The 72,089-nt window shown below is 41.4% G+C and overlaps 2 protein-coding genes and 2 non-coding genes across 6 annotated transcripts; 2 read left to right on the top strand and 2 right to left on the bottom strand.

Moving 5' to 3' along the window:
* Positions 1-3,482: 3,482 nt before the first annotated feature.
* Positions 3,483-54,606, bottom strand: LOC104846015 (guanylate-binding protein 4-like). Of its 3 annotated transcripts, none has more exons than XR_010321440.1 (3): positions 9,370-12,744; positions 8,502-8,713; positions 3,483-7,406 (listed from the first exon to the last, which is right to left on the bottom strand). XR_010321440.1 is itself a non-coding variant. In XM_064282210.1 (3 exons), exons 2-3 carry the CDS (start codon positions 9,541-9,543, stop codon positions 8,636-8,638), a joined length of 252 nt encoding a protein of 83 aa, XP_064138280.1. In that variant the 5' UTR covers positions 9,544-9,650; positions 50,933-54,606; the 3' UTR covers positions 3,483-8,635. The 3 variants fall into 3 exon arrangements, 2 of the variants coding, with proteins under 2 accessions (XP_064138280.1, XP_064138281.1); XM_064282210.1 differs by adding an exon at positions 50,933-54,606 and having other exon boundaries at positions 3,483-8,713; positions 9,370-9,650; XM_064282211.1 differs by adding an exon at positions 13,359-14,483 and having other exon boundaries at positions 3,483-8,713; positions 9,370-9,650.
* Positions 28,664-28,735, top strand: TRNAQ-CUG (transfer RNA glutamine (anticodon CUG)). The gene has a single exon. It is a non-coding gene; the product is annotated as a tRNA-Gln (tRNA).
* On the bottom strand, positions 33,162-33,323 carry LOC135230918 (U1 spliceosomal RNA). Its single transcript, XR_010321643.1, has one exon. It is a non-coding gene; the product is annotated as a U1 spliceosomal RNA (small nuclear RNA).
* Positions 36,381-49,450, top strand: LOC100657994 (putative neuroblastoma breakpoint family member 5). Its single transcript, XM_064282209.1, has 3 exons — positions 36,381-37,349; positions 39,559-39,643; positions 41,621-49,450. Exons 1-3 carry the CDS (start codon positions 37,172-37,174, stop codon positions 41,640-41,642), a joined length of 285 nt encoding a protein of 94 aa, XP_064138279.1. The 5' UTR covers positions 36,381-37,171; the 3' UTR covers positions 41,643-49,450.
* Positions 54,607-72,089: the final 17,483 nt, after the last annotated feature.

Below are 72,089 nucleotides of genomic sequence, written 5' to 3' on the forward strand. Positions count from 1 at the left end.
CATCTGTTAGTTTGGTGTACTCTGGGGGCTTGCATGTTTCTGTGAAGCTGGAAGCTAAGCCACCAGTATTCAAACACCAACAGGGTCACTCATGGTGGACAGGTTTCAGCTGAGTTTCCAGACTAAGACAGAACAGGAAGAAGGACCTGGTGGTCTACCCCTGAAAAATATTAGCCAATTGAAACCTTATGAAGAGCAGCAGGACGTTATCTGATATAGCGCCAGAAGACGAGCCCTTAGGTTGGAAGCCACTCAAAAGACGACTGGGGAAGAGCTGCCTCCTTCAAAGTAGAGTCCGCCTTAATGAGGCCGAGGGAGCACAGCTTTCGGAACCTTCTTTTGCTGATGTGGCATGACTCAAAATGAGAAGAAACAGCTACGAATATCCATTAATAATTGGAACACGGAATGTATGGAAGTATGAATCTAGAAAAATTGGAAGAAGTCAAAAATGAAATGGAACAAATAAAAATAGGTATCCTAGGCATTAGCGAGCTGAAATGGGCTGCTATTGGCCATTTTGAGTCTGACAATCATACAGTCTACTATGCCAGGAAAGACAACTTGAAGAGGAATGGCATTGCTTTCATCATCAAAAAAGGACATTTCAAGAACTATTCTGAAGTACAATGCTGTCAGTGATAGGATGATATCCATACGCCTACAAGGAAGACCAGTTAATAAGATTATTATTCAAATTTATGCACCAACCAATAAGGCCAAAGGTGAAGAAATTGAAGATTTTTACAAACTTCTGCAGTCTGAAATTGATCAAACACGCAATCAGGATGCATTGGTAATTGCTAGTGATTGGAATGCGAAAGTTGGAAAACAAAGAAGGAGTGGTAGTTGGAAAATTTGGCTTTGGTGATAGAAACAATGCCAGAGGTCGCATGACAGAATTTTGCAAGACCAACAACTTCAATGAAAATACCTTTTTCACCAACATAAATGGTGACTATGCACACGGACCTCACCAAATGGAATCAAATTGAGTGCATCTGTGGAAAGAGAAGATGGAAAAGCTCAATATCATCAGTCAGAACAAGGCCAGGGGCTGGCTGTGGAACAGACCGTCAATTGCTCATAAGCAAGACCAAATTGAAGCCGAAGAAAATTAGAACAAGTCCATGACAGTCAAAGTATGACCTTGAGTATATCCCACCTGAATTTAGAAACCACCTCAAGAATAGATTTGGCACACTGAATACTAATGACTGAAGGCCAGACAAGTTATGGAATAAGATAAAGAATATCATACATGAAGAAAGCAAGAGGTCACTGAAAAGACAGGAAAAAAAGAAAAGACCAAAATGGATGTCAGAAGAGACGGAAACTTCCTCTTAAACAACAGGTAGCTAAAGTGAATGGAAGAAATAATGAAGTAAAAAGCTGAACAGAAGATCTCAAAGTGTGGCTCATGAAGACAAAATGACGTATTATGGTGAAATCTGCAAAGAGCTGGAGTTAGAAAACCAAAAGGGAAGAACACACTCAGCACTTCTCAAGCTGAAAGCTCTGAAGAAAAAATTCAAGCCTCAATTTGCAATATTAAAGAATTCTACAGGGAAAATATTAAATGATGCAGGAAGCATCAAAAGAAGATGGAAGGAATACACAGAATCAGTCATTTCAGGAGGTAGCATGTGATCAAGAATCGATGGTACTACAGGAAGAAGTCCAAGCTGCACTGAAGACATTGGTGAAAAACAAAGCTCCAGGAATATATAGAATACCACTTGAGATGTTTCAACAAACTGATGCAGTGCTGGAAGTGCTCGTTCGTCTATGCCAAGAAGAGATCCATATTTGTGCCTTTCCAAAGAAAGGTGTTTCAACCGCATGCTGAAATTATCAAACGATATCATTAATATCACACACAAGGACAATTTTGCTGAAGATCATTCAAAAGTGGTTGCGGCAGTACCTCGATAGGAAACTGCCAGAAATTCAAGCCGGATTCAGAAGAGGAACGTGGAACACGAGAATCACTGCTGATGTCAGATGAATCCTGGCTGAAGGCAGAGAATACCAGAAAGATGTTTACCTGCGTTTTCTTGAGTTTGCAAAGGCATTAGACTGTGTGGATCATAAACAATTGTGTATAACATTGTGAAGAATGGGAATTCCAGAACACCTAATTTTGCTCATAAGGAACCTCTACATAGATCAAGAGGCAGTCATTCCAACAGAACAATGGAATGCTGCGTGGTTTAACATCAGGAAATGTGTGCATCAGGGCTGTATCCTTCCGCCATGTTTATTCAATCTGTATGCTGAGCAAATAATTCAAGAAGCTGGACTATATGAAGAAGAATGGGGTATCAGAATTGGAGGAAGTCTCATTAACAACCTGCAATAGGCAGATGACACAACCTTGCTTGCTGAAAACAAAGAGAACTTGAAGCACTTACTGATGAAGGTCAAAGACTACAGCCTTCAGTATGGATTACACCTCAACATAAAGAAAACAAAAATCCTCACAATTGGACTGATAAGAAACATCATGACAAGCAGAGAAATATTGAAGGTGTCAAGGATTTCATTTTACTTGCATCCACAATCAACACCCATGGAAGCAGCAGTCAAGAAATCAAAAGATGCATTGCTTTGGGCAAATTGGCTGCAACAGATCTCTTTAAAATGTTGAAGAGCAAAGATGTCATTTTGAGGACTAAGGTGTGCCTGACCCAAACCATGGTGTTTTCAATTGCCTTATATGCATGTGAAAGCTGGACAATGAATAAGGAAGACTGAAGAAGAATTGTCGCCTTTGAGTTGTGGTGTTGGAGAAGAATATTGAATATACCATGGGTTGCCAAAAGAACAAGCAAATCTCTCTTGAAAGAAGTACAGCCAAAATGCTCCTTAGAAGCAAGGATGATGAGACTTTGTCTCACATACTTTGGACTTGTTATCAGGAGGGACCAGTCCCTGGAGAAGGACATCATGCTTGGTAAAGTGGAGGGTCAGTGAAAAAGAAGAATATCCTCAACAAAACGGATCAACACAGTGGCTGCAACAATGGGCTTCAGTGTAACAACCATCATGAGGATGGTGCAAGACGGGGCAGTATTTTGTTCTAAGTAGAGTCACTATAAGTCAGAACTGACTCAATGGCACCTAACAACAACAACAGCCTCTCAACCTTTTGATAAACCACCCTTGATTTCATTAATTTTTGACTCCCCGTCCCTTTTACCCAACCAGTGCGCTCTTCTATTCCCCACTTTCAGAATTCCCCACTGGCCAGGCCTCCTTGGCTGCCACTCCAAATGTGCTGCTGCTTACTATAATTGTATCTACTTGGCATCTGATAATTAAGTGTCACCATCTGGCCTCCATTGTGCCAGGGTCTATCATCCCCAACACTACCAGTGTGTCTGGCTCTGCAATGGCACATTTTCCGTGTGCCCTGGACTACAGAGGAGGGGCCACCACTGAACTTTTTAAGGATACTGGTATTTCTTTCACCAGTGCAGGTTATTGTTTGGTATTCCTGCTTCTAACACCTTAAAACTATAATTCAGAAATAGAAAGTTGAGGCCACTCTAGCTGAGATTTCGAAGGATCACAGGAAACATTAAGGCTTAGTTTTGAAGTGAATAAAGGAATTTAAAAACCAACACCAAAATGAAACAAGACTGGATGCAAATTTTGTGGTTTCCAGCACTCTGATCGTATTCCTAGAGCTCCTCATGGAGCTGACTGATGCCGTTTCTGGGAACACTGAGCAGCAGAATCATTTAATGGTTAATTGCCATGCCTTGTATTATCATTATTAATATTAAACATTACATTTCTTTTCTTATTTGTTTCTGAATGATAATACAAGCTCATTTTACAAAGTTCAAAAGATAGAAAGATATAACAGAAAGTAAATATCCTTCCAACCGCTGCGCCTACCTAGTTCCCCCTACCAGGAATCAATGTTACCAGTTTCCATGAATCTGTCCAGAGATATTCTATGTGTCTGTATGCATGGTTGCATATCCTTATTGTATTTTTACAGTGATCACACTGAGCACTTTCTTGTACCTCATTTTTTCATCATAAAATTATCTTCAAGATTGTTCTATATTAGTACAAATTGAGGACCACTATTTATTTAGTGGTTACATAGTACTTCATTATATGTTTGTACTAAAATTTATATTACCAAATCCCGGGTAAATAGGTTATTAAATATTTTCCAATCTTTTAGTGTTAAAAGCAATGCCTCGATGGACATCTTGGGTTTGCGTGTATGATTTTGTACATGTGTATTTACTAAAAGCGAACACGCTAAACCAAAGTATATAAACATTAAAACTATGTTTTAGTTTTGTTTTCTAATAATTAAAAGTTGAGTATCTTTTAATTATTTTCTATGAACCACCTACTCATATATATTGAGTAACTCTTTCTGGTATAAATCTTAAATAAAATAGTTCTTTTTCTGCAATAATAGATGAAAATATCTTTCCAGAGTGTTGTTTTCTTTGACTTTGTCATTTTGACAAAGAGGATTTACTGTATTTTCATGCAGTTTTATACGCATTTCATGTCTTCTGGGTTTATGTCATACATAGATAGAAATTTCATGTTCCAAGATTTTTTTTTTTATCTGGTATTTGCCAATTTTATGGTTTTAATCTTCATGTTTGAGTCTATGGACATTCTAGAATTTACTTCGCTACAAGATACATGATGTTTTTTCTAGATGACTACCTTATTGTCTGAGATAATTTATCAAACAGTTCGTCTTTTCCACTGATCGGAAATAAAACCTTTAAGATAAACAGTTCCTGCAGGCATTTGGTTCTCTGTCTAGACTTTAAAGATGCTCTATTGATTGGTCTGCATTGTGAAGTCCCAGTGCTGCACTGCCGATTATCACAGCTCTGCAATAGGTTTTCATACGGAGCAGATACGGTCTTTCCTCGCTCTTCTTCTGCATTATCCTGGAAATTTTTAGAAACACAGTAAGCACTTCAACTTAGACTTTCATGAAGGTAGCATGTCTAACTTCATAAAAATATCTCTTTGATATTTTACCTCACAGCACATTAAATTTACAGATGAATTAGAGAAAATTGACTTGAATATGCATACTTTATATAATTCCTTTTGTGACTTACAGTAGCATTCTTGATAAACTTATATAAAGTATTTTTTTACTACTATACCAAATTTGATCTTGTTCTCTATTCCATCTTTTGAATTGGTGATAGCGAACTTTTTTTCTGAAGAACCAGGCAATAAAGATTTTAGGGCTTTTTGGACCATACAGTGTTTTAATTACCCAAGCAACCATAAACAAATGAGCATGGCAGTGTTCTTATATAACTTTTTTATAATATCAGATAACAGGCCTGATTTGGCCCACAGGCCAGAATTGGCAAACACCAAAGCTAAAGTGCTGTTTGTCTCATCTTTAAATTAACTAATAAAATCAATACTTATTCTATCTAATGTGGCACAATGTCCTCTAGTAGATACTTTTTATGTTTAAGACTTTGCTGGATAGAAATGAAAAACTAATACACCAAATATAGGTCAGAGGATGTATCCACATTCCATAATTCAGACCCTACAAAGGTCCTGGCCAGCTTAACCTTCAGCTTATGCTCCACAGCTAATTCTCTTTAAACAGTGGGTTGAAACTTTTCACAACATTACCAAAAAATTTACCAGGTGCACACAGGATGAACTGATTTCTTTGGCAAATGTGTCAAGGGCCTGTGAAATAAAGGGATTATCATTTTTAGTAGTATCAACAATACTTTTCAAATAATTTATCTCTGCCACCATCTCTTCAGATTTCTCTTAAATCCTTCATTAAGCAGATCCTCTTGGTTCTAACACAAAAGATGGGAAGGGAGTAAAATTTTTTAAATCTGAAATTTTTAAAAGAATTACATTTTTGCATTTAAGGACTTTGTGAAGCTGTCTATGTTTTACTCCTAGTAGTGTTCTCTCTTACTACATCATGAGAGGAGAATATTGGCAACAAGGAATATGTTCTGCCTTGGATCTGGACATTGAGAGAAAGCACTGTTCACAAAATTGCTAACATTCACCCACACCATTTGAGTTTTGCTAGGGCACTAAACTAGGCATGAGAACAAATACTGTAGTAAGTTCCAACCAAAAAAATGCCAGTTGGGAGGAAGTCATTGGTCTGATTGTAGTAATTCTAAGTCTGACTTCGGATGGCATGGTCATCTGTATCTTAAGAATAATAGGAAACTAGTTAATCTAGAAAACCCTATAAATACTCCCGGACGGAAAAAGAGAGAGCTCCCCTGTGCTATGTTGTGACCTGGGCAGGCTATCCTCACCAGAGGTTAGACGCTAACAGTTGCCTATATTTCTAATTTTCTATATATTCTAATTAGGACTTATCTGATAGTTTTAGGTCAGCGTGGCTCTAACTCAGGGTCTTTGAGTTCCTGAAAACTGGCAGTGACCTTGGTAAAGGAAACCAGTTGCTACTTATTTTACATACACCTAGTTGAAACATATGGCCTTGTAAGATCAGTTTAGAATCATCCAAAACAGCAGTTCAAACCTACTTATATTCTCCAAAGACTTGGATGGGCCAAAGTTATTCTGGATTCTTCAGAGGTTCAGTGTGCCGCAGAACTCAAAGGCCTCTTGAAAAACTGGAAGGATTCACAGCTTTTAGTGGGTCATGCAGTAGGTGACCATGAAGCTTCCTTTCATTATGTTGCTCTAACCTTCCTGGGGTACCAGGGCAATGACCTTCAGGCACTACCAAGGTCCCAGCTTATGCTCCATTGTCCTTTGTATCTCTCTAATATAGTTCTCTCTTCCCTTCTCCAGTTTCTCTTTCATTTGCCACTTGTTTTCCTCTAAACTCCTCTCTTGAGCCTCCTCCTGCTGCTGCTGCTGCTGCTCCATCTGTTTCTGTCTTAGAAGTTCCTGTTCTATTTCAGCTGCCTCCTTCTTGGTTTGCTCCACTGCCCATGAAGATTTTAGAAAGGGAAGAAAATAGTAGTTCAGGCCTGAGCTCTACCTGCCTGAAATCAGAGACCAAACAAAATTTGAAAGAGAGGTGAGAAATCCTGAATTCATCCAATATCAATTTGGACATCAAGAACAGGTTTGAAAATATGATCAGAAAGACCCTGCCTGTCCGGGTGGACTTACAGCCACAATCTCCTTATTTTCAGATTCAGCAGAGTGCGTGTTCCACAGAAGGAAAGGAAGCTCATTGTCTGAGGAAGATCTTCCTCTCAGATTCCTCAGAGGGCATTGCAGGAACCTCCCCACCCACTGTGGGCTAAGCCCTGCCACTGTACCTGCTATGGCCTTCTCTGCATTTGTGAGGGCTTTGACTGCAGAATAAAATTTTCTATTTGCCTCTGAGACTGCAGGAAGTTCTGGAGGACCTCATTTGCCTGAGGAACCAAGAAAGACCAAAGAAATTTCCACTGAGGAGATTAGTGCTGCATAAGCAAGTCGGCCCATGTCATTTTTGCTTCCTGCTGAAAGCCTCCAGCATACCCCTACAAAGTCCAAGCTTCTTCGTGTAAGCAGAGACCCTCCTAACCCCTTTCCTCTCTTCCTTCAATCCCCCCTCCAGTGCTGCTCCCCACCACCGCCTTAGGTTCTAGCCAGTCAGAACCATGCACAGTTGTACAAACACACACCCTCAGGTGCTTTTACATATTTATACACCTACCTATTTTTTTTTTTTTTTTACCTAGGGCTTCTCCCTTCATGTAACATCTCAACTTTGATAACATGTACAAATACTTCAAAATTTACGTTACCTTCCTTTTCCGGAAGGTTTCCTAGACCATCTTCTCAATCAATGGGAAACACTTCCTGTAATCTGTGCTGCTGCTCTCCCCTGACACTTGCTGGCTGTGTAACTCTAGGCAAGGTATTTAGCCTGCCTGTGCCTCCCCAGCTCCCATCTGTAAAACGTGGAGAGTATGAGTAGATGCTTCTTAACCTTATTGGGAAGATTAAATTAAAACCTCCAGGCAAAGTGCTTATCATTGCCTGTCACATGAGAAAAAAAAGTCTTCAATGTATTTATTTTAGTTGTATTTTTACCCTCATATTTCGTACCATGACTGGTGCAGTTCAGGACCACAGGTTCATAGCTGAGAGCTCTGTATGCAATGTATGCAATTGTCTATTTATTTGACTCTTTCTCACTTTCGATCCACCCTCAGTGCAAAGACTCTGATTTTACTTGTAAATCCTCAGCCCTTGGCACAATGTCTGTCTCCTGGTTCGATGAAGGGAATGAATAATTTCTGTTCTGTCTCTCCTGGATTTCTGATTTCCGTATTCTTTCTTTGGAAATGAACATTTCTATTGCCAAACATTTATATACAAGAGTAAATAAATAATGGACTTTGAAAGTTAAAGGTTTTATGATATCACCATGCTTCTTCCTTACAGATGGTGTTGCATTATCAGGTTTCAGGGACCCCTTGATTCTGTTCTGTAGGCTTCCTTGTGCTCCCGTTGCTCCTCACCTTTACTCCTTTCCCAGGCACTTGAGAATAGTCTTGTTCAGTCTTTTTCTTTGCTTCTATGTAGAACTTGTGCCCTCCAGGGACAAAGAAAATTCCAGCTGAAATACTTTCCACCAGGGCCTTCGAAAGCTGCTTCAGCCTATCCCAACAGTATCTACAGATTCCTCTTCATTCTGCAGCAAGAAATCCTCCTTTTTATTCTCTATGATTTCCTGCAAGAGAAATGTAGAGGAAACTCATCAGAAGAAAGGAACTGGGGAGATAAAATTTTAAAGAAACCAGAATTGTTGATTGTTGACATAAGTAAAAATCAACTCAATGGCACCTAACAACAACAACAAGGGCATGCAATGAATCAGGAATCAGGGGACTTAATCTACTCCCAACTCTGAAAATTTTCCTAACCTGCCTGGGCCTCAGTTTCCTTGTCCATGAAATGATGGGGTGGCAATAAATAACCTCTATGATTCTTTGCACCTATAGCAGTCAGTGACTCTATCTTCAATGATACAAGAGCACTAAAGTTTAAGGATAGCCTGAAATGAGGCTCTGATAAGAGAAATGTTGGTCCTAAGGAATGAGAGAGTGTGTTCAGAAAAGCAACAAGTTCAGGAATGACTTTTGGCTGCTTTGTGCAGGCTTTGAATCCATAGAATTATTCACATAAGGTGATATCTATATTGATCTTGTTCAGTGATCATCTCGATTTCTAGGTAAAGTGTACAAACTTTAGGGAAAATATAGCCCCCTATAGCTCAGACTACTTTATTCTTCAAGTTAGAAATAAGCCATGGGGACAATAAAGGCACCTGTAGGCTTCATTCCTTAATGAGAAGTGTCACAAAAGGTAAATATTATGATTAAGTACCACGAGCATCTTCTGGAACTCGTGATTTTCATCTTTGAAGCAGTGCTCCATGAAGACTGCGATGACTTCCTTCTCACAGGCCATGTGAGCATCCAGAAGCTCCTGGAGTGTGTCTGTAGGAAGCCTCAAGCACTGAGCCATCTGCTCGCTGTAGTGGTTGGTTGCCTTCTGCATGGCTCCCAAATTCTCAAGTCAGGTCCAAGTTGTCACCGCATTCTCTAAACAAAGCACTGCACCACTGTTGATGACATCCACAAAGGTCACTACCAGAGTCCCCAGGCCTGAATGAGGCAGGAAATTCAGGAATAAATATCAAGTTCCAAGATTCTTAGACTACGTTTCTAAAATCATACAAACACACACACCTACTTCCTTCTAATATCATCACCTTCATTTTCCTATTGACTCTTCCTTCTTGGTTCTCCAGGCCAGAGCATTAAAAAAAATTAAATGTTTACCTTCATCTAACCTACTCAAGAGTGTCAGGAAAAAATTAATTTTCCAATAAAAGGAATTAAAAGGAAAATAGATTACACAAGTAGTCAGATAAAGCAGAATAAATCAGATCATATTTATTCCTAATTCATAGGCTTCTGATCAATTTTGGGGAATTTATGGGCTAATATTGATTTCTGGGTTGCATTAAACTCTAAAAATATCCTTCGTATTCTCCTTGCAAAGAATATTTTTCATATAGGACTTTCCCTACAGAAGATGGTATATTTTGTCCTTACAGGCATTTACTGAATCCCATCTCCAGTTGCCAAAGCATTAAGCAATCCCCAGGTTTTCCCAGTTGAGTAGCACTTGAACTTCCCTACCCCAAATTTCTGTGGGTTCCAAACATGAAACCAATTTTTTTTTCAATTACTCTTATTTGAAGAAAGAATTAGGTGTGAAGGAAATGTGAAAACCACCACAGTAGGGAAAGCAATTACTGTTGAGATTGTCCCATCCCTTCCATCCCTTTAATTATTATTCCACTTTTCCACTAGACCTCCTAGATGGGCCCAATGCACAATCTGTGGAACCTTAGGTGAGTCTAGGTTAGATGAGTCTGGGAGGTCCACTAATGAATATTTGAAGTACAGCAGTCATTTTATTTAGTCATGCATATGCATTTTATTTAAAAAAAAAATGAACAAGTAAATCAAGCACACCTGCATCATATTACAAACATGGCAAAGAAAAATTATGTGTACACAAATGACAACCAAACAAAATCTGACATTCACTACCAAACCCTAAAATCAATTTTCTTGTTCTAGCCTATTTTTCCCTTCTGTATCTCAACCTCTTCCCGCATCTTCTTACATGGGCAGAAAAAGTCAACCCTCCCTCAACTTTTAATTTCCAACATCATACCCAACAGTGTAGCAAATTAGGGACACTAGTAGAACTCTTTCTTCCTAGAAAAAACAGAAAATTTTAAATAACATGTGTGTTTGCAAATTTATGGTTAGAAATAAGGAAAACATCTTACCTGAATAAATGACTCAAATCTTGAGTATATAGAGAATTTTTAGAAATCGATAATAAAGAGCCAAGCTAATTAAAAGTGGGTAAGATACTTGAGTAGGCTTTCTTCATGAAAGGAGATTTCTTAACGGCCAAAAGACACAAGAAAGTATATTCAACATCATAACTCGTTATGGAAACACAAGTTAAAAGCTCAATGATGAACAACTGCCGCCTTTGCCATGAGACTGGAAGACCTGGATGGTGTTGGGTTATCATTACTGAATTTTTATCCAGGATTCTATAGAGGAATCCTGATCAAAAGGGGGGAAATGCAGAACAAAATTTCAAATTCTCATGGAATCTAGCTTATGTAGAGCCATGGAGGGTGGATGAACCCCTGAAGCTATTGCCCTGAGATAATCTTTAAACCTTAAACCAAAAACACTCCCTGAAGTCCTCTTAAAACCAAATAATACTTTAGCTTAACTAGTAAAAAATATCTGCCTTGAGCATTATGTTCTTTTTTTTAAAAAAATAATATTCTATTGTGTTTTCAGTTAAAATTTATACAGCAAATTAAGTTCCCATTTAAAAATTTCTACATGATTTGTTCAGTAACAATGGTTACATTTTACACAGCGTATCAACTTTCTCATTATTTCCATCGGGTTGTTCAGTTTCCAGTAATCTAATTTCCCTGCCGCCTTGCCTTATCGTCTTTGCTTTAGAGTAAGTGTAGACCTTTTGGACTCTAGAGTAAGTGTTGACCTTTTGGACTCATACAGATGATGTATTTTTATTTTTTAAGGAGTATAGTACGTACAGGTGATATTGTTCATCTTATGAGGCAATGTATTATTAACTAGATAATGACCTCACGGAACAGTTTTGTTTCAAGGTTTAAGAGTACCTCAGGGCAATAGTCATGGGAGTCCAGTAAGTGTGGACTTTTTAAGAACTTGAGTTCTGTTCCACATTTTGCTCCCATTCTATCAGAATCCATCGGTTGTGCTCCTGATCAGAACTGTCAGTAGTGGTAGCTAGCTACCATCTAGTTCCTCTGGTCTCAGGGTGGATGAGGTCTTAGTTTATGTAGACTACTAGTCCTGTGGACTGGTTTCTTCTCTGAGCTTTGGTTTCCTTTGCTCTCTTTTGCTCCACATGCATAGAGAACAATAGTGGTATGTTAGATGGCTGCTCTCAAGCTTTTAAGACCCCAGACGCTACTCACCAAACTAGGACGTAGAAGAAAAACTTAATGTACTATATTATGCCAATTGACTGAGTTGTTCCACAAGACTATATGGTCCTAAGCCTTCAGACCCCATAAACCAATCCCACAAGGTGTTTAATAAGTATCCGTGTTTGTGCCACCTATGTGCTTTATTGTATATATGAATATGGATGGATGCATACACTTACATATATATATACACCTGCATATACCAAAAACAAAAAAACTATTGCCATCGAGTCAATTCGGACTCAAAGGAACCCTATAGGACTGAGTACAAACTGCCTCATTGGGCTTCCAAGGAATGGCTGGTGGATTCGAACTGCCAACTCTTTGGTTAGCAACTGAACGCTTAATCACTGCACCACCAGAGCTCCTGCACCTGTTTTGCTGTGTATACGCTCAACAACAACCAAATAAAATTTAAAAATCACCTAGAATGAAACAAACAAACAAAAAACCTCAATGAAATAGCATTACACACCCACCAGCATAGGCAACATTTAAAAGACAGAGAACACAATAGTCCTGCCAAGATGTGGCGTAAGTTACTGCTGATTAGAATTCCCTTCTAGAAAACTGTTTGGCACCTTCTGGTGAATTGAAACTTGCACCTATCCCACTATCCAGCCATTCCAGTACTTGGTATAAGTGTATTGAATAAAAATGCAACATATCAAAATTTGTGAGGAACTGCTAAAGCGGTGCTGGGAGGGAATTTCATAGCACTAAATGCTTAAAAAAAAAAAAAAAAAATGCTTATATTAGAAAAAAGTCTCAAGTCAATAACCTTAAGCTACCACCTCAAGAAACGAGAAGAGTAAAATTAACCCAATGCAAACGCAACAGGAAATAAAGATAAGAGCAGAAGCCAATGACATAAAAAAGCAAAAAAAAAAAAACAACAGAGAAAACCAATGGAACAAACACTGGTTTTCTGAAAAGATGCATAAACTTGACAAAGAAAAGAGAGAAGATACAAATCACCAGTATCAGGAATGAAACGGGATATCACATATCCCTGACTTGGAGCTGATGAAGCCGGCAAACTGGAATACAAAAAAAGTTCCAACAAAATCCTGTCCTGTCTAAGAGTAGGAAAAGGACAGCTTAGCAAGACAGAAAACTTTTAGGCAATAACCACTCTCCTCCAGCCAACGGCCACAGAGAACATTAGTTTCATTGTGTAGCATAATGAGGCAGGAGAAACGTAGAGAAGACATGAAAGAGAGAAAAGCAGGAGGACCTGTATCTGTCCAAGAACAAATCAGCAACATACTGTGAAGGTTTTTACCTCAATAATATTAAAGGAAACACAGAGGTTGCCAGGAGCTTGTGGCGCACCGTGATCGTATAGCGGTTAGTACTCTGCATCTTGGCTGTAGCAAGTTCAGTTCGAATCCAAGTCACGGCAATGTCTGGTGTCTACCGTGGCTGAGCCTGGCTCATCTTTTCCTTTCACTTGTTCGTTTCTGTACTGGCTGCGTCCATTACCCGAGGCCACAGAGGTTCCCTTAGTGCTGCCTTCCGCGAGCAATCCGCTGTCAGAAGAGAGGAAGGAAACCCTACAGTGCACACACCTGCATCGTGGTCATCTGGAAACCCCGGACTTGCCTAATGTCTGAGCATGTGCACAAACTATCCCAAAAGGTGAAGGCTGTCCATAGTTTCCACTAATGAAATGTGTAGTCATAACTCTCCCCCGCCTTTTTTTTTTTTGGTCGAGTTTTTTCAAATATCAGTGGGGACCTTACAGACAAAAATAGAAATAAGAATTCCCACTGCAACAGGAAATTTTGCAATAAAATGTAATAAATACAAGAAAATCTAAACTTGATGCCGTCAAAGTCTCCCCTTTTTTTATAACAGTAAGTTATTGAAGTATAATTCACGTAGAGTAAAATGCACAAATCTTATGAACACAGTCTGATGAATCTTGACAAACATAACCATCACCTAGATCAAGTTACAGGTTTCCATCAACCCACAAAGATCTTTTGAACACTTTTCCAGTCAATCTTTAACTCACTCCCACTTAGGCAATCACCATTCTGTTTTCTATCTCCACAGTTTTGACAATTATTGAAATTTACATAAATGACTATACTTTTTTGTGATTGTCTTTTTTTTTAATGCAACCTAAATTTTTTTTTTTTTTTTTAGTGTTTTTGAGATATATCCATGTTGCTGCATGCATGTGTGTGTATTATTTTGGTGTTATTGGTGAGTGTAATTTCAATGTGTGAATAAAAGACAGTTGATGAACAATTGGGTCATTTCTAGTTTTGGCTATTGTGAACAAGGCTGCTATGAAAATTCTTGTACAAGTCTTTTTGTGGATATGTGCATTCATTTCTTTTGGGTATGTACCTATTAGTGGAATCGCTGGGTTTTGGAGTCTTCCAGATTGGTTGTGCTATTTTACTGCTTTAATGGCAACAAGAGCTACCATTGATGCACATTCTTGTCAGTACTTGGTGTTCTCTGTTTTTTATGTTTTGCGCATTTTTTTGATGGGTGTATGATGGCATACCATGGTGTCATGGATTGAATTGTGTCCCCAAAAATAAATGTGTATCAACTTGGTTAGGCCATGATTCCCAGTATTGTGTGGTTGTCCTCAATTTTGTGATTGTAATTTAATGTTTAAGAGGATTAGGGTGGGATTGTAAAACCACCCTCACTTGGGTCACCACCCGACCCAAGGTAAAGAGAGTTTCCCTGGGTTGTGGCCTGCACCACCTCTTATCTCTGAAGAGATAAAAGGAAAGGGAAGGAAGCAGACAATTGGGGAACTCATACGACCAAGAAAGTAGCTCCAGGAGCACAGCGCGTCCTTTGGACACAGGGTCCCTTTCCCTGAGAAGCTCCTCAACCAGGGGAAGATTCAGGACAAGAACCTTCCTGCAGAGCTGACAGAGAGAGAGAGAAAGCCTTTCACTGGAGCCAATACCCTCAATTTGGACTTGCAGCCTGCTGGATTGTGAGAAAATAAATTTCTCTTTGTTAAAGCCATCCACTTGTGGTATTTCTTTTATGGCAGTACTTGATGACTAAGACACATGGTGACTTAAATTTTTGTCTCCATTATGAGTGATGCTGTTGAAGGTTTTTTCTTATGCCTTTTGGGTATTAAAAAATCTTCTTTTGTGAAGAGAGCCTCTTCAATTTTAACTTGCTTAACTTTTTTTTTAACTTTTAAAATAAATATTTTATCTTAGGTTACATTTATACATATAGAAAAGTTGAGACAGTAGCACTGAACTTTCACATACATTTCACAACCAGTTTCCCCTATTATTAATATCTTAGCACATTTGATGCAATTAATGAACCAAAACTGATACATTCTTATTAACTGAAGTACATATTTTATTCAGGTATCCTTAGCTTTTGCTTGATATCCTTTTTCTCTTCCAGGACATCATTATATTTAATTGTCATGTCTCCTTAAGCTCCCCTTAACTGTGACAATTCTTCAAACTTCCCTTGTGTGTGATGGTTTGACAATTCTAAGGAGTTCTGGTCAGGTATTTTGAAGAATGTCCCTCCATTAGGATTTGTGTGATGTTTTTCTCTTGATTAGACTGGGGGTATGTGTTTGGGAAGGTAAAACACTATTCCATCACATCATATCAACGTGATTTACCACTGTCGATGTTAATTTTGGTCATCTGGTTGAGGTAGTGTTCCTCAGGTCTTTGTTCTAAAGGTGCTCTTCTTTCTTTGGAAGGAAGTCACTATAAGTAGCCACATTTAAGTAGTGGGTTTTGTGCTACACCTCCTTGAGCCCAGAGTACCTAAATTATTTGGCATTCTTCTGCAAGAGATGTTAGTCTATTCTTATGCCAATGAGGGGCATTTATATTTATTTAGTCAATCCTTTGTTTATGTTAATAAGAACTTGTGAATGTGTATTTTATACTTTGGTTAATCTAATACTAAAAAACTAAAACCAAACCCAGTGCCATCGAGTCGATTCCGACTCATAGCAACCCTACAGGACAGAGTAGAACTGCCCCATAGAGTTTCCATGGAGCGCCTGGAGGATTCGAACTGCCGACCCTTTGGTTAGCAGCCATAGCACTTAACCACTACGCCACCAGGGTTTCCAATCTAATACTACTGTATTTATATTGTTGCTAAAATTATTTTAGTTTGGCCATTGGGAGCTCTTTCAATCAACTCCTGTGTCCCTTTGACCTACCCTCATCATTTTGTTTTTTTTAAAGGAGTCCCTGGTTGGTGCAAAGAGCTAAGTGTTCAACTGGGCAGTTTAAGTTCAGCCAGAGGCATCTCAGAAGACAGATGATCTGCTTCTCAAAGGTCACAACCTTGAAAACTCTACATAGCAGTTCTACTCTGCACACACGAGGCTGCCATGAGTCGTAATCGACTCCACAGCAACTAATGCATACCTTTCTTAAAGTCATTATTTATATTTACTCCAGTTAAAAGCCTAGTTTACATTTCTACCTCCAGACATAAGCTGACAGTTTTAATAAATGCACTCATGATATGTGGTGCACAGATCCAGGCAGAGTCTCACTGCTTCTGCCCACCCTTCTCTTCTGCTTTGTCTCTATACGTTCTTATTTCTGTCTAGATCAGGGCCACTGCAGATGCCAGCGCTTTGCTCAGCTTCGCTCCTCCTTGGATGCCCCACTGCTCTCTGGCATCAGATGACTCTGCTGAGGGCAGCTGAGCACACAAAGCTGGTGTAGTTGAAGATAACAGGCTCTTGATTCATCCAGGCTCTGGTCTAAGGGTCCTACTGACTGCGTCTGATTATTACCCACAATCCTCAGCCCTCTCTGACCCCTAAGGCCATAGTCTCTAACACCGTTACAACCACTAGGTGTCTGTACCACCTCAAAGCTACTCTCTTTCCTGGAGGCTCAGTTGCTTGATTCCCCACAGTGTGGCAAGCAGAGTGCCTAGTCCAAGGCCCAGCATGCGAATCACAGAGTAACAGTGACGTTATTATTCTTTGCATGGGCTCCTTGCATCTCCCTGGAGAACAGGCAAATGTGACAAGAACATTATTTCTAAGTTTCATAATACTGTAACACAGCAGAACTTACTTCCCAGCTTGTAAGACATGCTGCAAGGGTGGTTATTGCACCTCAGGTCAAGCACTAATTCCTTTAGGATCACATCCTGGTCCCCTAGGCTGCCAAACTACTGTATAGGCAAACTCTTGAACACTTTTGATTCCAGTATCACTACCCGGTTCTCCACACTTCCTCATTGACAGCAGGGTTGCTCCTGGCTGCTGGATGTCAGTGTAGACCAGATTTGCCTATGGAATAACAAGTCCAGCAGAAGTAGAAAAAGGGTTGCTGCTCTGGTCTGGTACGCACAATAAAAACTTGTGCAGTGGCACCCAGAGGCAGTAAATGAACTGTGGCGGAAAGAATAGGAACCACACATTGACCAGGAATTAAAATTGGGTGTTCCTGTACTACTGCTGAACCACTAGTGTTCCAAATTCAAGGTTGCCTCCATATCTCATAACAATCCCAATAGCCTTGTTTTTCCCTGAACTGACATCCTTGAGTGACTAAAGAGGAGTGGTAAAGGGAAGAAATCTTGGAGTGACTTTTCACTTCCTTGCTTTTTTGTAGGTCTCTGTAGCACATAATAGTTTAAAAACAGGACCTTTTTTTTTTTCATTGTGTCTTAAGTGAAAGTTCACAATTCAAATTAGTTTCTCATACAAAAACTTACATGTACATGGTTATATGACCCTAGCTGCTCTCCCTACAATGTGACAGCACACTCCTCTCCACCCTGTGTTTCCTGTGTCAGTTAACACAGCTCCCAAAAACAGGGAGCTTTCAATCTTTGGTCTTTTCCAGGGACTCAAAAAAGACTTCATAGAAGAGAAGCTCAAGAATCACCTAGACCTCCTGGAGTACCTCGGACACATCCCTAAACATCCAGCCTCCTGAACCTGTCTGGGAAAGAACTGGAACCCATCTTAAGGTTGGAAGGAAAGCGATGGGAGGCACCAAGCAATCAGAGGGCAAAGAGGTTGCATCAGCCAGTGAATAAATGACGTTCTCTTAGGTTCATGCAGATTTAGGACCAGAGACAAGGGACTCAATGATTTCTGATGTTTCCGTACTGAGGCTTGTTATGGATTGAATTGTGTACCTAAAAGATACGTGGTGTAAAGCCTAACCCCTATACTTGTGTTTGTAATTCCACTTGGGAATAGGGTTTTATTTGTTATGTTAATGAGGTGGAATCGGTATAGGTTGCGTCTTAAGCCAATCAATTTTGAGATCTAAAAAGAGCAGATAAGGCATAAAAGCAAGGAAGCACATATGGAGAAAGATTGATGCCACTCGGAGATTACCAAGGAAGCAAGGAAGAGAAGCTGAAAGAGACAAGGATTTTTTCCCAGGGCTGATAGGGCCTTCTCCCAGAACCGGGGCCCTAAATTTGGACTTCTAGCCTCTGAAACTATGAGAAAATAAGTTGCTGTCCGTGAACACCTTCTCCTTGTGGTATTCCTGATACAGGAGCACTAGGAAACTAAGACAAGGCGTATTGCCCAGCTGGAGCTCTGGTGACGCACTGGTTAAGAGCTTGGGTGGTAACCAATTCCGCAATTTGAATCCACCAGCTGCTCCTTGGAAACCCTACGGGGCAGCTCTACTCTGTCCTAAAGAATTGCTCTGGTATGAGTCAGAATGCGATGGCAACGGGTATTATCCAGTTGGAAAGAACCAATTTCTGAATTAGCCTCTTTCAAATCAAATCATTTTATTTGAATGCAATAACTTTAGAGTGTTGCCTGAAACCCTGTGTCCTGGGCATCTTTTATAGGTCTTAGCTATTTCTTCCAAAGAGAACACTGTTTAAACCTATTTTAGAACTGCTTTTTCCAAGTCCTGCCGGAGTCGTTTTCTGAATAGCCATAGCACCGTCAGTAGGAAAAGTGTCCCCAGAGAAGCATTGGTGGTTCAGTGGTACAATTCTTGCCTCCCATACAGGAGACTTGGATTCTACTCCCAGCCAATGCAAAGCTTCCTCCCTGTCCCTGCCCCTGCCCCACTCCCTCCTTCATGTGCCCAAAACAGTTCCATTTCCTGCTCTGCTGGATTACCCATTGCACAGGCAGCACAGGTCATTTTGCCCTCTGGCTCAGGAACGGGAAAGGAAGGAAAATGCGAACTATACATCTGGTGTTATTTCTAGAGCAGAAGACTTTAAGAAGTCAATGTGAACTGCCACTTTGGGTCCAACTGAACTGGGACCTGCGGTGATCCTGCAGGGGTTAGTACTGGGCATGCAGGGCAGCAATCACATGGCCAGACCCAGTCTTTGAAATGACAATTGAGGTGAGTGAGTCTCTGGGGTTTTATGTACTTGAAATTCAAACCATTGTTACTTTTATATCTTCTCTTCACTAATCCCTGGAATCTAAAGTGTCATTTGGTCATTGATTCAAGTCCTAGAACTTGAACTGACCACTGGGCCATGTCTCACTATGGAGTGGAGAACAAGAAATGAAATTCCTGAAAGCAGAGAAGCTGTGGTCTGGGCAGATACCCCTATGGGGGAGGCCTTTGGTGCCCAAAGAAGAGGGAGGCTTGTGGCAGAGGAAATTCTCAAGATGAGGTGAGCTGTGCGGAGGGGCCCGAGATCTTCCTTCCTGAAGCTCTGCTGCTCTTGGTAAAATTAAGGACAAAAAGGAGGCGTAAGTGGAGAACAACATGTACAGGAAAATCACTTTTCTCACTCCTGTTTGTTTTACACTCCACCGGGTAAATCTGCACGTCAGGGTATCGTTTTTAATGCTTATGGTTAAGCAGCATTAGGAGGAGGCCATGGCAATCCTTGGCTCTGGGGGTTTGAAGCAGGAGATTCTGGAAAAGGAATACCTGGGGCCATGTGGTTTGTCCACAACTTTTTCATCAACTCTTTTCTTCAGCAAAGCTTGTATGCTCCCCAGATATCATATCAGAGCTACCACATTGGTGGTTTCAGTGAACCTGATTCTTTCTTGAAGGGGCAAGAAGTGATTGACCCAGGCCATTGGAGTGAGATTTAAGCACAGAACTTCAAATGCTTTTCTCCATCTTGTCCTATGTCCGCTACCTCTGCACCTGACCTTTCACGCAATGGTTCAAAATAGCCCGTAGTCTCTTTGTTGTTGTAGTTGTAGTTGTAGTTGAGGGGTGCTGTGGAGACGATCTCGACTCATGGCAACCCCAAATGGCAGAGTAGAACTGCCCATAGGGTTTCCTAGGTTATAATCTTTATGGAATGAGCCTTGGTGATACAGTAGTTAAGTGCTTGGCTGCTAACCAAAAGGTCAGCAGTTGGAACCCTCCAGCCGCTCCTTAGAAGTAAGACGTGGCCTTGGAAACCCTATGCGGGCAGTTCTACCCTGTGAGTCAGAAGAAAGTCTTTGTGGAACGGGTTTAGTTCTCCTTTAATCTTTACGGGAGCAGACCACTGACCAGTTAAGCAGCCGAGCACTTAACCGTTGCACCACCAGGGCTTCTTTGCAGTCTCTCAAAAATTTTACAATTCTTTATACTTCCTGGAAATAATATTTCCCTCTTGATCCTATAATTCCTCCAGGGTTGATTTTGGGAGAGCTTAAAAAAAAAAAATTTTTTTTTTTTTTTTATCAGCATCCCAGACTAGTTCAACATCCTGAATTATTTGAATTTCCCAAACTTTAATCAGCATCCCAGACTAGTTCAACATCCGGAATTATTTGAATTTCCCAAACTGGAATAAATATCACATAAAAAAAAAAAAAAAAACCTGTTGCCACCGAGAGGATTCCGACTCATAGTGGCCCTTTAGGACACGGTAGAACTACCCCAGAGAGTTTCCAAGGAGCACCTGGTAGGTTCGAACTACCAACCTTTTGATTAACCGCTGCACCAGCATAGTCATTTGACATAATGTTCAGTTTTAATTTTTTTAATTAAATTTTTTATTAAAAAAATTTTTCATTAAAAAATTTTTCATTTTTGATGGATGAAAGAATAAACAAAATGTGGTATATACATACAGTGAAATACTACTCAGCCAAAAGAGAAAAGAAGTCCTGATACATGCTACAACATGAGTGAACCTTGAAAACATTACGCTGAGTGGAATAAGTCAGTTACGAAAGGGTAGTGTATGATCACACCTACGTGAAATAACAAAACTAGGCAAATGGATAGAGACTAAAGTTTATTAGTAGTTACCACGGTGCAACGGAGGGGGCAAAAGGGAGTCACTATTTAGGAAGCAGTGAGTTTCTGTTCGTGATGATGACAGACTCGGCAAGGATTATGGGTGATGGTTGCACATAATGATTAACCTAATTCAGAGCAGTGAATTATACACCTGAAAAATGTTAAACTGGCAAATGTGTCGTACATATTTTCACAATAAAGAGATGTTACCACACTAGATGACACCAGCCCTAGGGATGCCACAGAACAAACCAAATAAGGAATTCTATTGGTTGTCAGAAAAAATTGGTCAAGACCTGGATATGGGCAAAAGAGATCTCTGGGTGTCCTTCCTGTGGAGTGTTGGGCATTGTTAGTGCAGAGGTCAGCAACCTTTTTTTCTGTAATGGACCAGACAGTGAATATTTTGGGCTTTGTGGGCCAAGAGGCAAAATCAAGGATATTATGTAGGTACTCACACAAGAAGGAAGCGAATTTGCACAAAATTTTTTATTGACAGAATTCAAAATAAAGGATAACAATTGAGTACGACCCCTCGGGTGAGGATATCCTTTGCATGAAGGCCCGGGAATTGTGCTGCTTGCCCTGGCTCCCAGAAGTAGCCCTCCCTGCACTCCCCACAGAGCGTTTCCTCCCTGCTTCCATTTTTTTTTTTTTCCCATCAAAAAAGGAGTCAGCACGCGAAAAGCCTGGCGGTCTGCCCGCCAGTCGGCCCCGGAGGGGCACATCAGGCCCACAAGTCTTGGAGCGATTTGGCTAGTCCCGGCCGGGCACCTCAGACCTGACCTAGAGATGCACCTTTGTTCTGCAGCAGGTGCAGAGCGCGCCGCGCAGCCTGGCAGCGTGCGAGGTTGCCGCCAGAGGTGGGAGAGGAGGCGCCCTGGATGAGAAGAAAGTGAAGGCCCAGCACCTAGACCATTACCTCCAAACTCAAAAAGGACTCGGATGCAGAAAAGGAGACAGCTTGGATCGAAATCGCTTTCCAGCAGGGCTCTGGAGTGGGGGAAGTGGGAACCCTGAACCGAACTTCAGATCTTCCCCCTAAAATTTGCTGCACCTAAAGTTTTTCCCCCACTAGTTGATGCCAAATCCATCATCCTCCCATCCCCCAAAATAACCAAACCAATCGGTTGTTGTGGTGTCAATTCCAACCGATGGTGATAGTTCTCTTTGACATAGGTCTTTCTCATCCCACATCCAGTCAGTCAGGAATTCAGGTTTTCCTCCACAGTCAGGTTCACACTTTCATCAACACAATCCCGTTTTCCTGGTCTCTGAACTTAGGCAAAGGCTTCTCCTGGTAAAAGTGCAGGGATCTCCTCAACTCAGAAACCTGTGTCCATTCAGACCTTAGGTTTTAAGATCTTAATTACAGGATCATAGGGTTGAGCTGGAGTTGCACTTCTGTTTTTGTTTTGTTTTATTGGCTCTATTCTCAAAATCCACCTTTTCTGGGCCTATTCTCCAGGATGAAGGAAAGGGCTGGGTGCACGAGGTAAGGCTGCTTTTGCTCCTTCAAATCAGCAGGAATCCAGCTTCTGTCTTCTGTAAAAAAGGTCTGTAAGTTTTTTTCAGCATTAGTCAGTGTCAGATCTACAAGCAATATCTAAGAGTATTATTTTCTGGCTGAAAGACACTTTCCTAGAAATGGTATGATTACAATCCTCCCTGGAATCATGACCGCCCCTTCATGACTTATGAACACCCCTTCTGTTTATTATCATCTTCCCGTATTTTCACTTATTACCTGTTTTGATGCATACTTTTTCCACATGGTTATGCTATTTAGCTCCGATTTACTTTTTAAATCATACAGGTAGCAGCCTTGCTAACACTTCTTGGACCCAGCACAGGGGACTCTCATAGAATTTGATAGGTAAAGACTCATACACTCCCGCTGCGCAGACTGTCTACCTGGAGCCAAGCAGGAAGCAAAGCCATCGCTGGTCCCTAAAAAGCACCTAGAAATGTGGGCCTGCCCTGATAGTACTATAGTTACCTGTTCAACGTGGAAGGGAACTAGGTAGATAGTTTAGCCCTTTTACTGGCTTTAAGGCAAACTATTTGTAAATAAGTAATTGTGAGTTTTTTTTTCACCTCCTATCTTTTTTCCTAGTCCTGGGCCAGATTCTAGTCTGAGGGTACAAAGATGGGAATACAATCACTGCCTTCGAAAAGGTCACACTCTAGTGATTGAGGTGTAAGTTGAAGAATGTGGTCTTTGCTCCCCAAACCATATATTATACGAAAGTCCACACAGTTCTCTAATTCATGTGCTCTGGAATTACCAGAGTGTTTTTGGGAGAAAATTCCTGGGCTCCTCTTCCAGTGATTTCATAGCCTTTAGGTCTTAGAATCTGCTTTTTTTTTTTAAATAATTTATTTTACTTTTTGTTGTTGGTGGTGAGAATATACACAGCAAAAATGTACCAATTCCACAGTTTCTACATGTACAATTTCGCGACATGGATTACATTCTTTAAGTTGTGCAACCCTCCTTTCTGAGTTGTTCCTTCCCCATTAACATTAACTCACTGCCCCCCAAGTTTCCTATCTAATCTTTTAAGTGGCTATTGTCAGTTTGATCCATATAAATAGATCTGAAAAGAGCATAATGCTCAAGGCAGACATTCTTTACTGGTTGAGCTAAGCTATTTTTTGGTTTTGAGAAGACTTCAGGGGATATCTTTATTGAAGGTTTAAAGATTACCTGAGGGTAATAGTTTCAGGGGTTCGTCCAGCCTCCATGGTTCCAGAAAATCTGATTCCAGGAGAATTTGAAATTCTGTTCTATGTTTTCCCCCTTTTGATCAGGATTCTTTCATAGAAACTTTGATCAAAATGTACAATATAGCTAGGCACAATCCTTTTCTTCCCATCTCAATAAAAAGGAGGTGGTTGTTCATGGAGGCAATTAGTCACCTATTCTATTTTATCCTCCTATTTCTGACTCTCCTTCTTCCTTTGTTGCTGTAGGCAAATGAAGACCAATCCTTGTGCCTGGAATCTTTACTTTTTACCTAGCTATCTGGATGATTCTGACGTATGTAGACAGCAGATGAGTTTGAAAAACAGTGCTTTAATGAATTGATTCATGCCTGACCAAATAAAATAGTTTTTTTTTTAATTAAATTGAGAAGTTTTCATTGGAAATTGCATGATAGACACTCAATAATATTGTTTGAGGAAAATTAACCATGTTTTTGCCTTCTAGAAATAAAACAAAGCTAAAACCAGAAAAAAAAAAAACAAAAAACACAATGCCATCAAGTCAATTCTGACTCATAACTACACTGTAGGACAGAGTAGAACTGCCCCTTAGGGTTTCCAAGGAGCCGCTGGTGGACTTGAACTGCCAACCTCTTGCTTAGCAGCAGAGCTCTTAACCACTGTGCCATCAGGGCTCCAAAATAAAGCTACCATACCCTAAGTCTTTCCTAGATACAGTCATAGAAAAACCAAAAAATTCAAAGAATAAAAACAAAACCCATCAAATGCACAGAAATAAGTCTGTCGGCCTACTCACACCTTAGTTATAGATAGACTTGCCTTTAACTCTATTACCCTCAATTATTCAAACACTGACATGAATGAGATTTCAATTGCCATAAGTACATGAAAACATTGGTTTAAACTGCTAAGTGAGTGGGGCCATGTGCCTCTCTCCCAATTGCGCAGTTCTTAAACTTTTCCCGGTTTCTCTCTTCCTTTTCTTCTTTCCTTGCTGCTGCTTCTCCTACCTCCTCTCGGCCTTTTCTTCTCCGCACACTAATGCAGGCCACCTGAATATCAGAATACACTGCCACAATCTGAGGGGATGCAGGACTATTTTTTATCAGTAGGAGTGCAGTTTTCTCTAGTCAAAGCTTTTTATTTAGAGCTCCCCCCCGCCAATCTTATTTTATTATAGCACTTCCCTCCCCAATCTTAGATTCTATGAACTCATGGCTTCTTTTTATTACGTCAATGTGTTATTATCCATTACTATTATTGTTTTTGATGCTCAAATTCTCTCATTTTCGACCAGATTGGATCTTTTCAAGCTGGTGCCTGTGATTTTTTTACGTGTTTCCATGAATCAAGGAGCACATTCTTCCTTTCTGGAACAACAAGTTCCAAGTTCAACTTTCCAAAATCACCCATTTCTCCAAGGAATCTGGTTGTTTTGGTGGAGAATGGCATTCACAACAAAGATGTAGCCCCTAGGCAACATTGCTTCTAGGCTCCGTAAGTGGACATGATGAGCAAATATTCATATTTAATTCATGAGCTTATACTGACACTTTCAATCCCAATCCAGCACCAAGAGGTTCTTCCTCAACTTCCCCTAGTCCATATTTTTATCTCTTCTCTCTCGTGTTGATAACCCTGAGTCCAAACAATTTTTAATACATTTACTCATGTGTGCTATCCTATAATACACACAAAATGTTTCCAAATTATTCCATCAACATGACTATCAACAATAAATCTGCAAAGCAAAGTTCAAAATTTCTTTGCAGATTCTTCTGACATAAGAATATACACCACTATGAATCACAGAGAACTGCATTTAAAATCTACTTGATTATTTTCTGTGTGATTGTATTGTCATTTTGATATACAGTTAAATTTAACTGGTTCCACTTTTACCAATTGTAGTGTTTTCTTTTTCTTCTTTTTTTGAAAATGTAAAACATCACATCATTTAAAAATCAAAACTATATAAAAAAAGATAATATTTAGCAAAGCCTCACCATCACTTCTATAGCTTAAACCACATTCCCTAGAAGAAAACATTTTTGTTACCTTCTGGCTTAACCTTCCTGAAAAATAAGCATGTATTAATAATAAGTACAAATGTATCTATCCTCTCCTTTCTTAAAGAAAAGGTAGAATACTGTATACTTTTTTTGCACTTCTTGTTTTGCTTTTTTTTTTTTTCACATAAACAATTTTTCCTAGCAATAACTCAACAGCAGTCCATAGAGAGCCTCACATTTTGGCCACATAGAACTCCATTTTGTGTATGCATGACCAGGTCATTCTTTAATGTCTTATATGCAGTCTAACCATTTTGAAATCATTAGCCCAAGTGATCAAACTCGCTTTTCAAAGGTACAAACTAGCCTTAGGAAGAAGAAAGGGAATTTTGTAAGGTATTTAAACTATGTATATAATTTAAATACAAAGTTTACATCTATTATACAGGTATTTAGTGTTGTGCTGTTTTGTGTACATAAATGAAATAATGAGACAATACGGTAAGGCAACTTGGATACACATGGCCTGTGACACAACAATGAGTGCCTCTGGATACATTGATATATTTACATGTAGGAAAAGCTCAAATCAATTCCCACTTCTCTAACTCCAAATATTTATTGATCAACCCAAATCTACCTACTATCAATTCAATTCTGTTCCACTTGTGTTCTGACACCAGGTACACATGCAGCATCTTCCTCTGACTCTGAGCACCTGGAGGTAGAGCAGACCTCACAAGTAAAGGGCACAGATACCAGCTGCAACCTTGGGAGTCCTCGTGACCCACTCACTTCTGACCAGCTGGCTACATATTCAGAAGTTTCCTCTACCCCTTCAGAATGCCAGCCATAAGCTGGGAGGAGCTCATTCCCCTCACTTCTGACCTGCTGGCTCAGGTTTGATAATTCACTGGAATGACTCACAGAATTCACAGAAAGTCCTATACTTATAATTACGGTTTTATAGCAAAAAAGATACAAAAGAGGAGACACATAGGGCAAGGACTGGGAAGGTTCTGAATGTGGAGAGTCCTTGTCTCAAAAAGGGCTACACTACCCTTGCATGTGCATAGATGTCTCTCACCAACCAGGAAGCCCATGGAGCATCTGTGTCCAAAGCCTTTTTCTAAGCCTCATTACTTAGGCATGCTTGAATGAATTTTTTCCCCGTTCTCCGCACTTCCCTGCCCCAGGCTGGCTGATATCAGGAGTTCCTCTTTCTAGCTTTGCCAGCCCCAACTTGAGTCACCTTATTAGAATAAACCCTCAAGTGTGGTCTGGAGGCCTACAGAAAACAAAGGCATCTCAATTACTCAGCAAATTCCAAGCATTTAGAGTTATCTCAAGTAGCACTGGAGAAACAGTGGGTAAATGCTGGGCTTCTAACCAAAAGCTTGATGGTTTGAACCCACCAACCCCTCTAAGGGAGAAAGATGTAGCAATCGGTATGGGTGAAGAGTTACATCCTTGGAAGCCCTATTGGGCTGTTCTACCCTGTCCTATAGGGTTACTAGGAGTCAGAATCAATCTGACAGAAAAGGGTTTAATTTTTTTGTTTGTTTTTATTTTGGTTTTGGTTTTGGTTTTGGTTTAGAGTTATCTCCAAGAAACTAAGGGCAAAGACTCATTTCTTTGGAAGAAGTTAAATCTTTACTGCACTTATAAAAAACAAAAAACTGTGAGGTTTCTGAGTCATGATATATTGAGAAATTGGAATGTAATGGATGTGGCCAAGCTCTCAGAAAACAGACTGCAGCTGTATGTATAGGTGACAGAGCCCTGTCTGGTAGCCTCAACAGCATGTGGTCAATTTTGAGTCACAGCAGATGAGGTTAGTCTGGTTTGTTTGAGTGTACAAATGTTAAACAAGGTTGTTTTTTTTTTTTTTGTTGTTGTATATCTAACAAATATGTTTGTTGTAAGAAAAACTTATCAAAAAAGAAATGTATAAAGAAGAAAATGAGAGTTCTCCTGCCTACCAAACCCACTCCTCAGATAAAACACTGCTGAGACACCTTTCTATATTGCACGTAGGAAGCTGTGGTGGCTTTGGAGAGTAATAGGTGCTGTTTGGACAAGCCGCCCAGGAAGTCCCAAGTCCTGCCCTGACAATCATCTGCCCTCCCTGGGCAATGAGAAATGGGTGAAGGCAGAGAAAAGGAAAATAACACTGTTTGCAGAAATTTCACCTTCGGACAGGGAACTCTGGTAAATGAGGCCAAGTATGTGATTTATGACAGAGGCTTAAAGAGCTGTGCCATTGCCCTAAACCCAAAGTGGATTTTACCTCAATTTCCTGAGATGCAAATGAAATGATAGAAGTCAATAAAAAGGGAGGTGCAGAAAGAAAGCAAGGTGGATGGATCCGCTCAAACAGGTCAACGATCCTCAAGTCCTGTCTGACTGAGGACTGCCTTGAGATTAGTCCTGGAAACTATGCATGCTAAATGAGTATTCACACACCTCTACTGAGATGCTCATACAGGGTCCCTGTGATTCGGAATCCACTGGATGGCAAGAGGTTTTCTCTTTTTTTTTTTTTTCTTTTATTGAAATGATCATAGATAGGAGTCAGAATCGACTCGGTGTGCAGTTGATTTGGGGATTAGTACTGCAATATAGATACAAAGTTTCACGGTGGTTCCATGGTGTGATGGTGAGCACTCTGGACTCTGAATCCAGCAATCCGAGTTCAAGTCTCGGTGGAACCTTAGTATTTACCCTAGATGAAGGATTTAAAAAAAAAAAAATTCCTTAGATTGTGAATGAAACTTGTTACTCCCCTTTCCTCGTCCCGCCTCTGATCTTCATTTAGGAGCTAGGAAGGTTTAGGGCCCGGAGGCAAGAAGTGTGACTGCTCCAGATCCCTGCTCCTCCTGGCCTTTTCCACCTCGGCTGGTCACCTTTTCCTCTCATCTCCTCCTCAGCAACTGACGTCCCAGAAACCCACAGAAAATAGCTGAGGAAGGAGGAGAGACTGGAAAGAACAGAGAAGAGAATAGGAAAGAAAAAGGGGGGAAGTAGGGGGTGGAAGGCAGGGGGGCTGGGCGTTCACAGCAGTGGTGTCAGTTGCTGGGTGTGGACCACCGTGGCTCCTCACTCAGGATCACTCCCGTGCCTTCCTGTCCCACCCGAGAACCCGGTTCCACCGATAAACCTCAAAGCTGCTTGCCTGGCATTTGTCCTTGCAAAGTTTCCTTTCCCCGTGTGGAGGGGTGAAGTGGATTAAGTTGGTTGGCACGTAAGGGAAGCCAAGTGAAGTGCCTTGTGGGCTCCCTTGGTATTGAACAGCAGGTGGTACACCCATCCACCCAAATGCACAGCACTTTTCCCCTTGCAGGGTGTCTGCAGGGCCTGGAGTGAAAACTGGGAAATCATGGCATAGCAATATTTCTTTAGAGAGAGAGAGAGCCACCTAATTGGTTATATGGGTTGAAAGTGGTTATCTCTGGAGAACAGGAAATGTAGAAAGGGATCAGGGCACTTCTGTTTTTCATAACAAACTATTGGGCATATAGTACTTAGATAAAAATACATACAAAATAAAAATAATTTCTTTGTTACGTAGAATGTTTTTTATTTGAATTGAAATTTTGATGTACTCCTATGTATCACTCTTTAAAGATCCTGGGGTTTGCGTTACATTCTACAATCCTTTCACTGTAAGATTATAAAAATGTTATTGGGGCAATTTTGAAGCAAACAAGCAACCATTATCCCCCTTTTCATGAGCTGAGCAGATGGACTAATAGACTTGAAGATCCTCCCACATATAACTGTCTCTATAGCTCACGCTCTGAAGCATCAACAACTGAGAGGACAGGACATGGTTTAGTGCTAAACAGTCCTGAGACGAAGGAAATCCATTAAACTCTGCAAGTGTCAGCTTCCTCATCAGCAACTTGCCAAACGTTGCCTTCAGTGTTGGCTCAGATATAGCTGGGCAATCTTCCATGCTAAGGAGAAGAGCAGCTCTCAGCTCTTACTCTTCAAGCTAGCTCAGTCCATAGGTCATACAAGTTCTTATTTTAAGGTCCTACACATTGCCTAGTTTTCCTTGTCGCTACCCTTGACCAACCTCTTTGCTATCCTCTTTGGTATCCGGTGGCTCCTCTAGTTGTACAGATAGATCCCTATGTGCTGTCTCCACAGCGGCCACAAGGAGGGGCCAGGACCATTCCCCTTGGGACTATTGTTGTTAGCTCTTCAAACTTTTTTTGTCACTCCAGCTGCTCTCTTTCCAAGGACTACAGTTACATGGACATTAGGCCACTTGATGTTTTCTCACAGGTCAATTGATACTCTGTTCTTTTCATTTTAATTCTTTTTTCCCTCTGGCTTTCATTTTGAATAATTTATGTTGCTGTGTCTCCTACAGTGCCCAATTAACTGATAAAATTATCCAGTGTATTTTTCAATTCTACGAGTTTATTCGAGTCATACATATATGTCTTTCATTTCTCTCATCAAGTTCATGCTTTCCTCCATTTTTCTGAACGTACACAGTGTGTTCATAATGCCCACATATTTTGTCTATTGATTCTATCATCTAGGTTATTTCTGTGTCTATTTCTGTTGACTCACTTTTCTCATGGTTATGGATCATATCATCTGGTACCAGGACTCCACTCTTGGCATACCTAATAACTTTTATTAGATGCCAGGCATTATGAATTTTATGTTAAGTATTTAAAAATATATTTTTATATAATCCTTTAAATAATTTTGGACTCTGCTCTGGGATGCTGTTAAGTTACTTGGAAATAGTTTGATTCTTTCTAGGCTGGCTTTTAAGCTTTGTTAGGTGGGTTCAGAAAATCCTTAGTCTAAGGCTAATGTGGACACACTGTTGAGGTATTGCCCTTCTGAAGACTCTCCTTCATACCACATGAGTTAGATGCTCTTTCCATTCAGGCTGGTGAGAGCGCACACTCTTAGGCGCTCAGTCCGACCTCTGTCCTAAACTTCCTGTGGTTCAAAGCTAAATGTAGGAAAATGTTCCTTGACAAATGTACATGAAGAATATATGAATATATGAAGTTACTATTCTTTCAGTAAGACAAAGTATTCTTTCAATAAGACAAAGACATAGTGAAAGGAGCAAAGGCCTAGAGTTAGAAAACTGAAAGAGGGGAGAACACTCTCGACATTTCCCAAGCTGAAAGAAATGAAGAGAAAATTGAAGCCTTGAGTTGAAATATTGAAGGATTATACAGGGAAAACATTAACTGATGCAGGAAGCATCAAAAGAAGATGAAAAGAATACACAGAGTCACTGAAACAAAAATAATTGGTTGACATTTCTAACATTTCAGAAGGTAGCACATGATCAAGAACTGATGGTACTGAAGGAAGAAGTTCAAACTGCACTGAAGGCATTGGTGAAAAACAAGCCTCCAAGAATTGATGGAATACCAATTAAAATGTTTCAACAAACAGATCCAGTGCTAGAGGGGCTGAGTCATCTATGCCAAGAAATTTGGAAGGCTTCACTTGGCCAACTGACTGGAAGAAATCCATACTTGTGCCCATTCCAAAGAAAGGTAATCCAACCAAATGCAGAAATCATCAAACAATATAACTAATATCATGCACAAGTAAAATTTTGTTGAAAATCATTCAACAGTGACTTCAGCATACATCCACAGGGAACTGCCTGAAATTCAAACTGTATTCAGAAAAGAACGTGAAATGAGGGATATCATTGCTTATGTCAGATGGATCTTGGCTGAAAACAGAGAATACCAGAAAGATGTTTACCTGTGTTTTATTGTCTATACAAAGGCATTCAACTGTATAGGACATAACAACTTATGGGTAACATTCAGAGGAATTGGAATTCTAGAACACGTAATTGTGGTCTTGTGGAACCTGTACATAGACTAGAAGCAGTTGTTGGAACACAATGCCCATGGAAGCAGCAGTTAAGAAATCAAAAGACTCATTGCATTGGGCAAATCTCCTGCAAAAGAGTTAAAAAGCCAAGAAGTCACTTTAAGGACTAAGGTGTGCCTGATCCAAGCCCTGGTAATTTCAATCGCCTTGTATGCATGGAAAGCTGAATATTAAATAAAGAAGACAGAAGAATTGATGCCTTTAAATTGTGGTACTGGTGAACAACATTGAACATACCATGGGCTGCCAGAAGAATGAACCAATCTCTTTCAGAAGAAGTATAGCCTGAATCCTCCTTAGAAGCAAGGATGGCAAGTCTTCCTCTCACACACATTGGACGTGTTATCAGGATGGACCAGTCCCTGGAGAAGGACATCTTGCTTGATAAAGTAGAGGGTTAGTGAAAAAGAGGAAGAGCCTCAACGAGACAGATTGACACAATCGGTGCAACAATGGGTTCAAGCACAAGAACGATTGTGAGGATGTCGCAGGGCTGGGTAGTGTTTCATTCTGTCGTACCTAGGGTCGCTGAGAATCATAACCTAACAACAAAAAGATAAGGGAGCGGACCCCATTTCCTAGGTGGGGCTACAAGCAGAAACTCAGAAAGCTACACCTGAACAAGTTTTGTATTCCGAGGCGGACACCAATGATGGCACAACCGAGGAGCGCGGCCCCCTTCCCACTTTCCCTGCTCCCCACCACGGGCCCTACCCCAAAGAAACCCACGACTGACTCCCCAGGGCAGTACTCCGCCCCACACCGCCACCCCACGCTGCCCTTTCTGAGGCCCAGTGCGCATCCAGAGCCGCCTCTTCGCTGCAGGTGGGAGCAGAGAGTCCCCAGGAAGCAGGAGGCAGGCGGGCTTCTCCCGCTGAGGGTCGGGCGTGGCTTAGGGCTAGAAAGGCTACCGCTGGGAGAAGTGCAGGTGGGCCAGCCGACCCACATGCCTATGTCAGAGTGTGGAAGTGAAGGGAACCCAAGGCAGGAGTGGAAGGTGCTGCAGTTAAGAGCCAAAGAGATATGGAAGGAGAGAGGAAGGGGAAAAGGAAAGAGAGAGAAGAGAAACAGACTGAAACACAATGTCCGCGGTTCCAGTCTGGCAATGGAAAAACTTTGCAGGTCATGCAGATATCCAGCAGGAAGATGGACGGGCTTAAAGAAAAACAGGTAGAGAAGGAACTTAGAAAAGACCTACAAGAGTAGCAATCCCAACATTGCTCTGTGGTGAAACGCAGAATGTCAGGGAAAGCGAGAACACAGTACCCACTACCACAAATTATACAGTCACGTTTCCCACAAGTGGGGAAATTGCAAGGGTCAGCACGTCCTGAGTGCAATGGATGAGCACCGCCTGGGAAAACTTCCTTCGTGATCATGGCGTCTCCTCTGACAAGTACGCATGGCTGGAGCTCCTGCCGGAACAATGCACCCTCCTATCTCTTCACTGCACTCTCATGGTCGCCATTCTCCCCTGTCCGCCGGCAGCCACTCTTGCAATACACTCCTGGAAAAACCATTCAAGCCACAGACCCGAACAGGAACCCAAAGCATAGCCAACCACACGGCCTTGAAGCAAAGAATCCCGACCAGCCACCACTGCCCCATCTCTTCTCCATACTTCTCACGCTGCCTCTGCAGGCTCAGGCCGCTCAGCCTCCCTGGCTCGCTCTCCTCCTGGGTTACAGTGGACACAAGACAGATATGAACCCATCTTGGGAGTGCTGAACGCAAAAGAGAAAATGCATGCAGTGCCTGGAAGAGGCTACGGGGGTTAATGATCACAGCAGTGGTAGAGTTGTGAGGCCTTGCTCTGATACCATGGTTTTGATACTCCCTTTTTCCTTTTTACATATAATTTCTGGTTATGGCACTGGTAATGGTTTTCTGTTCACACATACTTCACATGCTGCCTTTCTTGGGTCACTGAATATCACCTTCCACGAACGACCTCATCTAAATACAGGACAGGTCTCTATGACCTCACCTCCCTCCCATCATAGCATTTATCACATCCAGTCACCTCTTCCAAAAGCCTAGCCATCAATTTACCTGCAAACATAGTCCAGAATGCTAAGCTGACCCACGTACCTGGAGAGTACATACAAACTCCATGACTTGGCTTGTCCTTTCACTCAGCTATTCAGAGCTCAGCAGTATGTGAGCCCCTGGAGCAGCAGCAGCAACTTGGGTGTAGTCCAACAGCAATTTGAATCTCTGCAAGGCTGTGTAAACCTGGGTAAGAGGCTTAGTGGGTGTCTAAAGCCACTTCTACCCATGTCAATATGAACATGAAGCAAGACCAGTGTGACCGGAGAAGAGCCTCACCATTACTCTTGACCAACTTCTCCCCAACCCTCACCCCACTGACAGGGAGCATTTGGACTTGGTATAGAGGCTCTTCTACTTCTGGTCCTTGGAGCACCCAGACCTCCTGGGATAAATAAGACTTGCTTCGTGTGGAAATGGAAGAAGGATTCTGACCCTGAACTGACCCAGGGTCATCCACCTCAGTATCCTAGCCACTAGATCACCAGGGAACTACTGTATCTCCTTGTCCATAACTCAAGAAATGAGTTGTCTCATTCTAGCCACACCTCACAACTGACCTAGAGACAGCTTTGCACAGAAGAAGCTTATGGAGAGATGTTTGAGGGAACCAGGGCAGTGGATGAGCTTGCCAGCAGGCGGCAGAATAGATGGTCCCCAGGATAAGAGGAGGCTGAGAACCAAGACCCAGGTATCTCCAACCTAATAAAAGGACTCATATAGATGCAGGAATGGAGATGACCTGGATAGAAAACACTTTTGAACAAGGCCCCGGGTTCTGGGCTAGATGTTCCCGCTAAAACCTACAGCACCCGCAGTTTTCCCATCTTAGTCAGTGGCAACTCCATCCTTTTATATACTGAGGCAAGAAACTTAAGAGTTCTCTTTGACTCCAGAGTTTTCCTTCGACCCCAAATCCAATTAGTCAGGAATTCATGTTTTCTAGTCACTCAGGCCTGAGCATTGAGTTTCTCAAACTCAGCACTACTGATATTTTGCATTTGATAATTCCTTCTTGTCGGGGGAGGGGGTTCTCCTGTGTACTGCAGGATGTTTAGCAACATCCTTGGCCACTGATGACTAAATGACAGTAGAAACCCCCACCACCTACCCCAGTCGTGAAGATCAAAATTCTCCCACATCAGAAAGTATTAACTGCCCTGAAACCACCAACATGGTAGCTGTGATATAATATCTGGGAAATACACAAGCTCTGCTGAAGAAGAGAGTAGATGAAAATGGTATGCGCAAACCACATGCCCACAGGCATTCCTTTTCCAGAGTCTCCTCTTCCAAACCTCCAGAGCTAAGGGTTGCTATGGACTGCTCCCACTGCTATTTAACCACAAGCATCAAAAATGATTCCCTGACCTGAAGATTTGCCTGGTGGAATGTGCAAAAAACAGGAGTGAGAAAACTGATTTTCTTGTACATGGTGCTCTCTGTTTATGACTTATCCTGTGTCCTTAATCCTACCAAGACCAGCAAAGCATAGGGCCCACCACCACAGGAAGTCTGTAGCCCCTCTGCACAACTTCCCTCCTCCAGAAATCATTCCCTCTTCTCTGGGCTCCAAAGGCCTCGCCCACCAAATGGGCAGGCAATACAGGATGCTAGATGGAAGAAACAAATATTCCATGCAGTCTTCCCAGTCTTAGGTTCACGAAACCAGGGGAGAATGGATACTTAGAAAGTGAGGAGGTGTGTCAGGGAATCAGTTTCTGTTTTTTCTGTCCGTGCCTCTCCTTGAAACCTCAGATACTATGTCACTAAACCCCATTGCACAGGAATGCTGTGGATCACCACAGACAACCACAGATCCATGATCTTGATTTTACTACGTCCTGTCAGAAAATACAAACACAGGAAAACCACAGGTCAGTGACTTTGGTTAACCCAAACAGATCTCCTAGTCAGTGTCCCACAGAAACTACTCCTGAACATAAAAAATAGCATCAGTTTACAAGCCATCCCAAAATAGATGCCCACTACATGTATTCAGGAAGATGTATGTAAACCTTAGGGGTCCAAGGAATCATGAGCCTAGTGGGAGGTAATCAACTAGCATGAGCTATTTCAATGACTTTGACAAGTAGGAAAAAAACCCTGTGGAGCTAGAATGGAATTCTTAAGTGAAAAGTACAAAACGTGTATATGGAGATTAAAAAACAAAATAACTCACACACTAGAGGAGGGCGGGATTAGGACGTAGGGATGTGAAACTTCACTTTAAGTTTAATGAAAACCCAGCATGCTTCCCTGCTGAGGGAAAAGCAGCCAATGTAACATTAGGATGCAGCAAGAAAAATATTAGTCAAGGCAAAACTCTTATAATGTATTCACAAACTGCGTAGAGTATTACACTCAGGATTTTGTTCTTATAATATTAAAATAGTTGGGGGATAGGTGGACTGGAGAAGAACCAAACAAGAACACCAAGATAGTCTTTAAGTTTTAAGTTTTCCGTTAAGCTTTTCATGAAACAGAAAAAGTGACTCCATGACATTCTTTAAGAAAATGAAAGAATTTGGAGGAGATATGGACTCCTTGATGTTTTCTATGCATTTGCAAAAATAAACAATGAAAAATGTGCTTAAATTTTAGAAGGAGACAGGTCTTTTGTATCAGCAATAGGGTACACATATACCGAGACTGGTGCTGAGGGTGGTCCCCTCCTTCAGATGAGACCAGGCAGCCTTGTGTATCAGCATGACCCAGGCAACTGGAAGGCAGGGGCACCTAAGATTCCATGACACCCCCCGCCTTCCAATTCTGTTATTGCAACTCCAAACAGTTACCGGGTGCTCTGGGTCCTCCTTCTGGCACTCCACTCGGAGCCTGACCTAGAGGCATTGACTTGGGCTCTGAGCTCTGGACCTTGCTCCTTGTTTTGGTGATTCAAGACTGTCAAGTGTTATGAGATGCTGACAACGTTTATCCCAAAAGTTATAAATCACATCTACATCCTTTAATATAAAAAAAATTAGACTGGTTTAAATCACTTTTTTCACTTAAAAAAAAAACTTTCTTGGGATATAATTTTATACTGCAAAATTTACCCATTTTAGCTGTACAATTCAATGATTTTTAGTAAATTCATCAAGATATGCACCCATTAGTATAATCCATTAACTTGTCATTATTATCTGTCTGGTTTTCTTCTCCCCAGCTCTGGCTCCACTCCTTCCACCATAAGCTTCAGCATGGCATTAGCTCTCACCACTTGCTCTAGGCAAAGGACAGACAGGAATATCCTGGAAATCAACCAGGAGTTGCTCTCCCAGCTAGCACAAAGCAAACAGCAGGTCAGAGACCTCAAAGAGAAATTCCTTATATCTGAAGCTACTGCCTATACCCTGGCCAACCAACTGCAGAAATACAGTAAGTCCTACATGGTCAAGGCCACCAAAATGATGAATGATTGCCTGTCTGCCCTCTGAGAAACTGAACACTCTCCAAAAACTAAAGGCATTCTCTCTCCTTCATCAAAATAAATTTTATCTTGACCAGACTCCTAGAGAGGTAGAAGTGGATAGTTTATCCTTAATTTGCAAAGGATGAAAAAACAGAGGCATAAAGGGGTAAAGCAACTTTCCCAAGTTTGCAGTGAGAGTGTAGGGAGCAACAGAGGCTAAAATCCTAGTTCAGCCAGAAAACTGCCTTTTCTTGCTCAGGAACCCGTTTCAGAGTGTACAAACATGTAACATCACTGTTGACCTAAATATTTCAGGATTCAATTCAAACTTTTACTGAAAAAGCATTTTGTCAGCTGCACTGGGGAGAAAGAGATCCTAGTACACCATACCTGCCTCAAAGGAGCTTAACTCTGTGTCTTCCCAAGCTAGCCTCGGGAAGCTAGAGATGGGAACATCAACAGGAAACAGAGGGAAGTCCAAGCTAGCCTCAGGAAGCTAGAGATGGGAACATCAACAGGAAACAGAGGGAAGTCCAAATGTTTGCAGCAAGATTCTTTTCCCCTATAAGTTCAAGGAAGTCAGTCCTCATACTCTGGTGACAGTATCTCCATGAAACTCAGAGAATCTATGACACTCTTTCTCTCTCTGAATATGAACCTTGCAGACTGCAAGCAAGTCCAGGTGGACCTCCAGCATCTGGGCTATGAGACACATGGCCAAAATGAGAACAAGTCCAAGTGGAGGAAACCACCAGTCCCAGCAGGCTGGTGTAGAGACTGGCCCCTCCCTCCCCACAGTCAGCTTTCACATCTGAAAACCCACTGGGAAATCTGTTAATAATGAGAGAGAGAGATAGAGGTATACTGACTAAAGGGAACATGGGAACAAGAGGGTCAGGGATATTAGAGGAAGATTCTTGCTGACATTAAAATGTTGGCTTTCAAATACATACAATTATTTTTCAACACATCAATGGAGGATAAAATTTGCTAATCAACTTACTGTCATAGACAAAAAAGTAAAAATGAAGACTACTTATTAAAGAAGTGAAAAGATAAGCTTTGGGAGATGGGAGACTAAGGTTTTTGTTTTTTTGTTTTCCTTCACTTTATTCATTATAATACCGATAAAAATGTAGGACAAAATTTTTGAAGCTAGGGAAGAAGGTATCACCTAAGATCTTAGTGTAGAGGTAATGCAGTGCAGTGATTAAGGGCATGTAACTCAAGGACAAACTTCCTGGGCTCAAATCCAAGTTATCTTCTCTAGGCCTCAGTTTCTTCATTTATAATGGTAATAAGAGTGAAAAAAAAAAAGTAGTACCTACCTTTTCAGGTAGCAGGCATAATTATATGAGTTAATTCTTGAAAATCTGCTAGAACAAAGCCTGGCACATGGGAAATACTCCTTCCTACCCATTCTAACTTAATACCTTTTAGCATCTGAAGATAAGTCTTTCAGGTATTTTTTTTTCCCACTGCATTTTTACACAGCTTTATCCAGATAAACTTTCAAATATTACAGTGTTATTGAAACTGTCAACACAGGAGAACCATCAGTCCTATAGTCCTTAGGGCCTTCCCAAGCTTACAGGAAATAGCTACTTCATGCCCCAGGTGAATGTTTTACTGAAGAGGCCACAAGGCTTGGTAAAGGGGCCCACGTATCAGAGTCAGAATTTAGGGGATATGAATTGTGATTCTGCCAAATACCAGTTGAATCATATTGAACAATTACTTTACCTGTCTCTGAGCTTCTCTTTAAAAAAAAAAAAAATGCCTTCAAGTCGATTCTAACTCATAGCAAGCCCAGGTGACAGAGTAGAACTGCCCCGTAGGGTTTCCTAGGCTATAATCTTTATAGAAACAGATTGTCACATCTTTCTCCCGTGGAGTGGTTGGGAGATTTGGAATGGCCAGCTTTTTGGTTAGGAGTTGAACTCAACCATTGTGCCACCAGGGTTCCTTGAGCTTCTCTTTAATTGCCTCTAAAATGGGGGTGATTAAATGCCTTACAGCTGGGAGAATGAGAAATAAAGTTACGGAAACCCAGCATAGAGCCTGGAACTGGGGTTATTTTTGTCCTTGGGATTAGCCTTGGGGTTATGAATATTACAAGCGATCATCAGTGGCAGGTCCAGCATTCCACTGAGGTAGGTGTCTGTCTGTTCTCAGAGTGCGAAGAATACAAGGACCTCATTGAATCCGTGCTCAGAGAGGAGCTCCAGTTTGAGGAGGAGAGACCAGTTGCAAGGATTGGGTAAGGAGGGATCTGTGCAGGGCAGGCTATGGCAAAGTTTGAATTTCTGCTTGAAGTGGGGCAACCCATACTAGTAGAATGAAGAGCAAATTTGTGCAAAGACAAGAACAGAAATTTACAGGAAGGCATAAAACTAGACAACCAGAGGGCTATAGGAATTGGATGGTAGTCTAGTGCGTGGAAGAATTTTGGTCTCTGGGGTTCTCACTTAAATAATGTGTAAATGAAATACAGGTGGATGCCTGAGTTGGAATACTAGCAATGTTAACTTCTAGCTTTGTAATGTTGGGCAAATTTACCTAACTTTCCTGTGTCTCAGTTACCTTGGCTACCTCATCTGTAAAATGAAGATACCAATGCTACCTACCTCAGAGGGTTATTAAACACATGAGTACAAGTAAAGGGGTTAGAACAATGTACGGCACATACGATCTTCTCAAAAAAAAAATTTGCTGTAATTATTAAGCTTTCTTTTTTTTTGTCAGAATGGCGGTTGTCATTAATAGACTAACATTTTCTACAACAGAAGATAATTTCCATGTTTTCCTGATAAAAAGGTTTCTTCTCTCCAATTTTGATTTTTTCTAATTATCATACTATATAAGGTATTAACTGGTAGGACCATTGGGTAGACAGATAATTGAGCAAATATTGCCAGGAAAATGATTTATTAATTTGCTGAGGACCAGCATTTCCTATGCTCAGAAATTTTCAGACATAAGGTAGACTGTGGCATTCAAAACTTTTTTTAACGCAGTGCTGAAATGAGATCTCAGAGGCTCAAATGTGTAAGACACACTAAAACACAGTTACTTGATCAAAGGGGCCTGTGATGGTTAAGATTTGGGTCAACTTGGCTGGGCCATGATTCTGAGTATTTGGGCAGTTGTGTGATGTTGTGGTCACTTCCTTGCTGAAATTTGATATGTGATCACCCCCATTATGGGATCTGATGTAGCCAGTCAGTTAGAGGGGAGTTTCCTTGGTCATGTGGCCTGCATTGAGTGTAAGCAGATGTTCTGGCAGGGCTCAGGGGCTTTTGCTCATTCTGAATCCTGCAGCTGGCTCCTGTTTGTCTGAACTCTAGTTCTTGGGACTTGAGCTAGCAGCTTACCTTGGTGTTGCTTGCGTATCTTGGGACTCATTGATCTTCACAGCCTGTGAGCAAGAGCCCTGCTCTCCAACATGCTGATCTTGTGTTTCCCAGCCCCTGTGGCTATGTGAATCAGGAGAAGCCTCTATCCTGACTCATAGTCTTGGAACATTACAGCTCCTACAACCACGTGAGATATTTCCTTGATATAAATCTCTCTCTCACTAGATATATATTTATTTATACGCTTTACTGATTTTGCTTCTTTAGAGAACCCAGCGTACAACAGCACCATAGCTGTGGAGCCCTTGCTTCTGCCTAGTCTGTCTGTAATTCCTCTGACACTTAATAGGAATTCAGAGAATAGAATTTCAAAGATGTTCTACAGATGATCTCTTCTTGGTGCAAAAGGGGGAAGATTCAGGCATCAGATGGGGTAGATGAGTGTAAATGTCTAGTCCAGCTTTAGGAGTACCCAGTTCTAAGTATTCACAGAATGCCCAGTTGTGCGTTTATATTCTACCAGGTGCTGTGAGTTCCATAATACATGGCACTGTCTCTAATCTCACAAAGCACCCATTCTAGATAGGGATCTGTGATGGTTAAAGTTATGCACCAACTAGGCTGGGCCATGATTCTCAGTGGTTTGGCAGTTATCTAATGATGTAGTTTAGCAGTTATGTAATGATGTAATTTGGCAGTTATATAAGAATTTAGATATACTCTATTTTGTGATATAATGTAATCACCTCCATGATGGGATATGATGTGATAAGCCAATCAGTTGTTAGGGGAGTTTCTTCGGGGATGTAGCCTGCATCCAGTATATATGGATGTTCTGGTAAAGTTCACGGGCTTTTGCTTACTCTGAATTGTGCATCCAGGTTGTCATCATCTGACATCTGATACTTCAGCCATCAGTCTGCTGTAATCCTTGTTGATCTCAGGATTCATTGGCTCCTGCAGCCTGTGAGCCAGAAGCCTGCCGTCTTATCTGCCCCTGCCTGGATTTGTCAGAGTCTGGGGTCTGTGAGCCAACTGACTGCTGTCTGATCTGCTGATCTTGGGCTCGTCTCCCCTTGCAGCTGCATGATTCAGGAGAAGCCTCCAGTCTGACACCTGACCCACAGACTTGGTACTTGCCAGCTTCTACAATTTCATGAGCCATTCCCTTCAGATAAATCTATTTATCTCCTTCTCTTTATATATACATATACATGCATACATACTTATACATATACAAACATATATACACATGCACACTCACACACACACACTTTACTGGTTTTGCTTCTCTAGAGAACCCACCCTAAGATATTTGGTACTGAGAGTGATTCTAGACAAACAAAATTGTAAGGATGAGTTTTCTAAATTGGTTCTCAAGTCTTGTTAGTCTTAAAAATATTGATGATTTTCTTTCTAGTAGTAGAGAGGGCACCGTTAATCCATGCAGTGAGGTAGCAACAGAAATACACAAAATATCACCACCAATAGATCATGTACTGCTGAGAGGCAAGGCTTTGGTGCTCACATCTCTGATACTTTTCTACAATCTTGTTAGAATGAGAAGTATAAGGAGGCTGATTAGTTGGTTCTACTTTAGCAAGACAAAGTAGTGAAAGAAAGAGATGAGCTCAGAGCTTCAGAATCACAGCTCAAGCACCACATAAACGACCTCAACTTTGCCACATAGGCTCTGAAAGAAAACCTTATTTCTTGTAGCAACAGAGCTGATATTGCTGAAGAATAAACCCATAATCTTACAGTAAGAATGGCTGAATTACAATGCCAATTGAATTCCCAACCTCAAATGGTGTCTGAACTTAAAGTGGGGGCATTGGTTGGGAATAAATTGGAGCCTGAAACTTGAGATGGGGACATGTGGGCAGATAATCAGGAAGTTGGGGACAATGAGCCCTTAAATTCCATCAACTCACTCAACAGAACCAGCCTTCTAACTCCCATCTGAAGAGACTACTTCATCTTTGTCTGCTAATCCACCCTCCCCAGTAAAACCATTAACTTCTCCACCCCCATCTGATGAGAATAACCCAGCTGTGTCTGAAGAGTATTTTTCTGAGATATCAACAGGGGCAGCATCTGGGTCATTGCCTGTGGCATCATCTGAAGCAGATGCCTTACAAGACATTGCTGAATATTCTCAGAACATATCCACAACATCCATTTTACTGCTTCTAGACTAAAGTCCCACCAAGCACAAAAGGTGAGGTAGAAAGTGTGACCCAGGAGGAGGTATGAAACACAGGAAAAGAACATCCCAAACTGAATTAAGACACCTAACTACAGTGGGGCTGGTTGGACCCTGTGGTGGTAGGGGCTAAGTGCTGGCACCGATTGACAAAGACAAGGTGGGTGTGGTTACTGTAATGAACAGTGGTGCCAAAGCATTAATTAGCCCTAGTCTGACTTGCATGGACTTATGGCGTTTGCTGCTTAGTCATGGTGCCCCTACCAATGAAATAGATGGGAAATCTACTAAATATTTACTTCATCTGTATAAGCAGAGGATTTCTAGGTCAAGTGAGCTGCAGTCTAACTTGAATCACCAGAATAGAGAGTTACAGTCCCTCAATCAATTCCCAGACTTGAGCCAGTTTATAGATCAACAATCCCTTGAATATAGCAGAGGCTTGGTCACCTTGAAGAAGGACAGCACTACACTGCCAAAAATTTATACTGTTAATCTTTCTCCCAGCCTTCCCAAAAGTGTTCTATGACCTCTTATGAGAGTAACTGTTCATTGTGAAAAAGGAAATAGTCAGACTGTTGGGGGATTACTGGATACTGGCTCTGAAATTACACTAATTTCAAGAGACCCAAAACTTTGCTGTGGTTCACCAGTCAGAGTAGGGCCATCTGGGTCCCAGATTATTATCGGACACTTAGCTCAGGTTTATCACACAGTGTGTCCAGTGGGTCTCCAAACCCATCCTGTAGTGATTTCCCCAGTTCCAGAATGCATAATGGAATAGATTTAATCAGCAGCTGGCAGATCCCCAATACTGAATCCCTGAAAACTGGAGTATAGGCTATTATGATAGTAAAAGCCAAATGGAAGCCATTAGAACTGCCCCTACCTAAGAAAATAGTAAACAAAAAGCAATACCACATTTCTGGAGGGTGATTGGAGAGACCACTGCCACCATCAAGGATTTGAAGACTGCAGGGGTGATGATTCCCATGACATCCCAACTCATCTCGCCTATTTGGCCTATGCAAAAAACAGATGAATCTTGGACAATGACAGTGGATTATCATAAACTTCATCAGGTGGTGACTCCAATTGTAGCTGCTGTTCCAGATGTGGTTTCATTACTTGAGCAAATTAATACATCTCCTGCTACCTCGTACATAGCTATTGATCTGGCCAATGCCTTTTTCTTAATTACAGTTTTGATGGAACACCAGAAGAAATTTGCCTTCAGCTGGCAAGGCCAGAAATACACCTTCACTGTCCTACCTCATGGGTATATCAACTCTCCGGCCCTATGTCATAAATTAGTCTGTAGGAAACGTGATTGCTTTTCCCTTGCACAAGACATCACACTGGTCCATTACACTGATGACATTATGCCGAATGGATGTATTAAGGAAGAAGTGTCAGTGATTCTGAACTTATTGGTAAAAGTTTTGCATGCTAGAAGATGGGAAATTAATCCCACAAAATTTCAGGCTGCCCTCAAGCCACTCCGCCTCTGGGGCTATATTATCTGGCTGATGAAATGTAGCTTGAAGTGTCAGTAGCAGATAAAAATGCTGTTTGGAGCCTTTGGCAGGCCTCTATTGTGGAATCACAGTGCAGACCCTTAGGATTTAGGAGCAAAGCCCTGCCATCCTCTGCAGACAATAGTTTCATTTCGAGGAACAGCTTTTGTCTTGTTACTGGGCCTTAGTAGAGACTGCTTAACCATGGGCCACCAAGTCACCGTGCAGCCTGAGTTGCCCATCATGAGCTGGGTGTTGTCTGACCCACAGGGCCATAAAGTCAGACATAACATGACATCATTAAATGAAAATGGTGTATACAAGATTGGCCTTGAGCAGAACCTGAAGGTACAAGTAAGTTGCATGAGGAAATGGTCCTAATGCCCATTGTCTCCACTTGTATCACATTACCTGCCTCTCCCAGGATGTACCTATGGCCTCATGGAGAGTTCCTTGTGATCAGCTGATTGAGGAAGAAAAAACTCATGACTGGTTTACAGATGGTGTCTTAGTCATCTAGTGCTGTTGTAACAGAAACACTACAAGTAGATGGATTTAACAAAGAGAAGTTTATTTCCTCACAGTAAAGTAGGCTAAAAGTCCAAATTCAGGGCATCAGCTCCAGGGAAAGACCTTCTCTCTTTGTCTGCCTTTTCATCAATCTTCCCCCAGACTAGGAGCTTCTACACACAGGGAGCCCAGGTCCAAAGGACACGCTCTGCTCCTGGCACTGCTTTCTTTGTGGTATGAGGTCCCCTATATCTCTGGTCACTTCTCTCTTTTAATCGCAAGAGATTGCCTCAAGACACAATCCAGTCTTGTATATTGAGTCCTTCCTCACCAACACAACTGCCACCCATTCTCCCTCATTATATCATAGAGGCAGGATTTACAACATACAGGAAAATCACACCATACCAGGAATCATGGCCCAGCCAAATTGATACACACATTTTTGGGGGGATATAATTCAATCCATGACAGATGGTTCTGCATCAAGTGCAAGCACCCCTTAGAAGTGGACAGCCTCAGCAATGCAGCCCTTTCTGGGACCTCCCTGAAGGACTCTGGTGAAGGGAAATCTTCCCGACAGGCAGAACTTTGAGCAGTGCACCTCCTTGTTCACTTTGCCTCGAAGGAAAAATGGCTAGGTGTGCCATTGTATACTGATTCATGGGCTGTGGCCGATGGTTTGGCTGGATGGTCAGGGACTCGGAAGGGACATGACCGGAAAACTGGAGACAAGGAGGTACGGAGAAGAGGTATGTGGATAGATCTCTCTGAATGGGCCAAAGGAATGAAGAGTCTTATGTGTCGTATGTGAATGGTCACCAAGGATGACCTCTGCAGAGGAGGATTTTAATAATGAAGAGAATAGGATGACTTATTCTGTGGAAACCAGTCATCTTCTTTTCCCAGCTACTCCCATCATTGTCCAATGGGCTCATGAACAAAGTGGTCATGGTGGCATTGATGGAGGTTTTACAAGGCTCAGTAACCTGGCCTTCTCCTCATCAAGGCTGACTTGGCTACAGCCAATGCTGAATGCCGAATACGCCAGGCTTGAGGCTCCGAAATGGCACCATCCTTGAGGTGATCAGCCAGCAACCTGGTGGCAGGTTAATTACATCGGATTACTTCCATTATAGAAAGGGCAAAGTTTTGTTCTTACTGGGATAGACGCTTAGTCTGGATACGGATTATTCTTCCCTGCACGCATAACATCAACAGTGGACTCACAGAATGCCTTATCCATCGTCATGAAATCCCACAGAGCATCTCCTCAGATCAAGGGACTCACTTCACAGCAAATGAAGTATAGCAATGGGCCCATGCTCATGGAATTCACTGGTCTCACCATGTTCCCCATTATCCTGAAGCAGCCGGTTTGACGGAACAATGGAATGGCCTTCTAAACACACAATTATGGTGCCACCTAGCTGGCACCACATTGTAGGATTGAGGCAAGGTTCTCCAGGAGGCTATATATGTTCTAAACCAGCATCTAATACATGGTGCTGTTTCTCCCATAGGCAGGATTCAAAACAGATCCAGGAATCAAGGGGTGGAGATGGGAGTGGCACCATTCACTACTCCCTCTATTGACCCACTTGCCAAATTTTTGCTCCCTGTCCCCATGACCCTATGCTCTGCAGGTCTAGACATCTTAGTTCCAAAGGGATGAATGATCTCACATGAAGACACACCAAAGATCCCACTGAACTGGAATTTAAGAATGCCACCTTGCCATTTGACCTACTCATGCCTTTGGATCGACAGGCAACCACGGGAATTACCATATTGGCTGGTGTGCATGACCCTGACAACCAAGGGGAAATTGGATTGATGTTGCATAATGGAGGTAAAGAAGAGTATTTCTGCAATACAGGAGATCCCTTAAAGCATCTCTTAGTATTTATTACCATGACCTGTTATTAAAGTCACTGAAAAATACAGCAATCCAATTCCAACATGACTCCTAATAGTCCAGGTCCTTCAGAAATGAAGGCTTAGTTCACCTCAGCAGGCAAAGAACAATGACCAGCTGAGGTGCTTGGTGAGGGGAAAGGGAATATGGAATGGGTGGAGGAAGAAGGTAGTTTTAAATACCAGCTATGACCATGTGCCCAGTTGCAGAAATAGGTCCTGTGATTGTTATGAGTATTTCTTCCTTGTGTGTCTGCATCAGATATTTTTGTTTTTTTCACTGATAAAATATAAGGTGTACACAGGGCTAGTGTTTTTTTGGTTGTATGCATGTTAGATGTATCATGTTAGGCATAAGTATGACTTTGTAATTGTCTTCATTTAGCAATCTTATATTGTTTAAGGAGATGTGTACAGGTGCCAAGTTGACAGAGGTGGACTGTGATAGTTAAGGTTGTGCATCACCTTGGCTGAAGTGATGAACTGAAGGGGCGTCATTTGAAAGCAAAGTTAGTAAAACAAATATACCCAAGGCTGTTTCCTCATTCCTTCTGCCACAGCAAAGTCAAACACCTTGTGTAGGAATTAAACTTGGAGAGTTCTTTGGGGTGTTCTAAGAGATGTCTCTGATGAAACTGTCATAGCCTATCATTCACTGTGCTCACTCTTATATTTTCCTCTTCTTTTCCATCTTAGGAAATACGATTCCCTAATTCAGGCTCAGGCTCAAGAACTGATCTATTTACGTCAAAAAATACAGGAAGGGATTGGTGGATGTTACCTTTTCACAGAGCATGTGAAAAACACGATCAAGTCTTTTAAGGACTTCATCGGGAATGCTAACATTGCCAACTACCAGAGACAGAGATTTTGTGATCAACTGGCCCAAGGAAGCCACCTGTCAGAGCACCGCATGAGCAAACTCACCATGGGTAAGTCGGCCACAGGCTCTGAAGACTCTTAGCTCCTACCAAGGTCCTAATCTCACATAAGGTTCTATGCCTCCACAACTCTATGAGTACTTTTTTAACCAGATGTTCTGCTTTTAATCTCACATTCTAGGGGCCATGACAATATCAGGATGGGCAAGGCATGAGTACAGTGACGAAATACATAGAGCTGGAGGTCACATTATTATAACTGGCTCCTTCGTCACAGGCTTTTGGTGCAGGGGGCAGCAGCCTTCTGACCATCTTTGCTTGTTTGTTTTTTATCAGTGCTGTCTTTACTAAGGAGCTCTGGTTGCACGGTGGTTAAGAGCTCGGCTGCTAACCAGAAAGTCAGCAGTTCAAACCCACCAGCTGCTCCTTGGAAACCCTATGGGGCAGATTACTCTGTCCTATAGGGTTGCTGTGAGTCGGAATTGGCTCAACAGCAATAGGCTTGGCTTGGGCTTGGTCTTTACTAACTTTCTGCAAGTGATTTATCCTTCCTGGATTTCTATTTCCCACATTTGTAAAATAGGTCAAATCATGCAATCCGTGATTGCTGTAGACATCAAATGAAGTAATGTTCCTGAGTGTATTTGAAAAAAGAATAAAGCCCCTCACTGTTTTGGGGTTAGCTGAAACACTGGGTATAGTAGAACCTGCTGATGGCAAAGTTGATTTATACCGGAGCACTTTTTACACAGAAAATTACCCCTGAGAACACCTGAGTAAGCAGAACAGGGGCAGACATGGAGGCACCCTTGTAGTCCTCTGACTTTGAAGGACAGGTGGGACCTGGTTGTTTATTCTCTCCTCAGAGACTGGAGTAGGTTCCATGTAAAAACAGTAGTGGGACACACAACCATGGTCTAGCGACCACCTCTGTGGTGCAAATGAAGGCTGGAGAAGTTCAGACAGCAGCTGGGGAAGTATCTTGTGAACTGGAGAGCAAAAAATATTTTAATTTTTTGCCTGACTCAGGTGGCAAACATGGCAGTGATTCATTACATCAGGAACGCTCTATGCAGGGGGCTCAGGAAGGCATGTCAGGCCACTTCTCTAAACACCAACCTGAGGGCTCCCGGAATACTTCTCAGAGCACCCAGACTGCACATGTAGAGTTTTTATGTCTCTGAACAGATAGGCCCCTGTGTTTTTAATTTAGATTCCAGGTCAGTAGTCTTTGATGAACTGTGAAGACCAGAAAGGTGATATAAACCTGAAAAAGGGCAAAAGCCCCAGTTTTCAAACTGATAAAAAATAAAAGTAATAAAAAATTGAAAGTATACGTCCTGTTGATCCTTCACAAAGTATAAATTTGTTATATTCAAACTATAATATCCCAGTTGCATTATGGTGTCTAACTCTTATTACTGAGAAACAAACAAAAAAGCAAGCATATCTTCAGATTGGCAAAAGTGTTTATAAACTCGCAAAGCATCCTCAAACTGCCTTTATTCCTGCAAACTTACTATTTACTGGGTTCCTGCTGTGTGCGATACCCACCTCGTTATCCCTCCCTGCACAGCACTCACCTTGGATCCCTTTTTCACTCTCATACTTAGCATTTCCTCTTGCTTTCAAGGACCCTTCTGAGGACTACACTTAGACTACTGAAACTACTTTGCCTAATGGCTCAGGGACCTGGAATTACCTGGGTGTTTATGTCCCACAGCAATCAGTTGCTCCCTGCCTGAAAAGCACTTAACATTGACTGACAGATGCTGGAGTATGAATTCCATCTACCTGACTTGAGGAGAGCTTTGTGGTGAACTGGCTTTGGGAAAAGGGAATCTAAAGGCCAACTTTGTAAAGATTCAGATAAATAGAAGGAAAACAAGAACTCTCAGGACAATGTTGATCTCGGAAGTCCAAATGAGAGAATGATTTACCTGAGACTGTGAGAAGGAAAAGTAAAATCTTTAGGTTCAATGGGAAAGAAGCCTATGGTGGAAGAGAGGGGGAAAAGCAAAGATAATGGTGGGAATTTGGGCGATTCTAGTAAGAACCTGGTCAGCTTTGAACTAACACAAATCCTTTGACTCCACACCTAAAGATTCTGATTTAAACGGCGTGGAGTTGGATTTTGCCATTATTATTCTTAAAAAGTTCCTTGGGTAATTCTAATATGCAGATAGAGATGAGAGAGACCATTGGTCTAGTAGGATCTCAGACCACTAAAAAAACCAAACCAAACCCATTGCCATCAAGTCTATTCTGACTCATAGTGGCCCTACAGGACAGAGTAGCACTGCCCCATAGGGTTTCCAAGGAGTGCCTGGCAGGTTGAAATTGCTGACCTTTTGGTTAGCAGCCATAGCACTTAACCACTATGCCACCAGGGTTTCTGTCAGATCACTAGCATAGGAGTATTCCAAGGGTGTGGCTACTTCATAGAAAAGCCTGAACATCAGCTATTGATGAAATTGGCCTTCCTCTCTCAATAGTCTTGTTTTAATATAACATTGGAAAAAGAGAAGAGAAAAAAGGTAGATGATACATTAGAAATACAACTGTCTATGTAGAATAGAGTCACTCAAACTTTTTTTTTTTTCCACATGATGCAGTAAGAAATATATAATTCTTTGTGACCCAGCATATGTTAAAAAAATTCGGGGCTCATTACACGTAATAGATCCTAGTATTGTCCTTTCTGATTCTTTAAATAAAACCTGTAATTAGTCACAACATTGATTTCACAACCTACTAGTGGTTCAGAATTGCACTTTGAAAAACTTGCTTTTTACCAAAATTTTTTATTAAACAAAACCCCAAAAAAGAGCTTTTAGGACTTACTCAACTAAAGAGATGAGTTGATTCCAACTCAGCACAACCCTATGGGACAGAGTAGAACTGCTCCACAGGGTTTCCAAGGAGTGGCTGGTGGATTCAGACTGCCAACCCTTTTGATTAGCAGTCTGAACTCTTAACCACTTTGCTACCAGGGCTCCAAAGAGACTATAACAGTAACAAACAAACAAACAAACAAAAAAAAAACCTAAATGTTTAGGGAACATATTACATATTTACATTTCCCATTCTCTACAATGGCATAAAAGAAAATCTATAGGTGCAAGCAGTTTATAACCTGAAGGTTGGAGGTTCCAAACTTACCCAGTTGCTCCACAGGAGAAAGACCTGACCATTTGCTTCTGAAAAGATTACAGCCGAGAAAACTCTGTTCGGCAGTTCTACTCTGTCACATGGTGTCACTCGGAGTTGAAATCCACTCAACAGCATCTAAAAACAAAAATACAATGGCATAAAGTACTTAGAAAACAAACAAAAACAGATTAGTGGTTTCTAAAAAAAAAAATGATCATAGAACTACCACATGACCCATCAGTCCCAGTTCTAGGTATATACCCAGAAGTGAAAGCAGAAACTTGCACACCAATGTTCATTGCAGCACTTTCACAACAGCCAAAATGTTGAAACAACTGAAATGTCTGTCAACATGAATGGACAGATAAAATGGAATATTACTCAGCCATAAAGAGAAATGAAGTCATGATGCATGCCACAACATGGATGAACCTTGAAAACATTACGATGAGTAAAATAAGTCAGTTGCAAAAGGACCAATACCATATGATCTCACTTAAAGTAAGGAAATATGTGTTGTTGTTGTTAGGTGCTGTCCGGTCAGTTCCTAATCATAGTGACCCTACGTACAACATAATGAAACACTGCCTGCTCCCGTGCTATCCTCACAATCATTGCTCTGATAAAGCCCATTACTGTGGCCACTGTGTCAGTCCATCTCACTGAGGGTCTTAATTTTCTTCGCTGACCCTCTACTTTACAAAGCATGATATTTTTCTCCAGGGACTGGTCCCTCCTGATAACATGCCCAAAGTACATGAGATGAAGTTTTGCCGTCCTCACTTCTAAGAACCATTCTGGCAGTACTTATTCCAAGACAGATTTGTTCGTTCTGGCGGTCCATGGAATATTCAATATTCTTCACCAACACCATAATTCAAAGGCATCAATTCTTCGGACTTCCTTATTCATTGTCCAGCTTTCACATGCACATGAAGCAATTGAAAATACCATGGCCTAGTCAAGCACTCTTTAGTCCTCAAAGTGATTTCTTTGCTTTTTAAGGCTTTAAAGACATCTTCTGCAGCAGATAAATCCTTGGATTGCTTGACTGCTGCTTCCATGGACACCGATTGTGGAAATAAATAAAATGAAATTCCTGACAACTTCAATCTTTTCTCTGTTTATCACGATGTTGCTTATTGGTCCAATTGTGAGAATTTTCGTTTTCTTTATGTTCAGGTATAATCTATACTAAAGGCTGTACTCTTTGATCTTCATTAGTAAGTGCTTCAAGTCCTCTTTACTTTCAGCAAGCAAGGCTGTGTCATCTGCATATGGCATGTTGCTAACGAGTTTTCCTCTAATCCTGATGCCTCATTCTTCTTCATGTAGTCCAGCTCCTCCGTTTATTTACTCAGCATACAGGTTGAATATGTATGGTGAAAGGATACAACCCTGATGCACACCTTTCCTGATTTTAAACCACATAATATCCCCTTGTTCTATTCGCGTGACTGCCCCTTGGTCTAGGTACAGAATTCACATGAGCACAACTACATGTTCTGGAATTCCCATTCTTTGCAATATTATCCATAACTTCTTATGATCCACACAGCCAAATGCCTTTTTGTAGTCAATAAAACACAGGTAAACATCTTTCTGCTATTCTCTGCTTTCAGCCAAGATCCTCTGATATCAGCAATGGCATTCTTCATTCCACTGACAGACTGACAGATGAGTGGTAAGGAAGTATATAATGGAAACCAAAAATTATTAGTTACCAGGAGTGGAAGGGAGCGGGAAATGGGGAGTTTTTGCTTAGGAGACATTGAGTTTACGTTAATGGTGATGGAATAATTTGGAAAAGGATAGTGAGAGTGGTTGCAAAATCTGAAAAATGTAATCAATGTCAATAATATATATGTAGAAATTATGGGATTGGCATATGTTTAGTTGTGTATATTATCACCACAGTTTAAAAAAAAATCTTTTTCCTTAAAAACACATTTGAAATGAATCAGGTTACAGAGGCCACCTAAAAACAGTAAGTTAGTAGTTTTTCACTTGAAAATTCTGGTAGTTTATCTATTGAACATATTCCTAGAAATTCCCCTAAGATACAACCTGATATGGAAGTCACTTTAGAGAATATTGGCTTCCATGGGGTAAAAATGGATTGGTTCAAGATTAAAGCTTCACTCTTTATCTGCTAATTCACATTTTTCTCTTTCTGATGATTCCTTTTTTTCCCTGATCTCTTTAGAAGAATGTTTGCAAGCCCTTTCTGTAAAACCTTTTTCCTTTCCCTACCAAGATGACCCAATAGCCTCTGGTGCTCATCGGCTTTATCCAGATTGGAGCCTTTCTTCTCCCTTTCCCCGAACTCTGAGATGCAGATGAAAAGGTCAGAGGCCTGGGTTCTGGTCCCAGTTTCTCATTTGCAGGTCATCCAGGTTTAGCTGGTCCTTAGTCTCTTGCCACACCTGTCTCCTCATCTGCAAAAGGTAGAACTATACTTGGATGGTCCCTGCTCCTTTACGCATTTTGGGACTCTTCCCTTGGCACCACCCCACCTATTCACAAGGAATAGGACATGAACTTAGGAGGGAGATTTTCCCGAATATATTCTCTCCTATAATCAGCTGTTTCTGAAAGTGCATGCTTGAGGCTACCCACATCTTCTCCTGGGAGGTGTGAGAGGTCTTCATTTTCCTCCAGAAGAGTACAATAGAGAGTAAACTGACAGCTGAGGAGGGATCTAACCAACCCATATGCAGCATCTTTGAAGAGGGCTATCACCAGCACCAGGGGATGGGATCTAAGTATATTTCAGAGCACATTTCCTCTAACCTGCTGTCGTCACTAACTCCTTCCACACTGGAGCTCATCCACTTAACTGCACTCAGTGTGCACCTGGCCTCCATCACCACTTCTCACTCTAGCCTCACTTAGCAGGGGCTGATAGAAGATTCTCATTTGGATTTCTTCCTTTCTCTTTCAGGTGACAATGAATGCTGGAACTATGAAAAGATCTTGTCTAATTTCAACAGTGCATAGTCACAAACTTCAGCTAAGTTCCCAAATTGATGACCAAAACTAACACAACAAAACAAGTGAAAGTCCAAACCTGAAAGCAAGGTGAAAACTGGATGTCACAGCCAGTTAGGATTTTTACTCCAAACAGCTAGTTTCAAGGCAGAAACCACAAACCCTCAGCCTCCTAATGCGATAACTGCCCGAAGGGCACCGATGACTACATTCACAGATAACTTGAGAGAACCAGATCCTTTTCCCTCCCCAGTCCCAGCCTGTGGATGGCAGGAGTTAGCAGCAGCTGGAAGAAAATCTCGGGGACTTGGGAATAATAATATCACTGCGGACTATTCATCGGCTTTTTGGCACATGTCCATTTCCTTTGAAACTTGAGGGTATTAAAATCTCTGAAAATAAACTTTTCTTATACATGCTCTGTTGCCTAAAATTTTCTTCGTAGACATCAAAATTATAAGCTTTCTTTTCCAAGCTAATCTAAGAAATTCCATCATTAATACATCCACTACATTTATACCTCAGAGTGATAACAACTCAGTTTAGATGCACCACTTCCTTCCAAAGTTAAATGTTACTAAGCACCTGGTTTTACTTGGAAAAACAATATTGGGTCTCACACCCAGGAACAGAGCTAACACCATCTGTCCTTGTGGTGAGGTGCCTGTAATCAGGGCAGCAGACTCACACGTGTCTAAGCCTGGGTTCTCAAAGCAACAGCGATAGACTGTTCACCAAAGAAGGATCCTGAGAGCTTGCTGTTCACACGTGATGAAGAAAAACCTTCCTGTACAGTTCCAGGAGATATTCCATCCTAGAGGTCTCTGTTGAGGTCTCCCAGATGAAACCGGGAGGTTGCAAATAATTTTACTCTCCTGTTTTGTTGTCATTTGTTTGTTTTTCCCTGGAAATACATTTCTCATAACCATTGACTTGTCTTTTGAAATCACGTATAAAAGCAGAACATCTTATTCAGAAACTTTGAAACATGTAAAGTAGCCTCAAACTTACCAGACTTCCAGTCCACAATAGGCTGATTCAAGGAAGAAGAACAAAGTAGACGTTTCTCCCAAATGCTGGGTGGCAGGAAGGGATCCCTTCAGATGAGTTTGTACAGCAGATTAGTGATCTTTCTTTATTGTAGCAGTGAGTGGTAGTGGGGACAGTCACATCGTCCAGCAAGAAGGAGACCCATAGGGAGTCAATTTTAGTCCAGGATTCTGCCAGCTCTTCACAGCCTGCCATATTTTACAATCATCCTGTCCCCACCCCCAGCAACTACGGGAAAATTTTGAAACCTACAGAAAAAATTGAAAGAATTATACAATGATCACCTCACACTGTTCTACTAAGTTCAGCAATTGATATTCATTTGCTCTGTCTCTACACATGCCCACACAAACATATATATTTCTTTAGTAAATTCAGACAAAAAAAAAAAAACTTCTAAACACTTCAGCATTTATATCCTGAGATTTAAGAACATTATTCTATATCACCATAATACAATTCAGTTATCAAACTTAAGAATATCAATATTAATACCTAACATAGTGTTCAGATACAAATTTCCTGCATTGTTTTGTAGACAGATAGATAGATAGACCACGAAAGTGAGAGAGCTAGAGCCAGAGGGCCAGAGCGAGGGCAGGTGTGGTGCTGTTGTTGTTTCTCCAACCTCCAATGAAGGCTCCTAAATGGCACTTGATTATTATATCTCTTCATTCCTAATTATATGGAACTGTCTCCCTACTCCCTTCCTACTCCTTTGTTGTGGTTTTTGAAGAGGACAGACCCATTTTCATGCCCTACATTCTGATCAAGCTGAACTCTTTGGGCAATAACACCGCATAAGTAATGCTGTGTGCTTTGTACAGCACCCTGTCAGGACCGAGAGAGGGATCAGTGTGTTCATCACTGTTACTGATTCTTAGTGTAAGGATGTGTCTGTCCTCTCCACTGGAAAGAGACATTTTTCACTTTGTAATTTTTAGATAGTTTGTGGGATGATACTTAGAGAGCGTGTAAATACACTGTGTCCACGTATGAATCCTTAAAAGTTTTAATGTTTGTTGATGATCCCTGCCTGCATCAATTGTTGTATTAGTGCTTGCAACATGGAGACTTCTTTGTCTATCTACAATTTTTAACCAAACATGTTGTGAGGTGCCATCAAGTGGATTTTGACTCATAGTGACCTCACTTGACAGGGTAGAACTGCCCCATGAGGTTTCCTAGGCTCTAATCTTTACAGGAGCAGATCACCAGGTCTTATTCCCTGTACAGGCCAGCTTCTTTCCTGGGCAAAAGTAACAGCCCTCTGAGCTAGAAAGCGACTTTGGAGGTCCCTCAAGTAGTTTTTGCAAAGAACTAGGGAAAAAGTAACAACTCATCAAGGCTAGGAAAAATACCTCTACAGCTGTTTTTTCCAAAGAACCAAGGCAAAAGCCCATATAAAGGAACTCATGGCACCACAGGTATAAAAAATTTGTTGTGCTGGCAAAGGTATTAAGAAAATGACTCATTGAGTTGCAAAAATAGATTGAAATGCAAATAAATTTATACAACTATTGAACTGAAATGAAAAACATTTAAACATACGCCTTCCACTTTTGGCAAACATGGACTAACCAAAACCAAACCCGTCGCTGTCGAGTAGATTATGACTGATTGCGAACCTATAGAACAGACTAGAAATGCCCCCATTGGGTTTTCAATGTTGTAATCTTTACCGAAGCCGATTTCCACATCTTTCTCCCTCTGCCAAATCTTTCTTCCGCAGAGCGCCTGGTGGGTTCAAACTTCGGACTTTGGATTAGCAGGCGAGTGCCCTTAACCATTGCGGCAACGGGGCTCCTGAACAAAAAAAGACGAATTTTATGAAACACCGGTTTTCAAAACACTGGAAATCAGGCAACAGGGGCGACCAACCCTTCAAAACCAGGAAACAAATAAGGTGAGCCCTAAGATTGCCCCAGCATAGTGTTTCTTCTGCAATTGCTCTTCCAGACTGTACCCTATAGAAATAACCTGCACAAGTCGCCAAAGATATGTGTACAAGAATGATGAAAGTGTTCAATAAATAATAGTACACATAAACACTGGGAAAAGCTCGTTTAATGATGATTTTATTCTTTCAAGCATTTTGGGATTCCCAGGCGTACTCCTAACTTGTTTTCAATGACTCTTCTGGAAGGATTTGAGAGGACAGGAGAGTAAGGGAGCGCACCTCTTCCCGGGGTGGCCTCGAACTACAAGCCTTTCGGTTGGTTAACTTCCGAATGCGGTAACCGGTTGCGCCACAGAGCCTTCAGAAACCATTGTTCCTCGTCTCAATAAACAGGGATTTCTTACTAACCCCGATGCCACGAGCTTTCTGCGGCACAACTGCGCAGGCTCCACAGACTCGAAAAACCAGGATTGGGGCGACAAATCGCATTGTTTTTCACATTTGAAACCTGTGCTTTGGAGGAGTCCGAAGCTAGAAAGGCCACCGAATGGCCTTCGCCCTCCCTACTCCTCTCCCGCTTCAGAAGCCAACGACCCCCAGAGACCCCCTAGTCTGCGACCCCCGTCCATCCCGGGCGGGGCCCACGACTAGCTGAGCCCCGTGGGCTTCGGGATGTCCCTTCGCCTCTTCTGCTCCGCCCGCCCGCGCCGCTGGGCGCCCCCGGCTCGACTTGGTTGGCGTCGGTGGGGCGGGAGCTGGGAAAATAAGGGGGCAAAGGGGAACAGTGAAGGGGAGCGAAGGAAAACAGGGAGGCGCGGGTGAGGACTAGACCTCCGGGGGACCCTGTGCGGGGACTCAGTTGGGATCCTGAGAGGAGAGAACGGTTTTTCTGAAGTAGCAGAATGGGGAGGCAGGCGAGGGAGGGAACCCAGAGGAGACTTGAAAGAGAGAAAAGCGAACTATCTGTAGCTATCCAACAGCAAAGCGAGGAAATATTGTGAATGTTTTCACTTCAAAAATATTCAAGGAAACTCATCATCTTTGTAAGTTTATGGTCTGCGGTGATCGGATAGTGAGTGGTTGGTACTCTTCGCGGTGGCCGCAGTAACCTCCGCAGTGTCAGGTGTCTGTCTTGGCACGAACTGACTCCTCCTGAGGTTTGCCTTTAGTTCTTGCACAGGCCGCACCCCTTATTTGAGGCCATAGAGCGGCAGGACTCAGAGCTGCGGTCAGAAGAAGCGAAAGAAACCCAATAGCGCACAAGCCTGGGGTCTGCTCATTTGGAAACTATAGACGTTCCCCACCAGTGAGGAGAAGGTGAAATGCTGCCTGTCACTGAGTTTAAAGAGATGTGGTCATAACCATTTTTCTGATTGAGATATTTCAGCTATCAGTATGACTTTTTTACATTAAAAAAGAATGAATTTTTGGTGAGTTGAAAATATCCAAGCTCCTTGCCATGCTCTACACAGTCTTATCCCCATCCTCCGTTCCCCCATATTTATGCCAACAGTTAACTCTTCAAATATAACTCCCATAGTGTGAAATGTAAAAACCTTAACTGGGCGGCTTACTAAAAGGGAACATGTAATCATCATCCAGATGAAGTTATAGGAAATTTCCATCATCCCAGCAAGGTCTGTAGAACACTTTTCCAATCATTCACCCCCCGCCCACGCTTAGTTATTAACTATTATGGTTTCTATCACAAGAGATTACTGTTGCTTGCTTTTGAATTTCACATTAATGAATGTATATCTTGTAGTACCCGGCTTTTTTTTTTTTTTTCCAGTCAAGCAGCGTCGTGTTTTTGGAATACATTCATCCACATTTTTGCCTGCCTGCTTCACTAGTTAATTTCTACATTAATGCAGGTTATTTTAAAGTGTGAATACACCAATATTGGTGCGCAATTGGGTTATTTCTACTGTTTGCTCGTGACCAAGACTGCTATAAATATTTTTGATGAGTCTTTTGTAGACGTGTGCACCCATTTCCCTTGAGGGCTTAGTTACCAGTGTTGCCTACAGGCAGCCTACATGGAATAGTGGTTAGGACTTTGCGTTATGGCCTCAGTAACTTCGGTTCAAATCCCAGTCACGATATGTAGTTGAGATTTCCTTTCACAGCCCAGTCTTTTAAAAGTTGTAATCCTGCTTTTGCTGGAGGCAGCTTCTCAGGAACGCAGTCAAAGAATTGGTGAATAATAGTTTCCACCAGCCATACGGAGAGACGCTTCAAGGCAAAATGAAATCCGCGGAAGCAGTAACCAAGACTGCAAGGACAGTCTCCTCCACATTCACGGGACCAGCGGAGAGGACCTTTCTAGTAGAGGATGACCCCGGAGCTCCAACCTTTCAGAGGCTGGAGATCTGAACGCTTTGGGGAGAGGAGCCAAGGACCCCGCGAGCAAGTATGCACGAGGCCCTGAATCCGATCTGAGTTTAAATCTCGGCGGGACCTTTATTCGCAAAGAATATGCTCTTTTACTCGGTCCACACAAAATTTCAGTATTTAAAGACAAAATAATGCTCCCAAATATATAGGACCTACTTTCCAATAACGTGTCGCCCTCTGCCCACCCCCTCCTCCATCATGGTTTAGGGGAGAAAAGGGTTTGGGACCGGGAAGACGGAGCTTGGGCTGCAGCGCCAAGGTCCCAGGAGCAAGTTTCCGGTCTCCTCCTGCTCCTGGCGGTTGTTTGCGGCACTCATCTCCTTCCTTCGCGCTCTTCCGGAGCCGGACTTCTCGAAACCGGGTTCTCAGAGTGACCAGGCCAGAAGGAATTTTCGGAAATATTAGGGTTTCAGAAATCTTGACTCCCACATACAGTGAGTCCGCCGGACCCTGCGCAAGCTCTGTCTTTGAGCCTCGAGTTTTTCAGTGGGAAAAGGTAAAGACTGCGTCCATGAATTTGTAAACTCAGGGATTACTTTCACACTGAGTAATTATGACTTCAGCTTCAAAGACAATGAAAATTATGTAGAAAGGGAGGAGCTGCAGTGCCTGACTAGCTCAGTCGGTAGAGCATGAGACCCTTTATCTCAGGGTCGTAGGTTCGAGCCCCACGTTGAGGGGAGCTTTTTATACTCCCTTTTCCATTGTTACAGAATCTTCTCTAGCCGCTTACCAAGAGAATAAACAAAAGAGAAGAAAAACCCATTGCCATCCAGTGAATTCTGACTTATAGCGACCCTATAGAACAGAGTAGAACTGCCCCATGGGCCTTCCAAGGACCGCTGGTGGATTTAAACTGCCAACGTTTTGATTAGCAACTGAGAGGTCTTAACCACTTTGCAACCCAAACTCCACCAACAGAATTAGGAGCTTCTACATTGCCAGTTGCTGCCAATGAGACTTCCTCTCACTTACCTTGGAATTGTTATTAGGAGGGACCACTCCCTGGTGACTGACATCATGCTTGGTAGAAGGTCTGTGAAAGAGAAGAGGAACCTCAATGAGATGGATTGACACAGTGGCTGCAACAATGGGCTCGAACATAGCAACAGTTGTTAGCACGGAGCAGGACACGGCAGCGTTTCATTATGTTGTACATAGGGTAGCCAAGAGTCAGAACGCACTTGAGGGCACCTAACAACAGCAACAATATATTTTTGACACATCAGAAAAGAGAGAGAAGAAATATATATTTGAGTGCATGTGGTGAAAATACACATAACAAAACCTACGCCTACTCAACGATTTCTACAAGTACAACCCGGTGACATTGATTACATTCTTCAAGCTGTGCAACCATTCTCACAAACCTTTTCCAAATCATTTTCTGGGAAATGATTTATCCTCACAAGTAAAAAGTGATTCTCCCAGAACAAGAGACCTTGGAGGCATGTAAAGAACTGCCATGAGGCTTGTGAAGAACTACCCTGAGACCATCACTCCACTTCCCTCCCTATCTTCTCTGGGAGACAGTCATGGGACAGTTTTTCATCGCGTTCCAGGTTCTGATGTGAGATATGAGGTTTTGTGGTCTGTTCACCTTCAGGCTATGGCTGCAAACTATGAAACTGCTTAGCTGCATTCCAGAATTGACTCATCAGCAACAGGTATCCTGCAACTGTTGCTGTATTCATCAGGCCCCTTTTGTTTCCATGTCTTCCTTTTTGGTGTAAGGAATTGGAACCCAGGCACCTTTGGCTACTCATCCTTTTGTTGTCTACATAAGTAACCAATTGTCTGAACCTAAATCATCCAGGCCTTGGCCCTGTTCTGTGTGATGGATCACTTTTGTGTGGCCATCCTAGACATGATCTTATAACTCCCACCCAAGTGATTGGGTGGGACTGTGTAATGGGGTAATTGTGGCCCAGCAAGGGGATTGGTTAGTTCCGCCATCTTACTAGACTGAAATGAGCCATCCCAGATGTGGAAAGGAGAGAATCCCACTACCACCAAGGCAGAACAGCCAGGAACCAGCATACCCTCTGGGCCCAGGATCCCTGCCCTGAGAAGCTCCTGGAAGCAGGAGTCTAATCTGTTACTTCCCTAATAAACCTCATAATCATGAGTATGGTCTACGAGTTCTGAGTGGCCATTGCAATGAATTACTGAAACCACTAGAGAAGTAGAGAGCACCATGGGAGGGATAGTTGCTGTCAGAATGGTAAAGATGCAGGGAGGAGGCATGTCTGACCTCTGCCTCATAGGGATCAACCTTGGGCTGCTAATCTTGATTCTCCTTCCACCTTGTGAAGTTAGAGGAGGTCAGACAACACACCCACACCATTCTTACACCTTGTCTGCTGTTTGTGTGCTTGACAAATTTGTTTTCTGCCATACAAATTCTTACAATTTTTTAAAATAATTTTTATTGTGCCTTAAGTGAAAGTTTACAGATCAAGTCAGTCTCTCACACAAAAACCCATATACACCTTGATACACACTCCCAATTACCCTCCCCCTAATGAGACAGCCCGCTCTCCCCCTCCACTCTCTCTTTTAGTGTCCATTTCGCCAGCTTCTAATCCCCTCTACCCTCTCATCTCCCTTCCAGGCACGAGATGCCAACATGGTATCAAGTGTCCACCTGATCCAAGAAGCTCACTCCTCACCAGCATCCCTCTCCAACCCATTGTCCAGTCCATTCCATGTCTGAAGAGTTGGCTTCGGGAATGGTTCCTGTCCTGGGCCAACAGAAGGTCTGGGGGCCATGACCACCATTGTCCTTCTAGTCTCAGTCAGACCATTAAGTCGGGTCTTATGGGAATTTGGGGTCTGCATCCCACTGCTCTCCTGCTCCCTCAGGGGTTCTCTGTTGTGTTCCCTGTCAGGGCAGTCATCAGTTCTAGCCGGGCACCATCTAGTTCTTCTGATCTCAGGATGATGTAGTCTCTGGTTCATGTGGCCCTTTCTGTCTCTTGGGCTCATAATCACCTTGTGTCCTTGGTGTTCTTCATTCTCCTTTGATCCAGGTGGGTTCAGACCAGTTGATGCATCTTAGATGGCTGCTTGCTAGTGTTTAAGACCCCAGACACCACTCTTAAAAGTGGGATGCAGAATGTTTTCTTAATAGATTTGATCATTGCAATTGACTTAGATGTCACCTGAAACCATGGTCCCCAGACCCCTGCCCCTGCTACGCTGGCCTTCGAAGCATTCCGTTTATTCAGGAAACTTCTTTGCTTTTGGTTTAGTTCAATTGTGCTGATGTCCCCTCTATTGTGTGCTGTCTTTCCCTTCACCTAAAGTAGTTCTTATCTACTAATTAGTGAATGCCCCTCCCCCACCCTCCCTCCCTCCCCCCTCTCCTAACCACAAAACAATGTTTTCTTCTCAGTTTAAACTATTTCTCAAGTTCTTATAATAGTGGTCTTATACAATATTTGTCCTTTTGCAACTGACTAATTTCACTCAGCATAATGCCTTCCAGGTTCCTCCATGTTATGAAATGTTCCACAGATTCCTCACTGTTCTTTATCGAGGTGTAGTATTCCATTGTGAGAATATACCATAATTTATTTACCCATTCATCCGTTGATGGACACCTTGGTTGCTTCCATCTTTTTGCTATTGTAAACAGTGCTACAGTAAACATGGGTGTGCATGTATCTGTTGGTGTAAAGGCTCTTATTTCTCCAGGATATATTCCAAGGAGTTGGATTGCTGGATCCTGTGGTAGTTCTATTTCTAGCTTTTTAAAAAAAAAAAAAATTTTTTTTTTTTTGAAGCGCCAAATTGATTTTCAAAGTGGTTGTACCATTTGACATTCCCACCAGCAGTGTAGAAGTGTTCCAATCTCTCCACAGGCTCTCCAACATTTATTCTTTTGTGTTTTTTGGATTAATGCCAGCCTCGTTGGGGTGAGATGAAATCTCATTGTAGTTTTGATCTGCATTTCTCTAATGGCTAATGATCATGAACGTTTCCTCATATATCTGTTAGCTACCTGAATGCCTTCTTTAGTGAAGTGTCTATTCATATCTTTTGCCCATTTTTTGATTGGGTTATTTGTCTTTTTGCAGTTGAGTTTTTGCAGTATCATGTAGATTTTAGAGATCAGGCACTGATCAGAAATGTCATAGCTAAAAACTTTTTCCCAGTCTGTAGGTAGTCTTTTTACTCTTTTGGTGAAGTCTTTGGATGAGCATAGGTGTTTGATTTTTAGGAGCTCCCAGTTATCTAGTTTCTCTTCTACCTTCTTTATACTATTTTGTATACTGTTTATGCCATGTATTAGGGCTCCTAACGTTGTCCCTATTTTTTCTTCCATGATCTTTATCATTTTAGACTTTATATTTAAATCTTTGATCCATTTTGAGTTAGTTTTTGTGCATGGAGTGGGTATGGCTCTTGTTTCACTTTTTTCAGATGGATATCCAGTTATGCCAGCACCATTTGTTAAAAAGACTGTCTTTTCCCCATTTAACTGTTTGGGGCCTTTGTCAAATATCAACTGCTCATATGTGGATGGATTTATGTCTGGATTCTCAATTCTGTTCCATTGGTCCATGTATCTGTTGTTGTACCAAGACCAGGCTGTTTTGACTACTGTGGTGGTATAATAGGTTCTAAAATCAGGTAAAATAAGGCCTCCCACTTTGTTCTTCTTTTTCAGTAATGCTTTATTTATCCGGGGCCTCTTTACCTTCCATATGAAGTTGGTGATTTGCTTCTCCATCTCATTAAAGAATGTCTTTGGGATTTGGATGGGAATTGCATTAAATGTATAGATTGCTTTTGGTAGAATAGACATTTTTATAATGTTAAGTCTTCCTATCCATGAGCAAGGTATGTTCTTCTACTTATGTAAGTCTCTTTTGGTTTCTTGCAGAAGTGTACTGTAGTTTTCTTTGTATGTCTTTTACGTCTCTGGTAAGATTTATTCCTAAGTATTTTATCTTCTTGGGGGCTACTGTAAATGGCATTGATTTGGTGATTTCCTCTTCGATGTTCTTTTTGTTGGTGTAGAGGAATCCAACTGATTTTTGTATGTTTATCTTGTATCCTGATACTCTGCTGAACTCTTCTATTAGTTTCAGTAGTTTTCTGGAGGATTCCTTAGGGTTTTCTGTGTATAAGATCATATCATCTGCAAGTAGAGATACTTTTACTTCTTCCTCGCCAAACTGGATGCCCTTTATTTCTTTATCTACCCTAATTACTCTGGCTAGGACTTCCAGGACGATGTTGAATAAGAGTGGTGATAAAGGGCATCCTTCTCTGGTTCCTGATCTCAGTGGGAATGTTTTCAGGCTCTCTCCATTTAGGGTGATGTTGGCTGTTGGCTTTGTATAAATGCCCTTTATTACGTTGAGAAATTTTCCTTCTATTCCTGTTTTGCTGAGAGCTTTTATCATGAATGAGTGTTGAACTTTGTCAAATGCCTTTTCTGCATCAATTGATAAAATCATGTGATTCTTGTCTTTTGTTTTATTTATGTGGTGGATTCCATTAATTGTTTTTCTAATGTTGAACCATCCCTGCATACCCGGTATGAATCCCGCTTGGTCATGGTGAATTATTTTTTTGATATGTTGTTGAATTCTATTGGCTAGAATTTTGTTGAGGATTTTTGCATCTACATTCATGAGGGATATAGGTCCATAATTTTCTTTTCTTGTGGTGTCTTTACCTGGTTTTGGTATCAGGGATATGGTAGCTTCATAGAATGAGTTTGGGAGTATTCCATCTTTTTCTATGCTCTGAAATACCTTTAGTAGTAGTGGTGTTAACTCTTCTCTGAAAGTTTGGTAGAACTCTGCAATGAAGCCGACCAGGGTGTTTTTTTTTTGTTGGGAGTTTTTTGACTATCTTTTCAGCCTCTTCTTTTGTTATGGGTCTATTTAGTTGTTCTACCTCTGTTTGTGTTAGTTTAGATAGGTAGTGTGTTTCTAGGAATTCGTCCACTTCTTCTAGGTTTTCAAATTTGTTTCTGTATAGTTTTTCATGGTAATCTGATATGATCTTTTTAATTTCAGTTGGGTCTGTTGTAATATCGCCCATCTTATTTCTTATTTGGGTTATTTGCTTCCTCTCCTGTTTTTCTTTTGTCAGTGTGGCCAGTGGTTTATCAATTTTGTTGATTTTTTCAAAAAACCAGCTTTTAGTCTTGCTAATTCTTTCAAGTGTTCTTCTGTTCTCTAATTCATTTAGTTCAGCTCTAATTTTTATTATTTGTTTTGTTCTGGCTCCTGTGGGTTTCTTTTGTTGCTCTCTTTCTATTTGTTTAAGTTGTAGGGATAACTCTTTGATTTGGTCCCTTTCTTCTTTTTGGACTCGTGCATTTATTGATATAAATTGGCCTCTGAGCACCGCTTTTGCTGTGTCCCAAAAGTTCTGCTAGGAAGTGTTTTCATTCTCATTGGATTCTCTGAATTTCTTTATTCCATCCTTAATGTCTTCTATAATCCAGTCTTTTTTGAGCAAGATATTGTTCAGTTTCCAAGTGTTTGATTTCTTTTCCCTGCTTTTCCTGTTATTGGTTTCCACTTTTATGGCCTTATGGTCAGAGAAGATGCTTTTTAATATTTCAATGTTTTGGATTCTGCTAAGGCTTGCTTTATGGCCTAATATGTGGTCTATTCTAGAGAATGTTCCATGTGCACTAGAAAAGAAAGTATACTTGGTTGCTGTTGGGTGGAATGTTCTGTATATGTCTATGAGATCAAGTTGGTTGATTGTGGCATTTAGATCTTCCGTGTCTTTATTGAGCTTCTTTCTGGATGTCCTGTCCTTCACCAAAAACGGTGTGTTGAAGTCTCCTAGTATTATTGTGGAGCTGTCTATCTCACATTTCAATGCTGATAGAGTTTTTTTTTTTATGTATCTTGCAGCCCTGTCATTGGGTGCATAAATATTTAATATGGTTTTATCTTCTTGGTGTATTGTCCCTTTAATCATTATATAGTGTCCTTCCTTATCCTTTCTGATCGATTTAACTTTAAAGTCTATTTTGTCAGAAATTAATATTGCCACTCCTGCTCTTTTTTGCTTGTTGTTTGCTTGATATATTTTTTTCCGTCCTTTGAGTTTTAGTTTCTTTGTGTCTCTAAGTCTAATGTGTGTCTCTTGTAGGCAGCATATAGATGGATCTTGTTTTTTAATCCACTCTGCCACTCTCTGTCTCTTTATTGGTGCATTTAGTCCATTTACATTCAGGGTAATTATGGATAGGTTATGAATTTAGTGCTATCATTTTGATGTCTTTTTTGTGTGTTGACAGTTTCTTTTTCCCACTTGATTTTATGTGCTGAGTAGATTTTCTTTATATATTGTCCTTTCCTCGTATTTGTTGTTGTTGATTTTGTTTCTGCTGAGTCTGTATTTTTCCCTTGTATTTTATTTTGATGAATAGGATAGTTTGTCTCCTTTGTGGTTACCTTATTATTTACCCTATTTTCCTAAATTTAAGACTAACTTTTATTTCTTTGTATCGCCATATCTTCCTCTCCATATGGAAGGTGTATGATTACATTTCTTAGTCCCTCTTTATTATTTTAATGTTGTCTTCTTTTATATAATAACATCACTGTTACCCTGTTTGGGGCTTTTTTTTATATATATAATCTTGCTTTGTTTTTTTTTTTTGGATTTCCCTGTCTGGGTTGATTTCTGTTTGCTCTGTCCAGTGTTCTAATCTTGGGTTGATACCTGATATTATTGATTTTCTAACCGAAGAACTCCCTTTAGTATTTCTTGTAGTTTTGGTTTGGTTTTTACAAATTCCCTCAACTTGTGTTTATCTGCAAATGTCTTAATTTCACCTTCATAGTTAAGAGATAGTTTTGATGGATATATGATTCTTGGCAGGTAATTTTTTTCCTTCAATTTTTTAAATATGTCATCCCGTTGCCTTCTTGCCTCCATGGTTTCCGCTGAGGAGTCCGAGCTTATTGTTATTGGCTCTCCTTTGTAGGTGACTTTTGTTTTATCACTCGCTGCTCTTAAAATTCTCTCTTTATCTTTGGTTTTGGCAAGCTTGATTCTAATGTGTCTTGGTGACTTTCTTTTAAGACCTACCTTATGTGGAGTTCGATGAGCATCTTGGATAGATATCTTTTTATCTTTCACAATATCAGGGATGTTTTCTGCCAATAAATCTTCAACAATTTTCTCTGTATTTTCTGTTATCCCTCCCTGTTCTGGTACTCCAATCACTCATAGGTTATTTCTCTTGATAGAGTCCCACATGATTCTTAAGGTTTCTTCATTTTTTTAAATTCTTTTATCTGATTTTTCTTCAAATATATTAGTGCCAAGTGATTTATCTTCAAGTTCAGAAATTCTAGCTTCTACTTGCTCAATTTTGCTTCTCTGACTTTCTATTGAGTTATCTAATTCTGTAATTTTATTGTTAATCTTCTGAATTTCTGATTGTTCTCTGTCTATGGATTTTTCCAGCTTATTAAACTTTTCGTTATGTTCCTGAATAATCTTTCTAATTTCTTCAATTGCTTTATCTGTGTGTTCCTTGCCTTGTTCTGTGTATTGCCTCATTTCCTTCCTGATGTCTTGAAGGGTTCTGTATATTAAACGTTTATATTCTGCATCTGGTAATTCCAGGAATGCACTTTCATCTAGAAGATCCCTGGATTCTTTGTTTTGAGAGCCTGTTGAGGTGATCATGGTCTTTATGTGACTTGATATTGACTGTTGTCTCCAAGCCATCTATAAGTTTTTGTATTAGTTTATGCTTGCTTACTGTGTCATAGCTGCTTGCTTTGTTTTGTTTTGGTATACCCCTATGGGTTGCTTGAGTGAGCTAGCTTGATTATTTTCACCTTTGGAGCTCTGGTGTCCTGTCCCCAGCTGGCTAGAGCTGTTATCAGGTATATCAGTCTAGGAGTCCATTCAGTTTTCTTGTATGAATTCAGTTCAGGTTTCCAGGTAGCTGATATCAAGTGTGTGGTACAGGCTCTGTGCTACAGTCTTAGAGGGGCAGGGGTGATTGGCGTATATACCAGTATCTGATTGCAGCAGGGGGTCACGCTCTGAACAAGGCACGGGGCTGAGAACTCACCCCCAAGTGTCTCTGAGGAAAACGCCTCCCTGTTCCCTAGAGCGTGCTGGTGGGTGGGTTCTGCAGAGAGACCATGGGCACCCAAAGTTTTTGGTTGTAAGGACTGGGAGGTAGCAGTTATCTTTGGACCCCTGTCATGGGTGGCTGTGTGACCTGAATGGAGCTACCAGGCCTTAGGTCCCTGATGTGGGTAGGTGAGGACCTTGTTTAATAGGCAAAGCAATGTCAAATGTCAAACAGCCACCTCTCCACCGCACAGCTGAAATGGTTGGAGTTTGCTAACAAGGGCCTATTCTCCCGAAATAAGCCCACACAGGTCCATGCAGAAGGGAAAGGTGCTCAAGTTCCATTGACGGTTTATGCCTGGACAGGAGGTGCTTCTGTCCTGAGCTCCCCCAGTTAATGGAGCCAGCAAATTATCTTTTCCCCCTAGATGCAATTTTTTTCCTTCCCCAAGGCCGGGAGGATGGCTGTAGGTGCTCTCCAGGGTCTATCTCAGGCCCAGGGATTCACCCACTGAAGCCGACCTGGGGGTGGGGGGGGCGTGGTAAAATGTACCCAGGTACTTAGCTTTTGCCAAGAGCACTGTTCTCCTCAAGTTCCGGAGGTGCGAGTGGGCTGTGCGGCTGGCTGCTTCTCCCTGAGGAAACTGCAGGGGAACGCTAGTGCTAGCCCGCTGCTGCTCCGGGAATGGTGCCTGAGGTCTCCCCACAATTCAGGTCCCATAACTCCTCTCCACTTCTGAATGGCCTCTTCCTCCCCCTGCCCCTCAGTTCGTTGTCTAAGCTTGCCTTTGATGCTCAGTGCTCCCAGCGTGTCACAAATATACTCATTTTACTTGTTTCTTCGGGTCTTTGTTGTAAAGAGGGCTCGATGGATGTGCCTGTCTATTCCACCATCTTGACTCAGCCTCAGGAATCAAATTCTTGCAATTTTTATGTATTGAAACATATCGGTCTTTCCCCTTAAGGCTTCTGAGTTTTCTGTCAGGCTTGGAAAGGCTTTTCAAGTATTTTACCAGTTTGTTGCCTTTTGACTTTTGTCGAGGAATGGCTCTGCCTATGAGACTATGAAATTTTCACTGCAGGTAGTTTTGAAGGAAGAAGGGTGCATTTATCCTTCTGCTAATGAGTTGACTAGAGACACAATTAGCTCCCATATAAGTCTGTGGCACATCCCCTGGGGTTCTCAGAAGACCCTGCCTGCTGAGGTTTGAGGGAGTTTCTTGGAACAACCATCTCAGGATTACTGGACTCTGTCTAAGAGGGGAACGCAGTCACCAAAAGATGGTGCAACATCCCAGCACTAGCAACAGTGAAGAGTCATTACCATCCTTAGGGAGATATTTCCAGAACCTGGATGAAGTCATAGTTGTAGCTAAGTCTGTCATAGAGTGGCCCTGGACAATAGCTGTGGACTTCATGGAGGGAACACAACTCCGCCAGCCTGCAGGGAATAATTACCTGCCACATTATATTCTTGCCGCCCTTATATCTCCAATTAATGCATCCCATTGACTGTATCTGCCAAGAGTCAGGCGGGCAAGAGAAACATTTTATGCAGGCGTCAGCCTCCTGGGACGTAAAATGGAGTGGATAATAGTGAGAATGGATCTAGAGAGACAAATGCAGAATACCCAGCACACACCGTTTTTTCATTCTTAAGGTTTTGTTGTGATTAATTTTGTCTTTGATGGAATTTCAGTGTCAAATAGGCTTTTTTTTTTTTTTTTGAAAGTCTGTACTTCCTGATTTATATGAAAATGAGTTTGCTGTCCTTGGGCCTGTATCACATCTTGACTGGAAAGCCGTCTATCTGTGTGTATTCATTTGATTCACTCTTTCTTTCACTCAGATCATTAGAAACACTGAGATAAATTTTCCACCAATCTAAACCAGAGACTCCACCAGCCTGAGACCAGAAGAACTAGATGGTGCCTGGCTACCATTAATGACTGCCCTAACAGGGAACACAACAGAGAGTCCTGGAAGGAGTAGGAGAACAATGTGGAGCACAACTTGAATTCACATAAAAACACCAAACTTAATGGTCTGACAAAGACTGGAGGAACTCCTGAAACTATGGCCCCTGGAGACTCTGTTAAGCCAGGACAAAAACCATTCCCGAAGCCCACTCTTCAGACAAAGATTAGACAGGACTATAAAACAAAAAATAATACACATGAGAAAATGCTGCTTAATTCAATCAGATATACAAGACCAAAGGGGTGGCTCATGTCTAGAAGCAGGATGAGAAGGCAGGAAGGGACAGGAACTGGTCCAATGGACACAGGGAACCTCAGGTAGAAAGGGGGAGTGTGCTGTCGCATTGTGGGGATTGCAACTGATGTCACAAAACAATATGTGCATAAATTTTTGAACGAGAAATTAACTTGAGTTGTAAACTATCACCTAAAGTACAATAAAAATAAGTGAATAAATAAGTAAATAAAGGGAATCAGCTAAACAACAAAAATTGCCACAAATCATTGTCAGAACCTCTGTATTTTTGTCAGAGCCTTCCTATTTCATTAAAATAAAGTTCTGTTTTGAATACCATAACTGGATTTTCTTTTTCATAAAAAAGTAATGGTAATGTTTCTAGAAATTCAAAATGCAGGATTTTTTTTAAGTGTTTTTTTTTTTTTTTTTTTTAAATTAGCATCTGTGGACTTCTAGCCTAGCGAAGACTGGAAAAACCGAGGGAAGAAGAAAATCCTGTGGAACTTCTGCATTATGATGTGTTAAGAAATGATGCGTTAGGAAGTCCCTAAAGACTGCAACTTCCCTGAGCTCTCAGGGGACAGGCAACGATTGTGATTTAATGACCTGCCTTGTGGGTTCAGCAGCCTGTGGTCAACTTTGAGTCACAGCAGGTCAACATGATCTGGTTTGTCTGAGGATTTTAATACATACTTTTAAAGGCAGTCATTTATTTGTTATAAAAGTAATGAAGTCATGCTTGCTGTAAAACAAAAAATCCATATGAAGTAAAGAAGAAATGAAATTTCTCGTTTCCCAATTCCAATCAGGAGAGGTAATTCTCGTTAATATTTTGCTATATGGCCTTTTAAAACAACAGCACAGGTGTACAACTTTATCAATTATATGGATGAAGCAGTAATTGGTCTAGATGCTAGTAGATGCTATTTAGCCAAGAGACCCAGAAAACCCTCGCTCTTAACCTGACAATAATCTGTCTACCCTGATCTATGGAATTAACGAATGATAACATTTTTTATAGGGCTTTCATCCCACTGAGGAAATTCTTATAAACTGAGGGAGTGCACGCATCTTAGGCTGAAGTCCTAATGTGTTCTTTCGTTCCTTCCCCTGGACCTACAGTGGATATTATCTCATCTCAGATATAACTGGATGATAGGAGTCAACTAAAAGAGGTGAGAGGGAGGAAGCGAGGCAGGGGTGAGGGATTCCTCCCCTGAATGAGTCAGCCTCACCAGTGATGTATCATTTGTGAAAGAGAGATTAGAGAGATCCTTACTCCTGTGCTTTTGCTCCACCCTCCTAAACACTTACTGAACTTCAATACGTAGTATCTATTTGAAACAATGAGGTTAGTATTTGTTCAGTCATCAGGAACTAGCAGCTTAAGTAGAGAAGCTGAAAATGTTCTCACCACATGTGCCTTTCTATACACTCCCTGGATTTTCTATTGTTACACAACCATATGGCAATCCCTCTGGGAAGAAAAGATCACAGAAGTACAAAAAAAAAGTCCTACACCCACCT

This window comes from Loxodonta africana, chromosome 3 (assembly GCF_030014295.1).
Source record: "Loxodonta africana isolate mLoxAfr1 chromosome 3, mLoxAfr1.hap2, whole genome shotgun sequence".
Classification (NCBI taxonomy): Eukaryota; Metazoa; Chordata; class Mammalia; order Proboscidea; family Elephantidae; genus Loxodonta; species Loxodonta africana.

What these genes read in the sequence shown, in the direction of transcription:
- LOC104846015 (XM_064282210.1), bottom strand. Translation starts at nt 9,543, where the DNA reads ATGCAGAAGGCAACCAACCACTACAGCGAGCAGATGGCTCAGTGCTTG. An exon ending in AGTTCCAGAAGATGCTCGTG is followed by an intron (nt 8,714 to 9,369) that starts GTACTTAATCAT and finishes TTTCTCTTGCAG; the next exon opens with GAAATCATAGAGAATAAAAA.
- LOC100657994 (XM_064282209.1), top strand. Translation starts at nt 37,172, where the DNA reads ATGGCATTAGCTCTCACCACTTGCTCTAGGCAAAGGACAGACAGGAAT. An exon ending in CAACCAACTGCAGAAATACA is followed by an intron (nt 37,350 to 39,558) that starts GTAAGTCCTACA and finishes GTCTGTTCTCAG; the next exon opens with AGTGCGAAGAATACAAGGAC. An exon ending in AGACCAGTTGCAAGGATTGG is followed by an intron (nt 39,644 to 41,620) that starts GTAAGGAGGGAT and finishes TTGTGCATCCAG; the next exon opens with GTTGTCATCATCTGACATCT.